General features: G+C 48.8%; 1 long non-coding RNA gene across 1 annotated transcript; it reads right to left on the reverse strand.

The window, feature by feature from the left end:
- Positions 1-36,391: 36,391 nt before the first annotated feature.
- On the reverse strand, positions 36,392-38,017 carry LOC125757936 (uncharacterized). The gene is made up of 4 exons (XR_007415574.1): positions 37,944-38,017; positions 37,775-37,881; positions 37,253-37,325; positions 36,392-36,464 (listed from the first exon to the last, which is right to left on the reverse strand). It is a non-coding gene; the product is annotated as an uncharacterized LOC125757936 (long non-coding RNA).
- Between the last annotated feature and the right edge of the window lie 34,072 nt (positions 38,018-72,089).

Raw genomic sequence — 72,089 nt, forward strand, 5'->3', positions numbered from 1 at the left:
CGTGCTGTTGTAGTGAATGCTGTGCGTTATACAGAAATAGTCATTGATAAATTGAGGAGTGAGGAGTTTGCATCAAAGTTTTCCCAAATCAGAAAGAGGCCCTCGTTGCTCTTGTGTCAACCGTTCTGCACGATTCTGATGGCCGCGATGACCTTGAAGCCTGTGATTCTGGCCACTCGCCAGAAAACGTCATGCACCATATTTTGGCAGCAGCCGCCAACACTCTTTTGAATAATCTATGTAAGACAAACAACGACAAAACAACAGTTTCAAAAGAGAAGCGTAAATTGCAGACTCTAAAGAGCTAAGAATTAATAGTATTGTTTAAGACAACTGTTTTTCAGTAGTGAATGCCTCTTGTACATCTAATTACATGACTATGATAGCTCTGTATTAGGCCATGTTATGCTTTGTACATGATCTTTTTATGCTAAGCGACTGCTGCATATAGCACTGTATAGTGTGAGAACTTGTGTTTCAATATATTTCCCTTTGTTTGATGGACATGTGTAATGGCAACTGTTTTTCAGTAGTGGATGCTTCTTGTACATCTAATTACATGACTATGATAGCTCTGTATTAGGCCATGTTATGCTTTGTACATGATCTTTTTATGCTAAGCGACTGCTGCATATAGCACTGTATAGTGTGAGAACTTGTTTCAAAATATTTCGCTTTGTTTGATGGACATGTATAATGGCAACTGTTTTTCAGTAGTGGATGCTTCTTGTACATCTAATTACATGACTATGATAGCTCTGTATTAAGCCATCTTATGATTTGTGCATGATCTTTTTGTGCTAAGCGACTGCTGCATATAGCACTGTATAGTGTGAGAACATGTGTTTCAAAATATTTCCAATTGTTTGATGGACATGTATATTGGCAACTGTTTTTCAGTAATGGATGCTTCTTGTACATCTAATTACATGACTATGATAGCTCTGTATTAGGCCATGTTATGCTTTGTACAGGATCTTTTTATGCTAAGCGACTGCCGCATATAGCACTGTATAGTGTGAGAACTTGTTTCAAAATATTTCCCTTTGTTTGATGGACATGTATAATGGCAACTGTTTTTCAGTAGTGGATGCTTCTTGTACATCTAATTACATGACTATGATAGCTCTGTATTAAGCCATGTTATAATTTGTGCATGATCTTTTTGTGCTAAGCGACTGTTGCATATAGCACTGTAGTGGGTGCAGACTTGTGTTCCAAATTTTTGCCCATTTATGTGATGGGCATGTATATGTAAATGTCTATGCTTGTTCCTGTTTCATACACTGTGGTGGTGAACAAATTGTACTTGGTTTTTCGCTGGTTGAGATGTGTATCTAACCATGTCACACAACTTGGCGACGCCTGTCTTGGGCATGTATGTGTGAAGTGCTGAAATAAAGTCTTCAATCCGTGTATTCATTGCAATCTTTTCGAAGTTTTTCAACCTTGTTTTGACATAGCCATGCAGCTTGATGTAGCCATAGATTAGCATATGAGGGAAGCTACCATTCACCACAACTGAGGAAAGTGTAGGAATAAACAAGTAGTTGCAAACAATGGGAAGTGAATATGACAATCATTTTTTTTATTACATGGCAACTGACTAGAAATAATAAAAAAGAAACCTATGCCGCAGGTTTAATCTGAGGTCATGACCTTCGAATGGATTTGTTAGGGATTACTTAGTTGCTGTGATTCCTAACAAATGGGTTTTTTGCTTCCAAAGCTGCGTTCAAGATATAATTTCAGGGAGAAAAGAGAAGCACGAATACTAAGTTCACCGTCCAGTGCAGTAATTGACAAAGGCCAGAGGCTTCTCATGATTGAATGAGCCTAAAAACAATGTGTGGTCCTCCCGAGGAGTACATCTGATATTATAGACATCTTAAATAATAACAGTATGCTGGCACAACAGAGGCGATATCTTTGAAAACAGCTGTTCTGATGGCCAGGCGACGAAAACCTCGTGGGGTGAAGCTGACTTTCAGACTCATGTCTTGTGCGTGACGTCATGGACGCATGCGGTGGCCGTGAGCTTATCTACGTGGTGTTGTTTGTACTCGCTCCGCGCATTTCTTTCCCCCATGATTCTCTTTCGCGGCCATCGTGAGGTGTCACCGTTCGCATCTCAGCTCCCTTTGCAAAAGCAATGGCTGCCGCAATGGCTTGTTGTTTGAGAAGCTGGCGATAATCGACACAGTCAAACCTAGGGAAAAGAAGTCTGACGTCGCCGCTGCCTAGCATGCCCGGAAGCACGCTGAGTATGATATCGAAAAACGTCACAGTTTCGCTGCAACCTCGAAGCAATGAATCCGATATCAACAAATTAGAATATCACACGAAGAACGCCAAGCAGTTCGCTACTTGCAGCGCACGGCTCAAACCCAAGGAAGGACGCTTGAAAAGATCGCACATGTATACAAAGGACGCGCGCGAACTAAAATTTTGCCCCTAGTTCACGCAAAAAGCTGAAGGTATAGCGCTGCCGAGCACTTTTCTGTAAGACGAATCAAACAAACAAGCTTTTACGTTTGTTCAGCTAACACAAAGCACTCCGTCACTGCGTTTGAATGGCGAACACTATTCCATGACGAGAATACAACAACTTCCTTCAAAGAAAGACGTCTGACGTACTTCCCACGTCAAGATTCCGTAGAACGGTCCGTCAGTATTGTCCAATATACGGCACATTTGACTTATTGCAAAATAATGTTTTTGTACCGCATCTGCACCATAAAATTTGTTTGCAACATATCAAATTGAGGATTTCATTTATGTTCTCCGTGCCTGAGTATGCGGCACGCTTTTTTTTTATTCTATTTTTTACGGAGCGCTTTGTTGGCAGAATACGCTGTAAAATTTGTGTTCGTGTACATGACACCTTTTTTGCTAATGAACCCACGGTTCATGGAATGATTACGAGGTAGTATAATTATTAAAGTACTGCGCTACAGTTACAAGGACGAAAGAAGTTAAGGAGGACACCATAGGTCGGCAAACTCACTCATGAGTCAACTCATTCAGACTCACTCAGACTCAGATCGAGCCGTGAGTCTGAGTGAGTCCGGGTGCATAATGTTTTGGCGAGTTTCAGTCAGAGTGAGTTCCGTTGAAACAAATGTTATTGAGTCTGAGTCCGGTCGAGGAAAATTATCGTGAGTCTGAGTGAGCTCCAAATTTTTTGCCGACCCCATGGTGATAAATTGCGAACTTCAGCATTACTATCAGCCTTATGACGGTTCACGTTGATACTCCTACTAACTACTTCTACTTCAACGCACTAGCATTCATACACCATCTGAATATTTATTGACCAGAGGCGTGCTTTGCCCTCCCCCACCCTTCCCGCAAAATTTTTCAAGAAATGTTCTTGACAAAAATGTCTCGTGTAGTCACGTCTTTCAATACAAATGTCCTTACTAGATTCCCATACACTCCCGCACTCCCATGCATTCCTTACTGCACCCCTTACTGGAGTGCATGGGAAAAGATATTGTTAGAATCACGAAAATTGATGACGCGTTTAAAGACAATATGTTCTAGTAGTTTGCATGAGTGAAACGTTAGTGATACAGGTTTGTAATTTAACAGAGATTGCTTACTGCTTAGTTTGTGTAGAGGAAAATTTGTGCATTTTTTCATGACGATGGTACATTTGACGTTGACAATGATATTTCGAAAATTACTGACAGGTATTGGCTTGTCTATGAAGAAAAATGATGGAGAAAAATTTTGTTAACATTGTATGGGCTAGACGACATTTTTGGATCAAGATTTAAAATCAAATTTTATACACCTTCTATAAACAGAGACATCATCAATAACTACTGTATAAATAAGGAGTTGGTTACCGCAGTTGCTGTTTATAAGTACTTAGGCGTCGTGTTTTCTGCTGATTGTTCATGGAATGCGCATATTAGTGAGATAGTTGGTAAGGCTGGACGGGCGCTGAACTTTGTTCAACGAAATCTAAGATGTCGCGAGATTGAATTAAAACGGAATGCGTTTACTACATGTGTAAAACCAATATTAGAGTATGCCTGCCCACTATGGGATCCATCGGAAGCCAATCTGACTTCTCAGATCGAAAGCATTCAAAACAGGGCGGCCATGTACGTCCTGGGCAGGTACCGTAGAATAGACAGTGTCACGATGATGAAACAAGAAGTGAACTGGGAGTTGTTTTCTTCGCGCCGACGCAAGTTAAGGCTGAAACTGTTTTTTTCAAATATATAACAACAAAGTAGGCATAAACAACGATACTTACTTAAAGACACCTTTTCATCTTTCTAAACGTAACGATCACAAACTCAAAATCCCTGAATACCGGCCCAGGACGTGCATGCTCGCTAATTCTTTTTTTCTAAGTGCGTAGCAGACTGGAACAAGCTTTCTGAAAAACAAGCATGTTGTGCAAATGAAGACTTATTTTTATCACTGTTGTAAACACCCTCTGCTGTAACGCCCAAGGGCAATGCGGGGTAATTATTGAATAATAAAGAAAAAAAAGAAAAAAAAAGAAACAAGCGAAGCATAACATGCACTGCAAGGAGGAATCTCATAATTATCTAGAGTAGATACAGACGTGAAATATTTGTTAAACGTGTTCGCAATGCCCTGCGGCTCGTTAGTGAAACCTCCCCTAAGGAAGAATGTATTAGTGTTCTATTGATGTAGCGAAATTGAGCTCCAAAATTTTCGGGGACTATTTTTAACCATATTTGGTAAAGTAATCGTGAAAAAAAGTCCTTAGCAGCAATTATTTTTCTGCGAAGATCCTCCTTCACTGCAGTAAAATCATCTCTCCACAGAGAGTTGCCATTACGACGTGCACGCCATAGTCATGCCATTCGACGCTTTAACAGTATTTCTCTCGTTATCCACGGAAGTTCAACATTTTTCTTTTTAGTCTTCAGTGGGACATATCTTTCAACACATTTCTAAACAAGCTTTTCAAAATAAGACACCAAACTGTTCGCATCACCAGTATAGGTAATTTCATTAAATATATCAAACTTGCTACTTAAAGTGTCAATTATAGACACATCAGCAGCCATGCTATAGTCGCGATAACTTGTGTATTGGTACCGACGTTTTGGAACTGTCTGGACAAGAGAGATTGATACGCCTTTGTGAACAGAAATACCATTATTGACTTAATATGTAAAGCCCCTTGTATAAAGTAAGGCACTTAGAAAAACGCAGTCTAGTATAGCAATGTCCCTTGTTGCATCAGGGACAACTTGTTTTAGTCCTAAGTGTAACGAAAAATTAACCAACTTCCTACAAAGTGACCAATCGGTACCCAAGATAGAGAGTGACTGTCATGAGATGCGAGACACATTATAGTCGCCCATGCAATTTAGATTACCTGAAGAAAAGCCTTTTTGGTTTGTAAAACCGCTGAGTATCGTTAAGTGGCCTGAGCTAAAGTGGATGCTTGGGTGTGTTGGTACGACATAGCGAAAACAAAGCAGTGCCAAAGACTGAGCACACGAGTACAGCGCTGTTTGTGTCTTTCATGTTCTTGTTCTACGTCTTTTGCGCTGTTTTTTACACTACTGCAATGATTGCGAAAGCAATTGGCTGCCGCGATTTGGACATCTAGGTGGGACCTTTTTGGCCTTGCACCAGACTAAAGTGCTCTGCAGTGCAATGCAGCTGTGAAAGCAACAGGGATAGGGCAATCAGGGAATACAAAGCACCGATAAAAATGCTCGGTCAGAATTGAACGCTTCAGCAAAAAGTTTGAGATATATTCACAGGTTAATGCTCATTCACGGCTTCTGTTCCAGCCCCATGATTTCCGTGTGTCCATCTGTGGGTACCTTCCTTCAACCTTCGGGCAGATTTGGGTAGAATGTGTGCCAGCCTTTGCAGGAAAACAAGAACATCAAAAACAAGTTCACTTTTTCTAGCATGCCTCACGTAATTCAAATGAGCTTTTCTCGCCCCGTGAGGTGACAGTTTAGACAGCATCCAAACAGCCGCTCCTTTTCTAAGTATTTTATATGCTTCTTTTATTTATTTATTCCCACCTCAAGGGTTCCGAGGGACATTACATGAGGGATGGCCAAGAGAAAAAGGGAGAAAAAAAGAGAAGAAAAACAGCAGCAGTTTCACAGTTAAAATGATGACAAATCGTTCTTTACGGAGTTTTAAATTGAGCAACATTACATGCACAATTTGGGCGGGAAGGTCGTTCCAGTCTTGCGCCGTCTGAAGGAAGAACGATTTCTCGAAGGTCTTGTTCGGATGCGTACGGGATAGCCGGCCTTCGGATGACAATGGCGTGACATCTGATGAGCCACTTTGATGAATGCATTGCATGGTGGCAAGGAATTAAAGAACTTATAATACAGGCACAGACGTGAAACTTTACGGCGAGAGGTAACATCAGGAAGGTTAAGTTGAGATTTTACTGTTGTCGCACTTATAATAATCGAAGGAAAGATTACTTTTAAGGGCTCGTTTTTCGTTCTTATACACACTAATAATCATCAGAACTAATCGACAATAATGCCACGGAAAATATAGAGGGCGTTATTTGTAGTAATTAGGATATAAACGTGAAGAAAGTAAAGTGGACGAAAAGATAACTTTCCGCTGGCAGGGACTATGCTCCTACTTCTGACGCTTTGTGAAAAAATTTGCAGACATAGCGAGACCTCTTACGCAGCTCCGAAAAGAAGACGTCCCGTTTTCATGGAGCTCAGGAGAGGCATCTGCGTTCTCGAAGCTCATCGCGCTCCTCACTACTCCTCTGATTGTGGCCCACTTTGACCATGCTGCCCCTACAGAGATGCGTACGGATGCAAGTCGCCATGGCAGCGGCGCAGTCCTAGCTCAACACCAACATTGCCACGACTGCGTTATTGCATACGCCAACCGCCTCCTATCCGCCCCTGAACGCAATTACTCCATCACAGAGCGCGAGTGCTTGGCTCTCGTTTGGGCGGTCGCGAAATTCAGGCCATATCTCCGCCCATTTTCGGTAGTTACCGACCACCGCGCGCTCTGCTGGCTTAACTCTCTTAAAGATCCCTGAGGGCGCCTTGGTCGCTGGGCTTTGCGTCTCCAAGAATTTTCTTGCTCGGTCGTGTACAAATCTGGCGGCCTGCACTAGGACGCCGATTGCCTCTCCCGGTACCCTGTCGACGATCCTGATGACACCGACGCGAACACGGTGCACTCCATCTTCTCCGTGTCCACCTTCATTCACATTCGGGAAGAACAGAAACGGGATCCACTGCTGCTTGACATCATCAGCCGCGTGGAATCTTCCCCAAACGACGCCTCCGTCCGACGCTTTGTATAGGCTTGACTGGCTGCCCAGGCGGCACTGCGAAAACGGTGCTAAAAAGCGCCCCCTACGATAAGTTCTTTGGTTTCGAGTAGTCAGACTGGCGGCCGCATGCAGCACTAAGCTCAGATGCGCAATGGAGCCGCCGCTGTCGGTTGTGCTGCGCTTTGGATCTCGGCCAATTTCTGGCGTGGCTGAGTTCTTCAGGCCAAGCAATCTGCGTAAACGCAAGAAGCTCGTCAACGTCAAGTATGTTTACGACGTGCAGGAGATTGAAGGAACCATTTCGGCGCGCTGCAACTCGCAAGTGCAGCGAATCTCATACGACGTTGAACTCGAGTTAAGTTTTACGAGGCATGCTCGCGCGATTAACGACAGTGCATAAACGAAAAGATTGCTGTTAAGAAAGCCGAAATGATTTGCATTACACGACGAAACGGAATCAAGAAAGGTCCAGTGACGAAGGCTAGCCGTCGGCGGCCCGAATGAGCGCATTCGCGCCGTGTGCTGTTTTCTGCCGCATTCAGTCGCAAACACACTTTTCCCCATGCACGGTCGTAATTTTCAACATTTGCTTCTAGGGAATCCGTCAAATTCTGTCAGCGTGCGGTGACGGCCGAGAAGCGACGGCGCGCAATGTTTACAGCCGGCCGCTGGAAGCAGCCGGCTGTAAGCTGCCGCAAAAATCGTAGGCACATACGCAAGGTGACTCATGGCATCGTTTTTCTCGTTTCCCTCGAAATGCCGGCCGCATATCCTCGTGATCGCCGTCGGCAGCCACGTACGGCGTGCCGTCTGGACAGCACACAGGATATATATGCATATATAAACGCGTGCACGCGCGTACGAAAAGTAATCAGCACGTTGCGTGGCAAACCACGTTTTGCTCGCGTACTCACTTCACGAGTCGGACGGCACGTATCCAGAGGTTCCGTCGCTCCACTTCGTACGGCTTTCAGGGGAACCAGTAAAACCGCGCATTAGGATCCTTACCCCCACTTTCGAGGCAATTAACCACGCAACAATAACGGCGGCTACCGTGCTTCGGGACCGCGCGCTGCTCAGAACCGTCGCCCGGACCACCTGCTTTCGGCACGGTTTGTTGAAGCAGGGATCGCTCGTCAAACATGTCAGACTCTGCAGGCATAGCGGACAAGTTCCTGCGTACGTTTTAAGCACTTTTTGAGCCTGAAAACTAGGCGCAAAATTAAGTAAAACGCTCAAAGCAACTGAGAACTGCGTAACTCGCCGGTCGGCGTCCATTTTTGACTACCCAAGCAACTTCGGCGCACGCCACCAGGCTCCGCCACAGTACTCAAAACTCCAGCGCGTCAGCCCTATTTCAAGAGTGCGTCCTGTACCGCCGCAATTTCCGACCTGACGGGCCTGACCTTCTTCTTGTCGTGCCTAAGCATTTACGGCGCAGTGTCCTCGCTGAACTTCACGATGCGCCCACAGCTGGACACCTTGGCGTATCTCGCACGTACGAGCGCGTACGGCGCCGTTTCTTCTGGCCAGGCCTTGCTGGCTTGGTACGTCGATACGTTGCTACGTGTGAGTTATGTCAACGTCGCAAAACACTGTCGCTGCTCCCTGCTGGCCATCTTCAACCAATCGACATACCCACGGAACCATTTCATTGCGTTGGGTTAGACCTGCTTGGTCCTTTCCCGCATCAACATTGGGAAACAAGTGGATAGCCATGGCTACTGATTACGCTGCACGCTACGCGATTACACAAGCTCTACCGAGTAGTTGTGCAACTGACGTTGCTGACTTCCTGTTACGGGACGTTATATTGGTTCACGGTGCGCCAAAACAGCTGCTTACAGACCGTGGCCATACATTCCTCTCTCAAGTCATCGCCGACATCCTGCGTTCCTGTTCCACGCAGCACAAAGTGACCACTGCTTACCACCCTCAAACCAACGGCCTTACGGAACGCTTTAATCGCACTCTTACGGATATGCTCGCTATGTATGTGTCGCCAGAGCACCGAGACTGGGATATTGCCCTACCCTACGCAGCTTTCGCGTACAACTCATCCCGTCACGACACAGCAGGCTTTTCACCCTTCTACCTATTGTACAGAAGCAAGCGCCTGACTTTTGCCATTACATCATTTTCTAATGAACCTCGATGCATTCAGTGCTTAAATTTAATTTACACTGCTGTTTTGGTGTTCGCCGTAAACTTAATTTTCAAATAACTCACTAGATAACCCATTTTTCTCACGCACTATATGTATACATGTTAAGACGATGGGGCATGCAAACATGGACACAAGAGAGAGCCAAGACACCTCAAACGCCGAGATCGCTAACCGGAGGCTCATCACCTAATCTATGTTTACATGGTCGTAAATGCACGCCAAATTCGATTAATCCACAGTTTTGTACAAGCACAGCAATGACGAAATGCCTGCAGTGGTCGAGGCCTGGCGTACTCACATTGTTAGCGCATGCGCGAGCCAACCGTCGATTAACAAGCATAAAGAAGTAATCAAATGCTTGAGCAGTTATCTCTCACGTAGGCTACCACGCGTGCCGGATGAATAGGTATCGTCTCTTGCCTGAGCATGTGCAAATAAGTTTTTGTGTCCATCTTATTTTGCGCGGCTGTCCGCCTTTTCAATTGGCGTTCGTGGTGTCTTGACTTCTCTCTTGTGTTCAAGTTTGCATGCCCTCCCTTTTGTAGCGTTAGCTACACTTGCCTAGCCGGAGCCGATTTCGCGTGGATCCTCATGAGCCGTGCTGCGCATGCGCTAGGATTAGTGATGTCACACAGCTGGCTCACCTGAGCTGGCATCTCACGCGCTCTCCGCTACAGCCGCGCGCGTCTCGACCCTGCTGGTCTGCGCGTTCGAGAGGAGTGGCGTCGTAGCCGCGGCAGACACACTGGCGCGTGGCTCTCATGAGCCGTGCTGCGCATGCGCGAGGATTAGTGATGTCGCACAGCTGGCTCACCTGAGCTGGCATCTCACGCGCTCTCCGCTACAGCCGCGCGTGTCTCGCCCCTGCTGGTCTGCGCGTTCGAGAGGAGTGGCGTCGTAGCCGCGGCAGACACGCTGGCGCCGGCGCGCGCGCTGACTCCGCCACCGCCGCGCACGACTCGCCGCTGCTGCTCTGCGCATTTGACAGGAGGTCAATAAAGATTAGTTGAAGTTCAGCGCTTGTGTCGTCCTTTTTTTCGTGTTTAGTGTTTCTGTCTTGACCCAGCGTGCGCTGCCGTTTATCGTGAATTGACAGGAGTGACGTCGTAGCCATGGCAGACACACTGGCGCCGGTGCGCGCGCAGCTATTTGCCTTCGCTGTGCAGTCGCCGTCTGACACTGCGGTGGAGCCGCTTGATAGCGCCTCTGACTGGCGTTTGCAGGTCAGTAACCCCATATAGAAGGAGAGCGCAAATGCTGCTCAACGGCGCAGAAGAGCCGAGGAGCTTATCTCGTCGGATCCCAAAGTAGTTGCCTGGCAATCAGCGGTTCAGCGTACGAAGAATGAACAGAAGAAGGCTAATAATCCTAGACAATCTGGATAGCTAAGAATAATCAGCGGAACCTTTGCTAACGCTACGTATATAGTTGCATAGCCGAGCTAAGCCACTGCAAATTTTTTAGCATGAATACCTACCACTTAGCTCAGCTCTCCGTTATTCTAAATACGTATGCAATCTAAATTACCACTTTGTTCACTTGGTGATATAATAATAGTAATAATAATAATAATAGGGTTCTGTAATGTGAATCACTCTAAATGTACATGGGCCTTTAGGATTTTCAACTCCATCGAAAGTGCAGCCACTGCACCAAGGATCGAACCCGCACAGTGCAGATCAGCAGCTGAGCATTATAACCACTGTATTACGGCGGGGCTGTTCACTCGGTAATGTAGCTGTAAGCGATGTAGGTTAATCTTAAGTATTAGGGAAAGATCTGTAAGTTGAAGAAAGACATGCAATTAAACAAATAGCCACCGACTTTATGCAGTTTAGATATTTGTAGTAACCTAAAGGGCTGGTGTTCAGGCCATGCACCTAAAGAATTCCTGTTCGGCTTCTCTTTTTTAATCAAAGCTTAGCAGAATGGATGTTCTCGCCTGCACATTTCTCTCAAAACCGCAATCAAATCGCTGAAGCGTAAACGCTAAAAGACGAAAAATTCAATTACTTGTATACCCTAAACACATAAAGATGCAAATACACCCGAAACACTCGACTCTGAAATGCATTGGTTGAAATAAACGAAGCAGCAAAGCAATGAACTTCCATGTGGCTGCCAGAGGGCAAAAAGAAGGGGGCTCTGGTGCCAAGAAAAATCCATATTAGCACTTGCTGAAATGTAGCAGGAAGTTTTGTATAATAAATGTATATGAATTACAACTCACAGAAGCGGACATACTATTTAAGAAATGAGGATTACACAAAACAAAGAAAGAAAGCCATGTGACCTGTGAATTTGCCATTCATAATTGAAAGCTAAAGGGCCACTAAGCGACCGCGAAGTCAAAAATTTGTGAAACTGCACGCTTCTACAATGTGAACATGTTGCCGGATGAACTTTTTGATGAAATGGTGTAATATTGAAGCCACGGAGATAAAACAAACATTTCGCCTGGTTTCTGTTTCGCCCTAAGCCTGACCATCATTCTCCATTATAAAGAGGGTTGGGTGTAGGTCGTCATCATGACTACACCCACTTCGCAACATAACACGACGTCAACGTTTATATGATCAGCACGCGGCCAATGTCCGAGCAAGGCTTCCTCGATGTGCCACTGTGCCAGAGGAGTGCGGTGAGGAAGCACAGTACAAAGCACTGGCGACATAAACAAATTCGCAAGACTTGTGACAACCACACATCCTATAGTGCATCACTGCAGGGCCAAAATGCCTTCTCATATTGCAGAGAGCCATTCGACAGTCAGCGCTACCTAACGTTGCTCATGGGCACCATTACACCACTTCGCTAGCAAAGAGGACTGGTCAGGCGCTGAAGAGGAGGCGCGGTAATTGTTTTTAGAAGTGGAGCGTCTGTGATATTCGTACAATGTCATATCTGTGGCCCTCTCTACGAATTAGCCTGTTTGGGAGGTGTAAAGAAAGAGGTCAGAGCTCTCGCGCTGGTACTCTCTGTTGAGGGATGGCTCTGACCGCAGCTTTGGCAGCAGTTGGTGCGCCTGCAGGTGGCTGTTGCATGGTCAAGGCATCCACACTACAGGCACTGTATTGGGCATGGCCTGGCAGCGCGCACCCGACACCGCAGCTTGGAGAGGCTCACGTACTCTTTTGGGGCAGGGCCAGCAAACAGCAGCGTCATTGTGTTCACGGTCCGGACACTCAACTCAATACACTGGGTAGCTCGTTGTCAAGACAGCCGCTGGTCATTGAGAGTAGCAGACTGCATTCTGAGAGAAAGCAAACGCGCTAGGGGGACACAGAAAATTGGGTGGAAAGTTTAGATTAACACGTTTGTGGGGATAACGTGGCTGCAGCAGGCAGAGGACCGGGTTCGTTGGCGGAAAATGGTAGAGGCCTTTGCGCTGCAGTGAGCGCACGCGGTCATAATGATGTTGATGATGATAAGCTCGTCGTCCGCAGGATTGCCGTCCACACCGTGCAGCTACTCCGTGGTATATCCTCGGCAAGCAGGAATTCGGGAAGACACAGCGATGCCGCAGAGCTCCGTCACACCAAGAGGCTCCTTCAGGCACTCCTGTGGAGAGACGTCGGCTGCGACAATATTTCGGCTGCTTTTGACTCGCTCCTTGATGACGCCAGACCGCACCGATAGCGCGGACGCCAGCGCGAAGAGCGATTTCTGCATGAAGGCAGCAAAAAAAAGGTTCTCATCCCAGGTCGAGAGACTTCAGTCAGCGGGTTGCCGCCATGGATTGTCTCTGAGGCATGAAAAAAGTTGTACAGAGAGCCTTATGTACATACATCGCTTGTGAAATGGGCTAACAAAATGCTAGGGCGTGAATGTGGTTTTTACTGCCCCAAACAAACTCCGAAAACTTTGTCCAGACGTACAGAAAATGTAGAAGCGGCAGGTGGGCCCCTGGTGCTCGAATGTGAAATTAAACACGTGGTCGAATATGTCCATTGCCAAAAAGGGGTCTTGTATCGGCCTCCTTTCACGTGTGGTGATACCTGCATAGGCCACACCGGGCGATATGTGAACACACGTCTTCGTGAGCGCCGGGAAAATATAGGAAATCATTCACTCACACTTGACAGAGCACTGCCCAGAGTGTGGTTTCTGATCAAGTTTTGCCCGACACAGAGATTGTATTCCCCCACAGGGATCAGACAGCATGCAAGGTGGTTGAAGCATTCCATATATCAAGGAGAGGTGAAGATGTATTAGACAGCTCCTACTGGTATTGTCTGATAAAGAGATGGCATTCCTAGGCTTCATTTAGATTGTTCTTGCTGCCAAAATCCGTTCTGTTTTACTGTGCTTCGCCTACCGGGTGGCATGTTCATACGTACATATTGTTTTTTTAAACTAATCTTCAGTGGCAGTTCAGCATATGTACTGTGCGCTCATTTTTTCGTTCTTCCCGTCTAACGCCTCCTGGTGTGTGCTGTAAACATGCAACATATAACACAGCCGTGTAAACACCGCACATTGAAATGCAAAGAAATATTTTCTTTACATTGCTGACTTCTCCTTGTGAACTGCTAGCTAACATCCTCTGTACTTTATACTACGCTTAATATCAGCCTGGTAGACATCTAAAGTAGCAATATGTGTTCGGCACCTTGTGCTCTTGGTGGTGCGGAGATGTTTCGTCCATTACCCTAACTTGCACCACAAGCCTTAAACAGCCAAAATTACCGGCTACATTTTGCTCTGACGTGTTATAAACCGCTGGAAAGAATCATTCGCAAGCAAACTACCGATTTCGTTCGTAGCTATGAACCCTTCTATTAAGTGTGTCCGCGCGCACTAACTGTTAGGCTTCCACACACACGTTCTCAAACACAGTACCTCCCTTTCCGCAGATCACTAGTGAAAACAGAAAATCGCGGCTCTGGAGAGAGAGCAGGCGAACTCGGCTTTCAATAGAGAACGGTGCGTCTTCTCTCGCCAAGGCCTAGAAACCGCAAAATTACATACTACAGCAATAGCAATGTACAGTGCTTGGCGATTGAAACGCAATACTTGGAGCGCGTCGCTGCTGGTCCGGTCCAGCAGTCCATTCATTCTAGACATTGACTACTGTGTACAAAGCAATTGTAACAATGCGCGATGGTGACAGTTAACGCAAAAGCACGGACTCTCAGAGCGAGCGGCGTCCTTTCAGGAGAAGCCAAAGAGGACGACCTACTAGAAGGCGCTAGAGAGCGCAGCCTCTAACTCCATTCCAAGGCTTGGCTACAATTACGCCGGGTATATATATATATATATATATATATATATATATATATATATATATATATATATATATATATATATATATATATATATATTAATACGTCGTGTATGTGCCGGACTAAGAAGACGAAGAAGTGTGTGGTGGTGGAAAAGAAGAAGATCTCTCGGCAGCTTCGTCCTGTGCGGTCTTGCCGTCCAAGCCTTCTGTATAAACCCCAAACCCTTACTGTGGACGTAACAGAGTGGTGGAGGTGCGGGGTAAGACAACCAACGACGGAAACGCTACCCTTCGGACTTCGCCGAAGTCGTCGCCTCGCCGGCCTGCATCCTTCCATGCCCATCATGCCTGACGACACAGACACTCGGGAACCAGCCCCAGCAGTTCTTGGCCGCATCACAAAGAGCCACGACCCTTCTCCGGGAAGGCTAACGAAGACGTGGACGCATGGCTCAAGCACTACAAGCGGGTAAGCCACTACAACAGATGGGATGCTGCCTCCCAGCTATCTCACGTGGTTTTTTACCTTACCGATGTTGCACTCGTCTGGTACGAGAACCATGAAGACCTACTGACGTCGTGGGAACGCTTTGTTGAGGAGATCACGAAGTGTTTCAGTAACACAGCTGCGAAAAAGAAACTTGCTGAGCAGACTCTTGCACAAAGGGCTCAGTTACCCGGAGAGACATGTACAATGTATACAGAGGAGATTTTGAGGCTCTGCAGGCAAGCAGATGCCAGCATGTCCGAAGAAGACAAGGTGGGACATTTATTGAAAGGCATTGCAGAGGATGTCTACAACTTTCTCATCAGCAAAGAAAGCCTAACTTCAGTGTCAGATGTCATTCGCCACTGTCGGACGTTTGAGACATTGAAGCAGCGCAGAATAACGCCGAAGTTTGGTCGTCTGGCCAATGTCACTACGGTGGCCAGTGTAGAAACTACACCAACTGTTGACCTCGCTACAACCATCCGTCAGATCGTCCGGGAAGAGCTTTGCAAACATGAAAGCATGACGCGTGAAGTGGCCGGCACCTCTCGATGCTATTTCCCGCAAGATGTGGCTACCCCGCAGCATGGGGATTTCGAGGATCCGTCCGTCAACGCAGCGGAGGTTGCGGAATCCCGGCCTATCCATCGCTCAAGCACGACTTACTACCAGAGATCACTGTACCCTCAGCGCTTCCGCACCGAACGCCCATACCGCCGACCAACGAACGATTATGTGGAACGTCGCACTTACACAAATGATCACGTCAACGTGCCGGGACACGTCGAAGGGCAGCGACGACTGCGCCCAGCTCCCGTCTGCTACAACTGTGGTGTGACCGGTCACATATCAAGGTACTGCGATCGCTCGCGAATACCACGCTATGAACGGCCGCCACCCTGGACGCAGCAGCCTGGTGTCCCACCTTTTGAGGAATGCTGGACCACCCAACCACGACCCAAGAGCAGCTTTTGGCAGGGACCCTTTCGCAGCCGCTCTCCTGCCTCCGACCGAAGTGTGACACCACCTCCAGCACCTCGACTGCGCCGGTCTCCGTCGCCCTGTCGCCACTCCTCGTCACCACATCAGGAAAACTAGACAGCGCGGCCGATAAGGGTGAGGTCGCTGGTGACTTGCTGCAAGAAGAGATACCTCCACCGGTGTTTATGTTTAAGAACAAAGTGCACGTTTTTGTTGATGGTGTAGATACAATGGCCTTGGTGGACACTGGTGCGACCGTGTCGATCATGAGTGCTGCATTCAAAGGTCGGTTGGGACGCAAAGTGATGTTTTTGTGGGAGAAAGCGACAACATTCTGTGGCGTGGGTGGCAACTCATTGTGTCCGATTGGTGTTTGTACTGCGGCAGTGTCGCTGAGTGATCAAGTGTTTGCGACAGAATTCACTATTCTTCCACGGAGCACGCACGACATAATTCTGGGCATTGATTTCCTGCGAATGTGTGGAGCCACTGTTGATTGTAGAAACGGCGAGGTGTTCATAAGTGACACTGTTCCTGATGGACTTGTGGAGAATTCGGGCAGGGAACACGGTGCACTCCGACTCCACGAAGATACCGTTGTCCCGGCATTCTGTGCTGTATGCGTTCCCGTAATTCCTTCGCCTATTTACGACAACGATACCAGCTTCGACGCGATGGTGGAACCTTTCCATTTAAGTTGCATTAAGAAGAACGCGTTGGTACCCCATTGCATAGTTTCAGTAAGGAAAGGGTGTACGGAACTTTGGACCATAAATTGTTCAAATGTACCAGTGCTGCTACCAGGAGGACTTAAGCTCGCTTCATTCAAAGAATACTCGCCGACGACAGTAGCTGTCCTCAGTAACGTTCGACGTGATGACCAAGTGAACGCTTGCTCAGACGATTCGAAAATTTCGCCTATGGTCGACAAGTCACTGCCTCCAGACAAGCGCCGTATACTTCTAGACGTTCTGCTAAAGTACTTGCCGGCTTTCGATTTTTCACAGAGTGACCATGCGCCTTCGATCCCCGCGTCTCGTACACGCCACAGGATAAATACGGGAACAGCACAGCCAATCCGACAAAAACCGTACCGAGTATCGCCGTCCGAGCGCAAGATAATAGACGATCAAGTGCGTGAAATGCTACAGAAGGGCGTCATCCAAGAATCATCGAGTCCTTGGGCAGCTCCAGTGATTCTTGTGAAAAAGAAGGACGGTACCTGGAGATTCTGTGTCGATTACCGCCGTTTGAATACCGTCACCAAGAAAGATGTTTACCCTCTCCCACGAATTGATGACGCCTTGGACTGTCTACATTCGGCGTCCTACTTTTCGTCTATAGATTTACGCTCCGGCTACTGGCAGGTTCCTATGCATCCAATGGACAAGGAAAAAACTGCTTTCATAACCCCGGACGGACTCTATGAATTTAACGTGATGCCGTTTGGGTTATGTAACGCTCCCGCCACATTCGAAAGGTTCATGGATACTATTCTGCGGGGCCTAAAATGGAACATCTGTATGTGTTATCTCGATGACATTGTCATTTTCGGGCGCACATTTCATGAACATAACGAACGAGTGGACGTCGTTCTGGAATGTATTAGAAACGCTGGCCTGGTTCTTAATGCAAAGAAGTGCCGTTTCGGCGAGCGACAAACCTTGGTACTTGGACATCTCGTCAACAAAGATGGCATCAGGCCTGACCCAAACAAGACAGCGGCCGTGAAAGCGTTTAAACCACCTCGCTCAACGAAGGAGCTTCGTAGCTTCTTAGGCCTGTGCTCGTATTTTCGCCGATTTATTCCTGCCTTTGCGGACGTTGCCTTCCCCTTGACCAGCCTGCTTCGTCAAGGTGCTAGTTTTGAATGGACACACGACTGCGAGACTTCCTTCAACCAACTGAAGTTCCTACTCACGTCGCAGCCTATTCTCCGACACTTTGATCCGTCTGCGGCGACTGAAGTTCATACTGACGCCAGCGGAATTGGCATAGGTGCAGTTCTAGTACAGCGCTGCAATGAAAAGGAACACGTCATTGCATATGCCAGTAGAACTTTAAGTAAGCCGGAACGCAATTACACAGTGACTGAGCAAGAATGTCTGGCACTCGTCTTCGCTGTACAGCGATTCCGCTCATACCTGTACGGTCGTCCCTTCCAAGTGGTCACGGATCATCATTCCTTGTGCTGGCTTGTAAGCCTTCGCGATCCATCCGGCCGTCTTGCACGCTGGGCCCTACGCTTGCAAGAGTACGACTTTACGGTATTGTACAAGAGCGGCAGGAAACACGCTGACGCTGATTGCCTTTCGCGGATGCCGCTTGATACGACAGTTTGCGATGCCGACAATTTCGATCACCTCATTGCGTCAGTGACACCACTGGTTCCGGACAAGGCCACATTTGAAATTGAGCAGCGGAAGGACGTCAGTTTGGAGCCGTTATTTGCTGACGCACGAGCATCCACTTCGGAAGGCCGCTTTTGCGTTCGTGAAGGACTGCTTTACAAGAAGACCTTCTCGGCCACGGGCTCCCGCTTCCTGCTGGTGGTTCCAGCTACGCTACGTTCCTCTATTCTGCACGCCATGCACGACGACGCAACTTCGGGTCATATGGGAATGACCCGAACACTCCATCGTACGCAGGAGCGCTTTTACTGGCCACGCATGCGCCAGTCAGTTGAGCAGTACGTGGCCGGTTGTACCCAATGCCAGGCGCACAAATCAAACACGACAGCTCCAGCCGGACTCCTACAGCCTGTGACACCTCCCAGTGCTCCATTTGAGCAAGTTGGCATTGACCTCGTGGGCCCTTTTCCGTGCTCAGCGAAAGGCAACAGATGGATTGTAGTGTGCGCCGATTATCTTACCCGCTACTGCGAGACGGCCGCCCTGCCATCTGCGACTGCTGGCCAAGTCTCCTCCTTCCTTCTGCACTCGATTATACTGCGCCACGGACCTCCTCGCGTCATCATAAGTGACCGCGGACGTCAGTTTACGGCAGACGTTGTCGAGGAACTCCTCCGTATGTGTGGCTCAGAACTTCGACATTCGACGCCTTACCATCCACAGACGAATGGCCTTACCGAACTAACAAACCGGACACTGATGAATATGTTGTCAATGTACGTGGCGTCCAACCATAAGAACTGGGACGACGTTTTACCGTTCATCACGTATGCCTTCAATACTGCCCAACACGAGACCACCAGCTACAGCCCTTTCTTTCTTCTTTATGTTCGACCCCCTCGTTATACCCTCGATACTATCTTTTCGTTCACTGATAATGACGATCCTTCTTTAGCCGCAACTCTCTGTCTCGCTGAAGAAGCTCGCCGTCTTGCCCGCCTGCGTACCATAGCATCACAAGACCGATCGAAGCTCCGCTACGACAGCAAGCACCGGCTCGTCACTTATGAACCGGGAGACCTCGTGCTCGTATGGAAGCCTTTGCGCAAGCGTGGCTTGTGCCAAAAACTCCTCGCAAACTACGACGGCCCATTCGTTGTCCTTGAGCGCCTCAGTGCAGTGGACTATAGAATAGCCCGACTGACAGCTAGTGGGAGACGATCTACAAAGACTGAGGTCACCCATGTGGCTCGCCTTAAACCTTTTAGTCGGCGGGACGATGCCTAAAACGCGCGGTGCGCTTCGTCTGCGAAGGGGGAAATAATACGCCGTGTATGTGCCGGACTAAGAAGACGAAGAAGTGTGTGGTGGTGGAAAAGAAGAAGATCTCTCGGCAGCTTCGTCCTGTGCGGTCTTGCCGTCCAAGCCTTCTGTATAAACCCCAAACCCTTACTGTGGACGTAACAATATATATATATATATATATTGTGTCATTGGTTGTGCCACTTAAACGGCTTCTCTCTATGCACACACGTTTCTAACAGGGTGACTAATTTTACTTTTTTGGCGTTTATTTTCATATGGAGGTTACAGATGTACTCGTCATAAACGTAGTGCGCAAACTTGGTGCCGTTTCTTTTCCCCATTGCAAAAGGACGGCGGACAAACTTATTTTCAACCTTTCATTTCTGAGACCTTCTGGGCATTGCAAGCGCCAAAAGGGTGGCTTCCTTTGGGCCGTTTCTTGACAAAGGTGGTCTATACCATCTCCCCCGACCCCGCGAGACCACGACCTGCAGTTAAATATAAAGCGAGCGCAAGCACAGCGCACATAGGGCACATACACGTTCACATGAGCACCGCTACGAGCACAGCGATTCTTGAGTTGAGAAAAAGGTGAAGAGTGGGGGTAAGTGAAGCAGATACTGTCACTCAGGCGAGGACACCACATCCTCAACACTTGGGGGAAATGGTGTAAAAAGTATAGGAGAGGTTAGAGTGGAGTAGGAGGCTTGGAGGACATAAACTCAACACTGGGAGCAGAAAAACACACCGCGCGCACTGCTGTTCAGCACAGCGCGAGGAGCGAAATCGCGCACTAGCGTCTTGGAGGGGGCACGCGTAGCGTCAGTAGAGAACCAGATAGAAAAAAAAAATTACACCATCTCCCGCTAAAGGGGCCCATGAGGCGATGCGAAGCCGGAGCACTTGCACGATCGCGTTCCGTTGCCGTTCACTGGGCCTGCTACCGACCTCGGGCATGCTATCGACCTCGCGTCGTGGAACGCGAAGAGGAACACTACGCGCGTCGTGTCTTCCCTCTAGCCTGGGCGTTAATTTTCACAGGGCGAGCGGGGAACGCGGTCGACAGGCGCGCGAGAGCGGGGCAGCGTAGGAGAGGAGAGAGAGGGGGAGGGGACGCGCATGCGCTGGCGCTCATCGCATCGTTCCGCAGGAGAGGATTACGGCATGTCGAGCCCGCATTTCAGTGGAGTCAACCGAAGCAAGCGCTGGACTGAACGCGCGCAGCGCTCTACCTTCTTGAAGGAGGGGAGACTAGAGGAGCAGAGTAGCGCATGCGCCGCGGAGCACAAGGGAGAAGGAGAAGCGCAAGCTGGTGCTGGGAGAGAAGTGCAGAGAGTACCGCGCAGCTGTTGGAGAGAGGGAAGGAGAAGTGTTGCGCATGGGTAGTGTCAACGCACTTTGGAACGCTGAAAACGTGATCGTGTGATATGTGATTCATAAGGCAATTATAGGAGAGAGCAAAATATATAATTTTCTTCAGATGCACTGTCGGGCTAGTTGTGATTCGCTTTATGATGTTTTACTTTGTAGAACTTTTGACTCCTGCATGTTTTCTTTCAGGAATACGTAAATGAGCTGAAGAAGAAAGGACACACTATCAAAATCCAGCAGATAATGCCAAATGTTATCAGCGGCATTGTGAAGCAAGGCGGCCGCCTTTACGCCAACACTGACACCCGGAAAGGCAGCACCGTCGACGGCGAATGATGCATACATCGTGCCTTGGAATACGAGGCCAGGTCCCATGACAATAAACACCTACGCAAACTTTTGTGCCTGTTCGAGATATGATGCGACTTGCAGAAGTGCAGCGGTAGTGCAAAGTGCAGTTATAGGCACGCGTGTTCTTATTCGGTGTTTTTCAGCGAACTTGTATATGACTCAGACTCCGGGATTTATCATGTGCGTTGACAGCGTTAGTCAAGCCGATAGCAGTGCATTCTGACAGTACACTCTTATAAAAGCAGTGTTTTTTGCTAACTTTGAGCTAGTATGCCTAATAATCGTCATCCGCCTCGCGTACATTCCTTGCGTTATCACCGCGGTCCCGGCACTTTCCGGTCACGAACGGCGCTCGCGTTATCAGTGTGACACAGCATTCTTGATAAGAAAGTGACGAGAACCAGGTTTCCAAGAAAGCAAACGCGAGCAAGCCAGATGAAGGTTATTGTTGCGTGGCAGAAATACTCCCCAAATAACAATAATATCTGGTGTTTAACGTCCCAAAAGCACGATATGATTATGAAAGACGCCGTATTAGAGGGCTAAGGAAATTTCGACCACCTGCGGTTCTTTAACATGCACCTAAATCTAAATACACGGGCCTCATTTTTGCCTCCATCGCAAATGCAGCCGCCGCGGCCGGGATTCGATCCAGCCACCTTCGGGTCAGTCGTCGAGCGCCATAACCACTACACCACAGTGGCGGGCCTCCCCAAGTACTCGATTATTTCTTAGAGTGTATGTAGAACTGCAGGTTGTAACTGCCAAGTAATGTAATTGATGGGGTTTAGCGTCCCAAAACCACAATATGATTGTGAGAGACGCTTTAGTGGAGGGCTCCGGAAATTTTGACCACCTGGGGTTATTTAACGTGCACTTAAATCTAAGTACACGGGCCTCGAGCATTTTCGCCTCCATCGAAAATGCAGCCGCCGCGGCCGGGATTCGATCCCGCGACTTTCAGGTCAGCAGTCGAGCGCCATAACCACTAGACCACCGTGGCGTGTCAACTGCCAAGTAAGTTACCACTATGACACTTACTACTTACAGCCACTACCTGAATATTGCGGTCACTAACCACAGTAAACATGGTGCGACGAAGCGCTCGCCATGTTTTTTGGTGGCCAAACCGTGACCATGGATAGATGAATGCTATGAGCGTGCCCTTTATAGCCGGGCCGTGACTTGTGCGCCACCAGGCTCGACCAACATAAAAATAAAAAAAAACTTTTTGGAGCCTTAGCTACACTGGCCGACCTCGAGCAGCTTCGCGTGCGCGTCCGAGAGCCGTGCTGCGCATGCGCGAGGAGAAGCCGTGGCAGACATACTGGCGCCGGCGTTGGGTGGGGCGTTGGGACAGGGCACGAGACGCTGCCATAGAGATGCTGCCGTCTCTATGGCCCCAACGCCGGCGCTGCACCGTGCGTTGGAGCAGTAGAGACGGCATCATGTTACTACACTGACCACCGAGCCGTCTTTGAGGCAATAGAGAAATGGCGTCGAGCAAGAAATAAGTATACCTGTGTCACATAATGCTTACATCATGAGTGTGTCATTGAAGCAGCAGTAAACATGATAATCAAGCTGATCCTAGACAACCAGGAGAGTTAAGAATATTCAGCTGAACCTTAGCTCACGCTACGTATATCCTGGCATAAGCGAGCTAAGCCACTACAATATTTAAAGTAGCCCTAATGTCATACCTGCTTCGATGAAATCGGTCTTACCATAGAAAAAAAAACTCATTCACAGCCCAGCTCCCTGACCTTGAGAGCAGAACAAACTTATTTTTTCCACTATTAATTGTGTCCTTTCTTTCTACTTTTCTGCCACCGATACTTCAAGCGTCTCTTATTTCTACCGCGGACGTGTTCAGTTTTCCATTGCACCAAATTTCAAGGCTTTACGTAGCCTCGTGCCCAAGCATTCACCTGCGTGGATATATCCAAACTCAACCAGAACCTGCTCCGTCGTTTTCTTCGCTTCACCACAGCATGTACATTTTTTTTCTTCTTTAGTGAGTCTTGCTTAATAACTACGCGTTATAAGGCAATCCGACCTCGCTTAAAACAGTAAAATGCTTCCCCTTCAATTATCAAAAATGCCGCCCTCCTCATTTCGTTCTTGCCCTTTCAGTAATTAATCAGAGGCATAGGTTGTCCGTCGCGTCTATCCAGCAAATCCTCTCCGCTGTGAGTCAACGCTCTTGCTATAGAAATACCGTAGCACCTTCTCTGCCCATCTACTCTCCTTCATTTTTCTTAGCCTCTCTTCGAACCTCCTTTGCTCTGAGCTTCCGTCACATCAAAACTCGTCCATCCTATATCGCCCTTTATATCCTTAATTGTCGTCTTCTCGTTAGCGCCCACAGTCCTTTCATTCACATCATGTCCTGATTGTACCTCGCACATCATGCACGCTTCTGAATGCCAAAGTAAGCCTCAGAACCATAAACGTTTCCGCAGACCTTGAAGAACCCCCTACCTATTGTATCCCCATAACAATCTGTGCCTCATTATCGCAGCATTCCTCTTTCCCTTTGCTGCCGAGGCTTTTTCCTCTACCTCCATGTACCTATCACCCTCATTTACCCATACTTTGAGGTACTTGTATTCGCTTACCCTTGGTATTGTTTGCCCTATATTGACACCGCCTTATCATTGGGATCACTGAATACCATTCATCCACATTTTGTTACACTAAATCTTAATCCTCGTGCTTCACCCTCCATTCCGCATGTATCCGCCAGCCACTGCATGTCACCTCCGCTGTCCGCAAGTAAGATAATGTTGTCAGCATAAAATAAACCTGCAAGATTCAGCTTAGTCATCACCCCGGCCTGTTTCTGTGACAGATTAAAACGAATGTTGCTACCTTCTAGCACTTTTTCCATTCTCACCATGTATACCATGAATAACAGCGGGAAAAAATGACATCCCTGCCTCAGCCCCATGCTAACATCAATGTTCTGTTTGCTACTTTTTCCTTCCTATTCTGCGCAAACTGTATTTTCTCTGTATATCTCCCTCGAACGTTCTATACAGCCGTCGCCTAGGCACCTTCCTTTCGATATATCCCACAATCTTTCCTGATTAATGTTGTCATACGCCCCAGTAATGTCTATAAACGCCGTGGACAAGGGTCTGTTTTCTGCTTTAGATATTTCTCTACTCTGAGTAAGAAAAAACAGGCAATCGTCTGACCGCCTGTCGATTCGAAAACCATTCTGAAGTTCTCCCAAAATATTGTTATGGTCTGCCCACGTTTCTATTTTAACACGAAAGTGTTTTATGCCGGGGTCCACCAAGACTTCAGTGACGTATTTCCGTCGCGGAAATGACGTCGAAAAAATATACATGATCAGATGACAAAGAAAAAAAGGTACCGTCAACGAGCATCGAACCCACGACTGCTCGGTGCGCAACAACAGATACCGGGCACGCTATCCACTGCGCCACGGTCATTTTTTTTGCTTTATTGCCTGTTATTAGACATGTATGTACATCAAACAATAAGGACATGAAAGAAAGACAAAAGTTGTGTCAGTCCTACTGGACAGACACAAGTTTAAAGTTCCTTGAGCGCTGTCAAGGGTTCTACCCTCGACAACCACTCAGGTACAAACTCCTGAGCTTTCTGGAGTTCCACAAACTTGGTCATACACTCACGAAAATACATCCGCGCGGGCCGTGCATCTGGATCGCAATAAAATCCCGCCATACGAGCCCGCCATAAACAGTGAAGGCCGGTTAACATTATTAGGTCTAACAGCAATCCCTGTTCATCATCTATTGGGAGAAACCTGATACCATATGGATTTAACGGGAATTCTTTCTTGATTGTCCTCTGTAATACATCCCAAAAGTACACGCCCTCCCAACAATGTAAGAAAACATGGTCAATAGTTTCTGGCTTATTACAGATAAGACAGTCTGACCCCCAGGGTAAGAAAAAAAAATCACAGCATATCCACGGAGTGAATGATGATGAGTGGGCGAAGCTGCGGAGATTCATCGGTAAACCGTGAATCTTCCGTGAATTCTGCCCAGTACATCATCACCGACGTGAGATCGGGCGCGTTTATACTAAAGGTTCGATGAGTTATGACGACTTGCAGCTCACTTTAATTTTACATGTACGCTGTGGATTTTCATTGTTTAGAAAACCATTGCTTTAGAAAAATTAGGCGTCTTTCGTTAAGCAGCTGGCGTCTTTTCGTTTTGCTTTAGAAACATCTGGCGTTCTTTCGTTCTGCTTTTACAAAACATCTGGCGTCTTTCGTTGGTTTATTTCATCAATCAACGGCGTTTTGAAAAAAATTTTTATTGTTTAATCACGCACAGGAGAAATCTCACCAGGCACTACCTTGGAGGTAAACAATGGCTGCTAATGGGAATGAGAGACAGAAGAAGTCGGCTTTTAGCTAACACTTACACTTCTACTTCTACTAACGTTTCCTACTGGAGAAGAGGTTCTTGATGGAAAAAGGAAAGGAAAATAGAAAGGTGGGGGAGTGACACAGTAACTGCCTCTCAGTCGAGGACACCACAACCGCGTCACTTTAGGGGAAGGGGGGTAAAAGGGAAGGAGGAGAAGATGGTGGGAGGAAAGGGAAGGTCACAACAGGTAGAGGGCTGGGGGCAGAGGAAGCGGGGACATCCGTCGTCGTCGTTGCTGGTCAGGCGCTAAGCACGGCCTAGAGGCGGTCTGTGAGTTGCGCGGCATCAATGTACTCGAGCACCGCGCGTAGGGCACCGCGAACACGGTCCATGGCTCCGGCCGGGTGCAGCACATCGTTCATGGTCGCGCAGGGTAACCCTTGCCTCCTGAAGGCGCGCGCGAGGTGCTCCCGTTGCGGAGCCAGAGCGGTACAGGAGATGAGGAGATGCTGGAGTGTTTCTTCCTCACCGCAGTCGCCGCATAGGGGTGAGGGAGCACCGCGAAGGCGGTGCCGGCGCTCGGCGGGCCAGACAGAGCCGGTCCGCAGTGCCAGCAGAAGGGAGCGCTCCTTTCGGTTTAGCATTCCCTCCGGTAGATAACGCGGGGGGCAGCCGGAGGCTACGCGCGCATCACGGTGGTTGCGAGCGAGCTCTCGCCGGATGTTCTGGCGTGCTGAATCTGCGGAGTCCGCGTACGTTGTCAGCGGAACCGCGGGGTCGTGTGCAGTCCTCGCCAGGTCGTCAGCAGCTTCGTTCCCCGCGATTCCAACGTGTGACGGTATCCATTGAAGAGCCACGTCGCAACCGTGTTCTCGCAGTGCATGCAGTTGAAGGGCTACACGCTGTGCGAGTGGGGGGGCGCGCTCCTCTTTGGCGAGCTGGCGGAGTGCCGACCGCGAGTCCGTGTAGATCGCGGCGCGATCGATGTGCGCCGATTCACGGATGAGGTCAGCAGCGAGGTGAATTCCTACCAGCTCCGCCGTGGTGGAGGAGGCAAGGTAGGCCAGCCGGCATTGGCGCTTCAATGCCAGCTGCGGTGCCGTGCAGGCAGCGGCCGCAGAATGGTCCTGGAGCACGGAGCCGTCAGTGAAAAACTGCACTCTTCCTTCCAGGTCATGTTCCATTCTTGCAGCGGCTGCTTGTGCGATGGCACAGGCGGGTGTGTTCCGCTTGGAGCGGACCCCCGGGAGCTCGAACCCGATGGAGAGAGGCACTCGCCGATGAGGGGGAGGCCACGGGGGAATCTTTGGAGCGCTGTCCGCGACGATGGCGTCGAATGTGCTGAGTAGCAAGCCAACACAGGAGTCGGGCAGTGCGCGCCACTGAGATATGATGGCTGCTCCATCCGGTGCACGGTTGAGGCGTTCCAGGTGGTAGAGCGCGCGCATTTCGCCTGTGAGTGACGCCGGCCAGGCGCGGGTCTCCGCGAGTGTGTCCGCAATGCGCGAATTGCGCGGAAGTCCGTGGCACATTCGGAGCACTCGGCGGTGGTCGGCGTCGATCGCATGCCACTGGATGGGGCGCAGGGGGCACAGGGGCAGCGCGTAGTGCACCTTGGCCATCCCAATGGCCTCGTAAATGGCCATCGCGAAGGAGGCGGGGCATCCGTCGCCTCGCGCGAGTATGCGACGCACACAGCACTCAACACGGCGCATTTCACGGCGTACACGGCCTACCTCGTTGTTCCACTGGAGTCTGTGGTCGATGGTGAGGCCAAGGTAGCGCACGTGTGTTTTCCACGGCAGTGGGACACCGTGCAGTGTGATGGGGGCAGTGGTGCGGCGAGCAGTGGCGCGCGGATGCACAAGGAGTGCCTCAGTTTTCGCAGCCGAGATGCGCAGACCAATGTCGTCCAAGAACCCGGCCACGGCCACGAGAGCACTCTGGAGGCACCGGCGGACGGTATTGGTGTAGCGGGTGGGACCGCGCACATACAGGGCGATGTCGTCCGCGTATATCACCGCGCGCACAGCAAACGTATCACCTTTCGGGAGGCATTCAATGAGAGGTGCGAGGACCAGGTTAAAAAGGAAGGGGCTCAGCACACTCCCCTGAGGCACACCGGTGGTGACAGGGCGTGGAGTACTGGACACCCTCCCCACACGGACAGTCAGTGAGCGTTCGGTGAGGAAGGCCTTGATGTACCGGAGGAGTTTGCCCTGTACTCCTAGCGCACAAACCGCATCGATGATAGCAGCGTGTGGTAGGCAGTCAAAGGCCGACTGCACGTCGAGGAGAAGAAGCAGGGCTGTCTCACCGTCGTGCAGTGCCTGCTCAAGCGTGCCGACGACCGCGGCTATGCAGTCGGCTGTGGCGCGCAGGGCACGAAAGCCGCACTGTTGTGGTGGGAAAGTGGCGCGCGCAGTGGCTATCCGGCGATGAAGCGCCATCCCCTCCATGGTCTTTCCCGGCACTGAGGTAAGAGAGATCGGCCGGTATGACTTCAGGTCTCGCGGCGGTTTACCGCGCTTCAGCACCGGGACAACCATCGCTGTACGCCAGCAATCCGGGAGGGAGCCGCTGCGAAAGACCTCGTTGAAAGCAGCGAGCAGGAGGTGGCGCTGGCTGTCATCGAGGTTCTTCAGCATGTTGTGCGTGATGCCGTCCGGTCCCGGGGCGCTGCGGTGACGTCTGCGGTTCAAAACACGAGCAAGCTCGTGTTCTGTAAAGTCTGCGTCGCACAGGCAGGCAGGCAGGCTCCGAAAGGGCAGCGTCAGACGGCGCAGGAAGCGACATAACTGGACGGCGGCTTCTGAGATTCTCGGCGCTTACGCGCGTAGGATCGGGGGCTGGGGGAACAAAGGCGTCTGCCAGTAGTTCAGATAGTGCGAGCTCGGTGATGCCGCGCGCCACCGCGATCGCAAGGACGGGGCAGCGAGGGGCCCTAGGGTTTAGGAGAGACCTCATGATGGGCCAGCCGCGGTTGCGGCGGCGGGGGTCACTCAGAGACGAGCAGACACCCGTCCAGCTGTTGCGCCTGAGGCGCCGCGTTTGTCGTCTGCACACAGCGTCAATACGGTTTTGTTCCGTCCAGTGTTCTGCACGATCGGTGCGAATGGCACGGCGTTGTGCGCGGCGACGGGCAGCACGAAGGTTCAGAAGCTTAATGTCAGGGCATGGGGAGCCGGCTGGAACTACACAACGCGTAGTGGCCATGCGGGCGCACTCAGCTACGTGCGAGAAGTAGTCACTCGCGGGCTGTCGGGAAGAACACAGCTCACGGAAGACACCCCACCTCACCACATCGTACACTCGCGTCGCCCCGCGACTCGGATGAGTGGGGGAAAGGAGGATGGGGTAGTGATCCGACCCGGCGGTGTCATGGGCTCGTGTCCACGTTTAGGAGCAGCACTGTGACACCAGTGCCAGGTCGATGCAGGAAGGGCGGCTTCCGCGGCGGACGAAAGTTGGCTCGCCGGTGTTTAGGATAACGAGGCCTGCAGTGGCAATCGCGTCCGACAGGCACCGGCCGCGTAGGTCTACCTTCGCGGAGCCCCAGCTGTTGTGGTGCGCGTTGAAGTCTCCACAGACGACACAGTCAGTTGATAGCGCCGCGGCAAGGTGTGGCACGAAAGCAAAGTCACAGCTGACGTTCGGACGGACGTACACACACGCCACCGAGGTATCGACACCACCCATGCGAACCGTCACAGCCACGCACTCCACGTCGTCGTCACAGAACCGCTCGCAAGAGATGCACGCGTGTGCGATGGACGCGCGCACATACAGAGCAGTTCGGGGGGCGCCGGGGGCGTGATCGGCATCCGTGCAAGGCACATCCGAACAGCTGTTCTCCGCGCATACTGCCGGGCAGCTGTAGCCGATGAAGCCACGAAGCGAGAGGTCCTCCGCGCGGGCGCGCGTCTCTTGCAGAGCAAGAATGTCAAAATCGCGCAGAGGCCGGTGCTCCGCTAGCTCAGCATGACGGCGGCGCAGCGAACGGCAATTCCATTGCAGGATGCGCGGCCTGGGGCAGTGGTGTGGACTACTCGCCATGCTGGTTCAGAGCCTGGTGTGTGGCGAGAGCCGCCGCGCACAGCGAGTAGGCTGGGGAGCTGGGTGGGAGGAACTCCAGCGCTGTACGCACTGCTGCCGCTAGCACGGCAATCGCCGACTCGCGCCGATCACTGGTGGAATGATCATTGGGAGCTGTGTGTGTTGCCGATGAGTCACTCCGAGAGTGACCGCCGGCGATGTCAGCGAAGAGCACGCCCTGCCTGACTGGCTGGGAGGCATGCGTCTGCCTGAAGGAGCTCGGGGCTGAGGCCTTCTTGGCGCCCTGTTGTGGATGTGCCTCATGGTGTCCCGGCTCTCTCCTGGCTTGGGTGCGGGCTTCTGCCAGTTGGCGCTCCCTCTGCCAGCGAGGGCAACGTGGTTCTGTGGCGGGGTGTTTGTCGCCGCAGAATATGCACTTCGGTGTTGCGGCCGTGCATTCGGCGGGCTCGTGGGCACCCCCACAGCGGAGGCAGCGCTGGTCGAAAGTGCAAGCCGCTTCTACGTGGCCGTACCGTAGGCAGCCGCCACACTGGACAGGCCGCGGGCGTCGTGGTTTGACGGTACGGCGCTGCTTGTAGAGTGCAACCTCCGGGGGTGGCTTGCTGCCCTCAAAGCGGACGATGATGTTGTGCCCGGAACGAGAGCATGAGGTCACAGGGAGGTTCGATGAGATGTTCTCCCGGATCTCTTCCTCTCCGAGTGCCGTGTCAACACCGAATATGATGCCGCTGCACGTGTTGTTTGCGGCTTGCCTCGCACGCACAGCGATACCGCATATGTCGCTGATGCTGAGTAGCTGGTCAAGTGGAGAGCCGGTGGGCGTGTCTGCGGCGACGACGTTGCGTCGGAAATTGACACGGACGCGAACCACACCGTCTACTGTGGCCAGGAACGAGGAGATGGCCTCCTGTGTGGATGAGCGAAAGTTTGTTCTCCTGTTCTTGGGCCGGTAAAGAACCGTCTCCACAGGGCCGCTGGCGTTGGCCCGGGGTGCGGGGCGGCGAGGCGCAGCAGCATTCTGAGCACTTGCTTTCGTTTTTGGTATTGCAAGGGCACTCTGTGGAGCTGAAACAAGTGGGGCGCACAGAGGGGTGCCAGGGGGGGCACCGGTAGGGGGGAGCAGGGGAAAGGCTGCTGCCTCCGTTTCAGTAGTTAGGGTGCCCAATACACAGCTTGGGCGAGTGAGGGGCTGGTTCCTTTTTGGGGGGGCCTCGCCGCTCGCTTGTGCTTGTGCTGCTTGTTGTGTCAGCTGTTTGCTTCCCTTCTTCGCTGTCGCCGTGACATCAGGGTTGGGGGCAGGAGGGAAAAGGGCTCCCGGGCTGTTTGCGGTGGCCGCGGCCTCTCGAGCTTGTTCAGGTGGGGAGGCAGTTGCTGCGGAGGGGGCAGGTGGGGAACCGGTCGGGCTGCTCTCCGCGGTTGAGACGGCGGGAGGGGAGAATGCCGGGGTGACTTGCGAGCACGAGGAGGGAGAGGGGAACTCGTGACTGGTGTTCCTGTAGCTCTCTTGGCGAGGGAGGGAAGACAGGTTTTCTTCCAGCTCCGTCTCTCCTTGGTTGCATTCCTTGCCATTCTTGGGAAATGGAGGGATGGCGGGGGCTCCTTCAGTGGCGGTGGCAGACGACGTTTGCGGCGAGAAAATGGCGGCGGCCGTCTGCTGTGTTGCCTCGTACTGAGGGGGGACGTCGTTGGAAGCAGGGAGGTTTGTGCCGTTCTCTGCCTTGTCTGTTTTCGCCCGTGGTGTGCGCCGCGGGAAGGCCGAGGTTTTCGTCGCCCTTCGAGTACGCCTGGGAGTGCTCGGGGCATCCCCCTTGCGCAGGAAGCTGGTGGCGTCTCTCAGTTTCCTCGTGCGACATTTTGCTGTGGTGGTGGTGGCTGAGAGGCGAGGTGGGCTGGCCCGTTGTACATCCTCCTGTCGCACGAGGTCTGCTGCCTTCTTCACAAGAAGGTCGTAGGCCCTGGAGTGGCTGGTGCTGCCGCTCAAGGTGTAGCCCGGGGGGAAGCCCGGGGGCAGGTTGTCCTCCATCACAGAGGGTGGAAGGGCACCACAGGACGTGCTGTCATTGGAGGCGGTGCATTAAGTGGGACGGGTTAGGGGCCTACATTGAACTTGAAGCCCTAATGAGGACTGCGCGCTAGGCGCTTGTTCAAGAAAAATAAAATAAAGCACGCACGGGTGGCATGAAAAAGCTATACGAAAGAAGAAACTTGGAGACGGAGCGACCCGGAGACGGAGCAAACTCGACGAGACGAGCGACGGAGACACCGTTTCCTACTGGAACATGCCAATGGCTGCTAATGGGGAATGAGAGACAGAAGAATTCGGCTTTTAGTTAACGCGCACGCTGCGAATTTTTTATTGTTCAACAACGCACAGGAAAAATCTCCCACCGGCACCACCTTGGAGGTCAAAGCGTAAGACTTGTTACGGACTACGACTACTACTACTACTACGACGACGACGACTACGAGGGACGAACGGGTGCCGCCTTAAGGAGCTTCGACCCTAAAACCACGCTCCTCAAGGAATACCTTGACATGCAATGTGCCTGTGTGAAGCTTAAGAAAGAAGGACTTCGTGGAAGGCGCCACTTGCATTCTTTTAACCCTTTTTAGCACATCCTGCCCTTGGCCTCTACTGTGTATGGCCCTGTACAGAGGGACGGGTAAAGTTGCATCACACACATCTTTGTACAGCTTTTTACGTGTCACTGAGAACAGATACTCATTAGAAAATCTAACGGTCACAGACTCTGGAGGCTTCACGAACGCGCCTTTTATATCTACCACTCTCCCGGTCGGCTGGGTGGCGTTGACCTCTGGGAGTGGTAAGGTAAAGTAATTCGTCATTGCTGTGGCCTCCGCGACTAGCACCTGCAACGCGTTACGCGTCCGTCCCATTCGGCGCGTTTTCATTAGAAGTTGAATTTTGTCAATGCCTTAACACACCGCGAGGTGGCAACCTTTGACCAAGGGGGCGATCGGAGATCTCTGTTCTGCGCCGTTCGTTCGCGTTCGTTCTGATGATCGCACGCGATTGGCTGAAGCCGGACAACTCACGCCACTCTAAGGGGCGTGACCATTTCTTTTTTTTCCTTGATGTTTTCTTTTTTGGTGACGTCATGCCGCGTCATAACGAGCATGTCGTCTGCTAAAAGTGAACGGAGAGCGAGGCCGTTCGCTCGCGTTCTCTCGAGCGAACAACGGCGTCGCACGGCATGTATTTGGAGTGATGCGGCGGTTGCGGCTGCCGCAACAGCTGATTTTGAGAAAATGGCGCTTGCAACGGTGATTCCCTGCTACGTTGGCGTTTCTCGAAGCAGATGCAGAATGGTAGGAGGTGCGAAATGCGTCTGAAGAGATGAGCGAGTGTGAATTCCAGCGTCGCTTTCGTTTCTCGAAACGTGCTGTACGTTGGTTGTGCGACGAACTCGACCCCGTCATCGGGTGCCAACGAACCAGTGGGATTTAAAGAGAGCGGAAGGTGTTGTGCGCGCTGAGATTTTTTTTGCAATCGGATGCTTCCAGCGAGCTGTCGGCAGCGAGGAATTCATCGGCCTGTCGCAGTCGTCCGTCAGGAACATCGTTCGCGGGCAAAAACGGTGGGTGGCCTTTTCCGGAGACCACAGACGCGAAGAGCGAACAAAGGCGGCGTTCGCGCGGCTCGGGCGGATTCCCGTTGTGGTCGGGTGCGTGGATGGTACGCTCATCGCAATCCAGAAGCCCCATGGCCTGAGCTTCGAGGACGCCACGCATTACATGTCGCGGAAGGGATTCTACGCATTCAGCATTATGATCGTGAGTATTATTCATGCATTATATGCGTAGCTAATTGTTTCATTTATATTGCTTAAAATTTCCGCTTTACTGAGGCTGTTGCAATTGAGTATAGTGGGAGTGGTATTTTCGATCTATCTAGAACGGGAATTGGTTCGTTTCAGGGCACTTCGCTTAGGAAAGGCGATGAAATCATGCGACGCGGGGTACACTTTGGTTCAGCGGCCTGCACAGTGCATAATATTACCGTTGCTCGTTCGCCATGTGTACCCGAAGCTTGATTCTCGATTTGTATTTGTTGAGGTTAGCGCTCCCAGAATGTGCCGTAGTATGTCCTTATTGTTCATTGTCGTGATGGACGTTACATGGATCAATACACGTACATTAAATATGCATTGTTTCATAACCCGTTTTTCAGTCGCAAGTTTTTCATGTTGTAGATATTTATGATACATTGCCTTAAACATACAGCAGTAATTTGGTTAAAAGGCTTTGGTGGCTGGAAGATGGGTTGTTCCAAGCAGTAAACATGCAGACTACCCTTTGACACTGCATTGTCCGCGTGTTAGAACTTATGGTACAAGTCCTACCCTGTCGATGATTTGTTCAGTTTTAACTGTGTTTTAACAGTAACAGTGCAGACAGATGTAGTTACATTAACATAATAGCCAACATTGTACCCAAGGTATTTTATGGGTACAATTTTGACTGAATTGAATTCTGCAGACATGTGATGCCGACCTCTGGATTCTGGATGTCAGTCCATGTTTCCTGGGGTCATGTCATGACTCATGGGTATGGCGGGGGAGCCCTCTCCGTCAGCACCTGGAAGCAAAACTGCGGCTTGCTTGGTAAGTGCTGTCAATGCTTGCCACATTCAAGACGTTATCACTACAGCTGTCATGCCGCCCTCGTGCAGGAGACTCCAGCTATCCATTAGAACCGTGCCTCCTGACACCAGTGCCCGGACGACCAGCTCCTGGCACCCCTGAGAACAACTACAAGGCCCGCACCGCCATGAGCACTGTTGTGGAGAGGTGCATCGGGGTCCCAAAGAGCAGGTTCCAAAGCTTACAGTGTTATCGGACCCTGCTCTACAATCCCGATCGAGCAGCCACCATCATTGCTGCTTGTGCAGCTCTGTACGATATTGCGTTGGCGGCACATGAGCCTGTTCTCGAAGGGCACGATGACGACACCGACGATGCTGAGCTGCTGCCAGCAGCAGCTGACCTACCACCACCACCACAACAGGAGCCAGCAGCAGCGCAACCGCGTAGTGAACCTGTTTCTAGGACCACAGGGCCTGCATGCCGAGCACCTGCGCAGAGTACGCCGCCGCCTGCAACGACCTCGGCAGCATTGTGTGGTGCGTGTTTGTCTTTGTTCATTGTGTTTGTCACTGGCATGAACAAAAGGCTGTTTTTTTTACTACACATCAAATGTTTGCTACACATATCAATGAAATAGGGTTCTCCTATCAATGAATAACCCCCTTGCATAGGTCGGCAAAAATGTAGAGCTCACCCGACTCACTCATGAAATATATTTTGCCCTTGGGGCTCACTCGAACTCAGACTTACCAAAATTTTTCTCAAGCGGATTCACTTGGACTCAGGCTCACTAAAAGTTTTTCAACCGGACTCGAACTCACCAATGTATTACACACCTGGACTCACAGCTCGATCTCAATCTGAGTGAGTCGACTCATGAGTGAGTTTGCCGACCTAGGCCCCCTTGCCACACAACGCCATGCTGATGAAATACTTCGACCAGGTTGTAAAATATGGCGCTTCACACTAAGCACAAGTGAGAGCTCAACTGTGAATGGCACATTGTGCCATTCACAGCCAAAGTGGTAACCTGAAAAAGCTGTCTGAATCAGGACAGCAACATGCGGTAGCTTTAGTGCAACAAGAATCGTGCTCGTAAATGAAGTGAACAACATAGGTGGTGTCAGAATTGAACTTTTATTACAAGTATCACGAGCAGTGCACATAAAAAGCAAAATAAATAAATATCCCTTAAATTTAATGCCAAGGAAAAGAATATAAAAGTACCTTCCTTTTATAATATACAAATGGAGTTATTACAAAGTGCCTGCTGCTCCTCTGCAGCAACACACGCGTCTCGCAGCACGAAAGTCATTGTATTACATGAAAACAAGGCACAGTCGAACCGGTATTAATCGAACTCGCTAAAAAAATGCAAGTTGTTGGCTTCTGATATGTCTTCCTCTATTACTGATTTCTGTTTGTACCCAATCCTGTTGTCTAAACACTTCTAAGCAACAGAACACGTATTAGTAAACTATTTTTTGGTCTTGCAATATTTCAAAATTGTTGTGCAACCTAGACCATTCACAAACGCTTTTTTTTTTCTAGGATGTGTAAATATCGATAGAAAATGTACAGTGTGCCACAATATTCTACACGTATACACTATAAACATAAAGATACACTACAGTGCACTATGTGCATATACTACAAAATAAATCTGCATATATGTACAACTAGTCTTTACAAATCACTGTGCAGGTGGCTTCCGCTGCAATGATGGCCCGGGCGAGGGTACCAACGCCTTGCAGTTCGTGGACCACATCACCGACAAGTTGAACCTGGCGCAGCTTTCCAATGATGCCTGGCCCCGCCGCCTGGTGTTTGCGGCTAGTAACTCCAGCGCCTTGGCCTGCCGGTTGCCCACATCTCGCAGCTGCGGCATGAGCTGGAAACCAAGAAATGTGTTGCCATTATCATCTATAAATTTCCTGCTACCGACTCTTCGCTGGAAGCTTATGTTCGTGAAGAGTTTCAGTGTGTGCAACAATTTCCTCTCTGCTGAAAATCCACTGACCCAACGGCATCCATGAATGGTGCTTGGTTCACCGCACAACCAACGCACTTCGTTTGGACAGACCAAAGCGGTGCCGAAATTCATTTTCGCTCATCTCATCAAATGCATCTCACACCTCTAACCACCTCTGCATGAGAAGCAACCAAACAGCCCTTTTCAGGGCTGCACAATCGTTTGCCCGGCTTTACGCAATGACTGACACAATCTCCTTACGAAACCCTAGCTGCTGCAGTATGCAAAACATACAGCAAGCAGGTGTAACACAGGTGCAAACATGTGCATTTGTGTATGATGGCTATGTGAAGAAGTTATATAACGAGCTTGCTTTTTGAACAGTATATTTAGCAATAGCACATTTTCAGTTGCACTTTTGAAACAATTGACAAAATAGGGAAACATTTCAAGATGTTGAACATTTTTGCAATGCAACTTTTTTGCTACATTTCACCATAAATGCAAGGCAGGACAGCTGTTTATTCCATCTGACAGTTATGCATACAACTAGCTCCTGCAACCGTTTGCCAAATTTTTTCTGCGCAGCTTTCTGTCTTTATGCCCACAGATGTCATCTCTTCACAAATATATGCCTGCACGCATGAGCATCACCTGTGAGCATGTAACACCATCTACAGTTAATCAAAAACATCAGTGAAACTTACGTGTTGGGGCACGGGGAAGATCCTGGGCCACATCCTCTTCAGCCACACCAGCAGCAGCTGGAGCAGGGCTCACCTGTTATAGTAAGAAGTTTCTTGATTGACACACTGAGTGCAATAAGAAGTATGGAGTGGAAGTGGACAATAGCAATGTTTTTTTAGAATGTTTCAACAGCGGCATGCTATGACACACAGACTTCGGAGAGAGGGGTGGAGGGAGGAAGCCTACTGGCTACGCACCTCACTCGACTCGAGGGTCTGAGAAATGGGTTGGAACACGTAGGGTGCTCTAATGACCTTTGAAATATAGTTCGCGGCTGTTCTTTCGTCATCACCGCAAATGTGGCTGTTTTGCTTTCTGTTCTGAGCGGCACAACGTGTTAGCACCTCAGCCAACGCGGCGGCCGGGTGATTCACTCGATATTGTTTGAAAAAGTAAAACTGACAGCGCGTAATGGCTCGAAGCAAATGAGCACACTAATTCGCAGCATACAAGTAACAATGATATTGTAAGCCAGTGCTTACCGATTCAGATCACCCGAACTCTGGGCCTCGCTTACTGTCGACCCGCGCGGTCCCTGTCAAGCACGACGCGGCCGCGGTAACCCGTAATCTGGCCGCCTCCGGTGCCGCTGTAAAGCACAAGCGGGACGTGTAAGATGACCGACCACAATACAATAGTGCTCGCACTCACCTCTGCTGCTCTCGGAGTTTGGCAAGGCTGTGGTGTTACGCGCAGGGACTTCGTTCAAAAGCGCTACCAGCTCCTGCCACATGTCGTCCCGGTCCTCCTTCGTGAACGACGGCTCCAGCGGGCACGACAGCGTCGCGATCTGTGGATGCTCTTTCACAAAAGCCAGCAGAAGCTCCTTTTGACGATCAGACACCCGAGAACCAACGCAGACGTCGCGATAGAACGACATTTTGAAACTGCGTCAGCCGCTACCCTCATGGGCTACCATGGCCGCTACTTTTTTTTTTTCGCGTTCGCGACACCATCTAGCGACGACGTCAAAAAAAACTAACATTATTAAATATCATCACTCAAAGCTGTTGCTGTTTGAAGAGTGTTTGAGCTTGAGAAGCAAAAACAATAATTTTCTGTAAAGTAATTATATTTATCAAAAGGCGAGAAATGCTTCACGGTCCCCGTGCCGACGTCACATGATGCGCGTCTACTTCCGGAAAGCTCTCCGCTTCACGATTGGCTGTTCTCTTCCTCTCGGCGGTTCTAGGCGGGAGAGCTGCGCCTCCTCTCGCTTTTGTGACGTAGGCACCGCAGAACGAACGCGAACGAACAAAGATCTCCGATCGCCCCCCAAGCGTCGTAAAAGCGTCGTTCTCGCTCAGCATCACGCTAATACAAACCAAAAATAGCTCTGCGACGCGCGCCTGCCTCACCTGGCTGTAACACCGCGTTCCATGCTCGCCCCAGAAAAATCGCGGCCGGGCTACCGGGGATGCACGGCGCGCTTTGCGTTTCCCTCTAGTCCGGCTGTGGTATTCAATCGCATGTTAACATGCCGCGGGATGGCGACCAAGTTCTGCATCCAATATGCGACGCTCTTCTGGCTATCACACCTCGTTCTCTGATTACGCTTTCACCGTTAACTACTACAGCTACCACAAGGGTTTGTTTAATCATTTAACATGGACGTTAGTCGTCGGCATGGAGATGTACCACCAATCATCAAAGGGGGTGCATACACGTTAAACGGCGCCATTAGCTGCCAGACATCAATATACATTGTATAAACTCTCTTATATCAATGTACAGTAAGCATTCAGTTGCTTCTGTAAGGGCTCGCTTTACTTTCGTGTTATTCCGATTCCTATGACGGAGGGATCGACGATGTTTTTTTTTGTTTTTACTGCCTGCATCGTCAATCTGTATAGCACCGATGTAATGGTTAGCGGTCTATGCGAGCGAACGTTATCTTTTCCTACCTTGCTTTGATAGATTAAGGCAACATGTGTCACTTTTTCACCAACTGTCCGGTATTTGCCTGTCCTTTAAGCATTTTGCTACGGCTTTTAACAGTGCTTCTTTAGTGTTATATCCTGTTAAAGAGAAGGAGCGTGCAAACATGGGCACAAGAGAGAACTGAAGAGAACACAAACGCCGGCATTTGTCGTGTCTTGATTTCTCTCTTGTGTCCGTGTTTCCACGCTCTGTCTCTTCAACATGAATACTTACCATCTAGCGCAGCTATGTGTTATTTTAAGTGATATGTCCTAGTTCGTTAATAGGGCTGACTGGAACCCGAATCAATGAGCTTTAGATATTTTTCGTTCAACCTTCTTCCAGTTGAAATTCTCAAGTTCTAGCTCTTCCGCGGTCGTGCTCGCCTTCCTACTTTTACTTCCCGGAGAAATCGCCTGCACGATCTTTTTAAACGAATCGGCTGTTACTTTTCGGATGTAACCTAGCGCTTCGTACCCTTCCAATTGATTTCCTCCTTCATGTACAATATATTGTTATATTGTGGCAAATTTCCTACCTAGCGCTTTAATGCGCTCCAAAATACTCAGGCGCGGCCTTCTTTTTCTGGTCAATCTGTTACTCAGCGTTCATATTTGTCGTGTCGGCGGATGATGATGATTGAAAACATTTATTGAAAACAAAAGAGAGGTGCAGCCCTTAAGGGGCTCCGCAATGGGTGGAGTCCTTATTCCGGGACCCCATTGGTATCAGCCGCTAGCTTAGCCCTTCGGACCAAGGCCTTTTGGGCCTGAAGATCCGAGCAACTGAGCAGGGCCGCCTCCCACTCCTCTCGGGTTGGGTTAGGGTTGGGGGGAAGAGCTGAGTTGAGCTGGCAAGCCCAAACCATGTGGTAGGTGTCAGCCACCTCCCCACAGTATTTGCACTTGCCAGTGAAGGAAGAATCGAAGTGTTTCAAGATTGCCGGGCACAATAAAGTGTTAGCGAAAAGTCGTAGCAAGATGCGTTCATTAGCCTTGCCCAGCCCCTTTGCAGGAGGTGGATATTGACGATGCCTATCTCTGTAATAGGTCGTGATGTCTTTGAATGTAAGAAGATAGCCGCCTTCGGGTTTCAGGTACTCAGGATCTAAGTGGGACGCCCGGTGAATGAGTGCTCGGGCCGCCGTGTTCGCGGCTTCATTCCCCATTAGGCCCTGGTGGCCTGGAGTCCAGACTAGGCAATGGGGGGGTAGGATAGATTCCCCGGCTGCTATAGTTCTGCAATATTCTTTCCGCTAGTGGTGTGACCCAACCAGCCTGATAATTTCGACATGCCCCACGCGAGTCAGTTATGATACATTGAGATCGTAGATCAGAGGCAGCTAGGGCAATAGCTACTTCTTCCGCTTGTGTTGTGCCCGGGGCTTTGAAAGTGAGCCCATCTACTTGCTTTTCCTCGTGGATAACCGCTGCCGTATACCAGCCCCCGCGGCACGGACCGGCCACATCTACATAGAAGACTCCGTGTTTGTTGCCATAGTGACGATGCAACGCATCTGCCCTCGCCTGGCGACGACCAATATGGTCTTCCCTATCCATCTTTGTGGGGAGGGGTCGAACTCTGACGGCGCGTCTCCAGAGTTCGGGCACTCGGACCCGTTCCTGCGTGTAAAAGTCATGTTTCAAGTGGAGCCGGTCCAGCAAATGTTGTCCCGATTTTGTCTGTGTTAGACGTGTATATTGGTTCGTGAGGTGTGCTTCCTTGAACTCCTGGAAAGTGTTCACCACTCCCAAAGCGAGAAGTCTCGCGTTAGAAGTTGCGACAGGGAGGTCAAGGGCCCTCTTCATCACTTTGCGGAGGATTACCTCGACTTTGTCTTCATCATGCTTCCGCAGATAGAGATAGGGGACCGAATATAAAATTCGGCTGATTACGAAGACATGAGCTAGCCGCACAGCGTCCTTGCTTCGTAATCCCCCTTTCTTGTTGGAGACGCGGCGGACCATTCGGCCCACCTGGTCCCCAACCTTGCGGAGCTTTTCTAGTGTTGTGTCGACTCTTCTTTGATTGTGAATAAAGAGTCCGAGAATTCGGATCTCCTTGGCTTCGCGAATGGGGCCATTAGCCAAAGAGAGACGCAGTTTTGTGGTGTCCTTAGGCGATGGTCTAAGATGCACAAATTCTGATTTGTTTGGTGCACATTGGAGTCCGCAGCGCTCTGCGTAGCGATCCACTACGTGAGCGGCTGCTTGCAGGCTTTCCTCCATATGTCCGATGTTTCCCTCTGTGGCCCAGATGGTGATATCGTCGGCGTACAGCGCGTGCTGCACGCCTCCAATACCCTTTAGCTGGGCCGGGAGATGTACCATCGCAAGGTTAAAGAGTAGAGGGGAAAGCACAGCGCCTTGTGGCGTCCCCCTGGTACCCAATGCGTAAGGTCCATATTCATTGTCTTGGATTCTGACGAGCGCGGCTCTATCTGTCAAGAAATCCTTTATATAATTGAATGTGTTTGTGCCGCAGTGTGTCTCACTAAGATGTGTTAATATAGTGCTGTGTTTAATGTTGTCGAAGGCGCCCTTTAGATCTAAGGCCAGGACGACCTTGTCATTGTGAGGGTGCTCCGTTGGTTGTAATATGTCATGACTGAGTTGTAATAATATGTCTTGTGCGGACTTGTGTGGACGGAAGCCGAACATGGTGTCTGCAAAAGTGTTACGATTTGCCAAATAATCGGAGAGCCTATCTCGCACCATCGCCTCCATTAGTTTGCCCACACACGATGTGAGCGAGATAGGTCTCAGGTTGTCTGTATTAATTTCCTTCCCTGCTTTTCGAATGAAAGTGACAAGTGATGTTTTCCAATCTAGCGGTACAGGGGTCTCCCCTTTCCATATAGCATTAATGTAGTTAAGAAGGGCCTCATACTCGCGATCAGGAAGGCTGGCCAGCAGTTCCACTGTGACCTTGTCCCGACCGGGGGCAGTGCGTCTCTTCATTTTGGCTAAGGCCGCTTTGAGGTCGTAGAGGTGGAACGGCTTATCCATCTCTTCATTATCTCTGCCTGCATAGAGATATTCCTGACCTCGAGGGTCCTGTTTGGTGTAGAGATACTTGTCCCTTAAGGTCTCTGCCAGCTGTGTTATTGTGCCCTGGAAATTGTGTAAAGCGCGTTGTAAGTGTTTCTGGGTTTCTCCTCGCGATTGAGCGGGGTCGATCAAGCTGCGGAAGAGCTTCCATGTATTTTTAACCGACATCTGTCGGGCTGCCGTGTTACATCGATCTATCCAGTTGGAATCAGCTAACTGAGAGGCATACTCGGCAGCCTGTTGGGTAAGATCTGTTATACGTCTTTTCAGCGTTCTGTTGTGCTTTTGTCGTTTCCATCTTTTCGTGAGACTGCGGCGAGCTTCCCAGAGATGGAGTAAATGATCATCCACCGCTGGGAAGTCCTCCGTCGTCTGTATGCATTTCTCATGTCTCTTGAGTGTTGTCATGAGATTTTGAGCCCACGAACTGTATCCATTGTCGATAAGACTGGTCTGTGGCAGCGGCTTACGGAAACTAGTCCAGTCTGGCAGTCTGGCGCGAGTTGACGGCCTTTTTAGGGGCCGCGTATGAATCAGGGTCTTAAGGATGCAGTGATCGCTTCCTAGCGTGTCTTCGGTGTTGTACCACTCAATGTGTTGTATGTGTTTGGAAAGCGTGAGATCGGGACAAGTGTCCCGAGTCACAGAGTTTCCTAGACGTGTTGGTTGTGCTGGGTCAGTCTGGAGGGTTATGCCTAGCGTGGAGATGAGCTCCGCTAGCTTTCTACCGCGCACTTCCTCCTTCTTGTAACCCCACATCTTGCTAGGAGCATTGAAGTCCCCTACAATGAGTAGGGGATCCCGACCAGCTATCTTCAGTGCCCGACAGAAGATGTCTGCAAAAGTTATGTTTTTTAGCTTCGGCGGACAATATATGTTAAGTATGTGTAGTTGCGGGTCGGAGCGCCGCAGGGGTAACACCGTGACCATGGTGTACGAATATGTTACCTGCAGGTCGAGGTCCACCTCTTGTGCCGTGTACGCTTTGTGCACGAGGATGCAAGTAGATGGATCTCGCTGAAATGCATTGTACCCTGAAATTTTGGTTGAGGCTCCGGGTTCCTGTAGAGCCACGATGGCTGCTAGAAATTGAAATGTTTCTAAGAAGAGGCGAAAATGAGCGCGCTTAGCGGGATCCTTAAAGCCCCTACAATTCCACTGTACGATTGACAGTGGTTCCTGTCTTGAGTTAGCTCGCTTCTGTCGAGGTCCCTGCGCCATGATTAGCACTACTAGAAGCTTGCTGGCTCTCCGCTACCTCAGGGGTAGGAATGAGCCGGACGTCTTCGGTAGGATCCTCATCAATATTGCGGGAAACTTTGGAGGGGCGACCCACCTGCATTACGGGTCCAGCCCGCCTAAACAATTTAGGACTAGCCTGAATCCAGGACTTGACATTTTGGGTCACCGCAGCGGTGATTTGCTGAGTGAGTGTAGTCACTAGCTGTTGCATTTGTGCCTGTATTATTTGCGCAATCATTGTTGGCAGCGGTGCCATTTGGTCGGTGACACTTTTTTCGAGAGCCGTCATGCGGCTTTCCAAGTTGTTGATAAGAGGGCCATACGTCACAGGTCCCATGCCCGAGCACAGCGAGGCCGATTCGTCGCCGCTATCCAGAGTACCTGGTAAAGGCGGCTCTGCCCTAACGTTTTGGAGTGCAATGACTTTCTGTTCTAGCTGCTCATTTTTAGTTCGGAGAAGTGCTATCTCTTTCTTGAGTTCAAGTTGTAGAGTTGAGGGGGAGGAGGAGGCGACCCCTGCCCAGGTGCTCACCTTGGATGTTGTGGCCGCGTTGCTGGTGTCAAGGGGCGAGAAGTCCCCTTCCTGGGAAAGTGGTGTCTTGACACTTTGTCCAGGTGCGTTCAGGTTCTTATTCTTCTTAGATGTCTTGTTTACGGGAGCAGGCCCGGTGGCCTGTCCGGACTTGCCCGATGACGAACCTCCGTTGCCGGAAGCCTTGCTCGTCTTGTTTCTAGGGGCTGCTTGTTGGTTTCCTGGGCGTTGAAGCCGGCGGAATTTTCCCTTGCAATTTGCGGAGCCGGTGAGATGAGCCTCCCCACAAACCATGCACAAAGGGGCACACTCGTGTTTAGCTAGGCCCTGCTCGGAGGCGCCTACATTCTGGCCACAATAGCCACACCTTGCGACATCCGGATGTGGGCAATTGTCTATCCAGTGACCGACAGTTCCACAGCGATAGCAGGCTGGGACGGTCTTCTTATATTCCCTAACAACTGTGCATTCACAGTTGTAGTGTACGTAGCGGGGCACTCTCCGGCCCACGAAAGTGAGCACTGCCACGTTAGATGTTCCAAGCTTTCGCACGAAGGCCAGTTCGCCCTCGCGTCACACCACCTTGCCTTTAAGTGATGCCGTTGTCTCATCTGCTCGCACGGTGATGACGCCTCGGCACACCTCTCCGTTGAGTTTGACATGACCCCGCAGAGGAACGGAGCCAGATCCCATGTTGAGGTTCCAATCACGGGCTAGTTTGTTTGCTGCCTCCACATGTTGCGTCCCGCAGACAATCAAGTTATGTGTCCACACTGGCCAAACGTTGAGGGTAGCGGCAGCTTCGCCGCCGACGTACTGAGCGATGGCAGCGCCCAGATCTCCAGTTTGGAAGGCTGTCTTCAGGTGCAGAGTTTCACGGGGCTTCAACACCACGATGATATCATCTGCGCTCATCTTGGGAGTGTCGCGTGGGCGCCACTTAATCAGCTTACTCTTCGGCTGTACAGTGCGAGCACGGCCGTTGGAGGCGAGGCCATCGGGGTTCCCGGCAGCCGGCTTTGGCATCATCTTGCGCTGAGCAGCTTTCCGTCGTAGAGCCACGAGCTGGAAAAGGCCTTCATCTTCGATATTGGTGGGTCCATTTTCTGTGGTAGCAGCCTGTTGCACATCAATTTCAGTCCACGCCATGGCGCCTGGGTCGTAGCCGCGTTGGGTAGCGGTCGCCATCGTACGGAGTCTTCGGGGAAGGCCCCGCACCGCCGGTGTCCAAGCTAACCCCAGCGGAGGTTAGCTACTCCCGGCGTGGCGAAGAGACAAATCGGGCGAAAAATGGTTAAATTCCGGCCCACCTGCGTCGGATCGGTGTCAGCAGGTTCCTCGTGATGTTAGGACGAAGTTCTCAACGCTTTCAGAAGGGTAACATCGAAATTTCCACGGTCATTGGCAAAAATTTCCGGAGCCGACGCGCCACACGTCCGATCTCAGCGACGCAAGCAGCGTCCCCCCCGTGTCGGCGGGCGGTGTCCGATGGCGAGGGCCCGACGACGGGACGCGAGACACGACGTGCGCCGGCATGGCCCGCGACACGAGCAGTAGAAGTGAGTCAATCCGCAGCCCGCGGAAGCCCGACAAAGACTGAGCCGGCCAGCGGCCCCTTATTCGAAATACACACAACGGACACGCGTGCACACGCGATTGGCTAAATGCAATCAAGCAGTGCCGGTACGTACGACATCTGTAGACATTACTGCACACTATGGCGCACTCTCAGTGTGCGTACCATTTACAGATGGCGCCACTACACCACATCAACCCGCCCGTCGATGAAGTGAGCAATATCACAGGGTAACACTGAAGCCAGACCCACGATCCACACTACGGGTAACACTGAAGCAAGTCCCAGGATCCACACTACGGGTAACACTGAAGCAAGTCCCAGGATCCACCTAAGAATGCTCGCGCCACACGAGCGGCGGGGATGAGATCAGTTCGCGTACACCCAGAAGTGGCACTAACACAAAGGATACATCACACACCATCTGAAACGAAAAGACAACGGAGCAAGACCGCTGCAACACTTTCACTGAAGCTTGGAAGGAGCCAATGATCCCGATTCGCTGCTTGGAAAAGTTCCACAAGTCAACTATAGCTTTGGACAGGCTGTGCTGTTTACTGAAATGACGCTGAAACTCTTCCTCAGTGATCGAGGACACAGATGCTGCCGTATCCACCAGTAGTTGCAGGGTAACAACATCGACCACAGCGTGGACGACTAGGTTTTTTCTGGACAAGGTTCTAACTGAGCACGTATGGCGAAGGATGATCCGAAGATAACACTGACAAGGTTGAAGCTAAGTTCAGCTGCCTGGAGGCCTGCTGTTCCGGTACGACGTTGACAGCTCCCCTCGAAGGAACGCGCGTTGATGTGTCTTGCGGCACATCAACGCGAAATGTCCCCCAGCGTTGGATGTATTGCAACGTCGACTTCGGGCTTCACAATTTCGAAAACTTGACTGGTGCCGTCTGCTGCCGCAGTGGTCGCAGGATTGAGGCTGAAAGTCGCCATCTTGGCTTGCCGGAACTTCCGTGACGTTGTGGCCTCCCGGAAGTGTTGACGTCACGTCACGGCCTCCCCGTCTGCCCCGGCCACATTTTTCTTCTTCACAAGCCGCCATATTGGGCGCCTTGCCCTATGGCTTGAACGCGTTCCGGTTGACTGAGAGCAAACTAGTGATGCAGAACTATCGATGGTACTATCGATACTATCGATAGCTGAGTCACTATCGAACTATCGATGGTAAAATATACTATCGATAGTGCTATCGATAGTAAAACATTCTATGGTACTATCGATAGTACAAAATCAACAGCGCGAACTCATTGCAGAATAAACTTGGTTCCCCGCGCGCGTGGAACTCAGGGGAGCCGGAGGATCAGGCTGAAAGGCAAGAAAGTTGACATGCTTGTGTTGTTAACCTGAGTGCTTTGCTGGCCCATGATCATAAAGTGAAACTATTCAGCTGTAGCGGAAGGGAAGGCGTTACATGTAGGGGAACTGCGCGGCTTCAAATTTATATTGCATTTTATGATTTCAAAATACAAACAAATATCATGAACTAAGCTTGTCAATTGTAAGGTGTAACTGGTTGCTTTTGGATGTGAATTGATTGATTTATTAATGGACATATTCCGCCATTTTCACTGCGGAAATAATTTATTTCTTTTGCCAAGAATCACTCGTAAATTAGGCGAAGCTGACTGTAGGCTATCACTAATATTTTGAATGAAAATAGCACGAAATAACGTAGGACGAGACGAAGAAGGCCCAGCACAAGCGCTTGTGCGCTTGTGCTGTAAACCGGAAGCAGCACAAGCGCTTGAGCGCTTGTGCTGCTTCTTATATGTGCTTGTGCTGTAGCCTTCGTCGTCTCGTCCTACGTTTTTTCGCGCTATTTTCATTCATCATGAATTAGCAACCCGCCCAACAGTCTGTTCTTCTAACAAATTTTTGGGAATATGGTCGGCCGCAACAGCATCATTATTCACACCACTATCGATAGTAATGTCACGTGGTTGTGACGGTAAAGAATGCTGCAACGAAACTGGGAAATACGGAGCTCTTTATTTGGGTGACCTTGTGCCCAGAAAATCAAAACTCAAAATACAAGCGATACACGCTGCGCACTGATAATGGCGAGAACAGTCGTCGACCGTCGAGTGATCTGATCATCATTTGGAAAGCGTCGTCTTTTATACATCAGTCATCGAACCTTCCAGCTTTATCGCTGGTGCTCGCTTAAGCTCTCGAATAAAATTGACTATTCGCGTCCGGCGTGTAATCTTAACAATCTCAACAATCTCAACAATCTCAAACAATCGTGAAGCTTCTCAAACATTACGACGCGGTCTGCGTCTAACGTTGCTAACAGTCATGCTAACAGTGGGTGAAACCCGAATTCATCAAAATAAAGCAATAAACACGCGTGGCAGTAATATCGCTAGTAATATTAACCATGGTACTATCGGTTGCACTATCGGTAGTTTATCGATAGTAGTACTATCGATAGTTTGTCTACACTATCGATAGTTTCAAAAAAACTATCGATGCTATCGATAGTCACTTTACCGATAGTTCTGCATCACTAGAGCAAACGCTTCGTTGGCCAACGACAACGCTTCGAGCGTCCGACCGATTTCTTCTGCCTTTTCTAAGGACAACTCTTCGCCGTATGCCAGCAACTTCTCCCGCACCCGCGAGTTGGACGAGCCATGGATAACCTGGTCGCGGACGCGTTCCGCGTACATCAGTTCAAACTTGCATCGTACGGCTTTCTCCTCCAGAACGGTCACGTAGTCCAGGAAGCTCTCTCCGGAGAGTTGACGCCGATTTGTGACCTCGTGACGTTCGACTAGCGGGTTGGTGGACGCTGCGAAAAGCCGATCAAGCTCCTTGACGAGACTGGCAAATTTCGAAGCGGCGGAAGCCGAAGAAACGGGGCCAGACGCCGGTGCAGACGCCGCGTTGCTTGGAGTCGTTCGGGCTTGTTCCTGTTCTGCTGCCACGAAATATTTCAGCTGTCCTTCCTGTCCCAGCAGGCTGACGAGCGCCGACGCACGACTCGCGTCATTCTAGTCGCTGCCGCCGGGGGCCTCGAGGTGGGTCTGAAACGTATTCTTCCAAATAGTCCACAGAACCGGCGGCGGCCCCGGCAGCTCGAGGAAGACAGGGAGGTGCCCGAAGAGAGCCATGCCGACAGGAGAGGTACAGCGAGGTGCTGAACGGCGCAAGGGCGAAGACCTAGGCGAAAGCATGACAGAGTCCGCACATCGAGAGCGCTAGGACTCGCGACGCCCGCCGCGTCAGACAACACAGAAGAAGACGGCCAGGAATCACGGAAAACTCACGGGTTCTTTCTGCCGCGGCGAGAACCGAGGCCAAGAACATCCTCGTTGCCGTGTTGTGTCGGCGGGCGGTGTCCGACGCCGAGGGCCCGACGACTGGACGCGAGATGCAACGTGCGCCGGTACGGCCCGTGACACGAGCAGGAGAAGTGAGTCCAGAGCCCGCGTATGACCGACAAAGACTGAGCCGGCAGCGGCCGTTTATTCGAAATACACACAACGGACACGCGTGCACACGCGATTGGCTGAATGCAATCACGTGTGCCGTTACATGCGACATTTATTGATATTACCCCGCACTAAGGCGCACTCTCAGTGCGCGTACCATTTACAGCTGGTTCCACTACACCACAATATTAACTTTTAATTTTTGCCTCGACCAATATCTGCACAATGGATTTTTTGCTCTAAATATAATTCCCATATTTTATTGACTTCCTCCTGCGGCCGCATTTCCTTTCAACGCGATAGCATTAGAGAGCTCGTTTCGCAAAAATTCCGGTGTCGGTGACGTTGTCGGCGTCGCTACCGACGCTTGTGAGTGAAAAATCGTCCGTGAGCGAAAAATCGAGAAATACGCAAATAAAATGAACAATAAAAATCTTCGGTCCCATTGAGGATTTAACCCGGGCCGTTTGCGTGGCAAGCAGATGTCCTACCACAAAGCCACGATGTTACTTACAGCTGCTTCGGGAAAGAATACTGCATAAATGCCATGTAGTGGAAACAGTCTCCTTAACGCATTTTGTTCGGCAGGTGTCACTAGGAAAATGAGCCCATTCGGCGATTTGCAGGCGCGCTTGCGGGGCCATCAAACTACGTTTTTTGCGCGACGCCATGCTTCGAAGAAGGCCGGGATAGTCGGGATTAGAGCACTGCACGGGCCCGGGCCGGCCCGAAAGCCCGGGCCCGGCCCGGCCCGGCCCGCGGGCCGGGCCGGGCCCGGGCTTTCGGGCCGCCCGAAGGGGTTCTTGGATCGGGCCCGGGCCGGGCTCGGGCCCCTGGTGTTCGGGCTCGGGTCGGGCTCGGGCCTGCGCCAGGCCCGTATTAGGCCCGGGTCTCATACGTATAGGTATAATTGCGGGTGTACGTTGTGTGGCTTTGTTTTTGTTGTTTTGTGGGGTTTAACTTCCCGAAGCGACCCAGGCTATGTGAGACGCCGTCGTTGAGGGCTCCGGGTAATTTAAACCACCTGGAGTGCATTGGCGTGCATAGAAATTGCACAGTACAAAACGTCTACAATTTTGCTCCATCGGTATGCTACATGGGATTTCAAGAAACGCCTAATATAAGTTTCCGCCATTATAGTGAGTGAAAGACGTTCTTGGGTACCGTGTAAGGAAAACAACGGTAAACTGCCTAGATTAGTGTGTATGAGATGTGCACGTTTGTATCTATAGGGAAACATTTCGAGTATGCAGCTACGCTCGCATGCCCGTAGACTAGCCAACGCGACTTGTGAGTCATTAATATCTCAGGAGCTGTTTTTCGTGCATTTTAAGTGCAAGATGCGGAGCGACTCTTATCCCAGGGCAAGCGCCGTTGTTGATTTTCCCATTACTAGTGGCGATGCGCCAGACCATAGAGACACTCGTTTCCCCGAGTGGCGGTGACGGTGGCGGTGACTCGGGGAAGAAGGGTGGGACAAAGAACCTTGTTGTTTTGAACACGAAAACGTAGTGTAGGTTGGGTGCAGTTGCCTGCCGAGGAGTCAACACGACAGCTTTAATTTATGTAACGCTGCCCAGCCTGGCGTATTCCTCCCAGAAGCAGATAGAGCACGTTTTTTTCCCCATTGCATTGTGCAATAGATGAGGTTTGCAGGAGACTTGCTACTTTTACTCAACAGCCCTAGTTCGTATGCAGTTGATGTAGACTCAATTTAAAAATGTCTGCCGTGCTTTTTTCTCCACTTCATGCAGGTATTATATTTTGTAGTTGTTCTTTGAAATGCAAAAATGAGATTGCGTGGTTAGCACTGCGTGCGTAAATGAAAGAGCCAGCTATGACTCCAATTATATTTTATATTGCCCTGCAATCATTTCGCAAGAGTGTTACGCGCGTAATTCACAAAAATTATACACAGTACCGGTGAAAGTTGTGCGGCAGGTATCTTCACAATAACCGAAGGTTGGACAGTGCCTCCTTTATGCTCAAGGCATAACTAGCTGAAACGGGCCGGGCCGGGCCGGGCCCAAACCTGTCGGGCCCGGGCCGGGTACGGGCCACATTTAGGAACACCGGGCAGGGCTCGGGCGGGCCAGAGCATGGCGTTTTCGGGCCGGGCCGGGCCCGGGCCGGAAAAATCGGCCCGTGCAGTGCTCTAGTCGGGATAGTAGAGCCATCGCCGCTAAAGACCATGCTAAAGACACACACACACACACACACACACACACACACACACACACACACACACACACACGCACAAAATTACAAACAGCTCCAAAATGGACAACTATGTCCATCTAGCGGAAAACATATCAAACAAACAGCAAACATTATGGCCTTCGAGATGGCAAACGCGCCGAGCGTTTGCCATCTCGGAGGCCATGCGACTGCGGAAGAGCCCTTGCTAATCGATGAATGCCGGCGGGACATTCATGTCAAGTAGTCGCTCTCGTGTCAGGGTTGTCTTGGTGACGCTGACGCTTGGCCTCCGCTTCTCGAGCTCGAAGTTCTGCGTCATTTTGGCGTCGTTGACGCCTCATTTCAGCTTCCCTGGCTCTCAGCAAGGCATCTTCATGGCGTTGTTGGCGTTTGACCTCCGCTTTCCTGGCCTCACCACGTCGCGCGCGCGCGTGTGTGTCTGTGTGCGCGTGCGTGTGCGTGTAACAGCACACATTATAAGGGTGCACTTAGTGGTTGAAGTGCGCACTAGGGGCCGGATTTCGCTATCGCGTTCAACTCTTAAAGGTGAAGCTTAAGGGTCCCCCAATTTTTTTTTGCATGTCTATGCTCCCGTGTTGTGTCACGTCGCTTCTCGATCGCTTCTCGGGTTTCCTTGTTCCACCAACTTCTTGGCTTTCTCTTTCCTTTGCAACAAATAGTTTTCTTGTCTTTCCCTAACTCCTTCGTCATTCTATGTAACAGCTCACTATGCCCCCAGTCCTTGTCTGGTATTTGTCTACTTTTTCCTCGAGTCTTGTGGCAATATTTGTAATTTGTTTGTCATTTAGGTACGAGCTGCCAAACTTTAATTTTATTCTCTCATTTGCAGTTTTGTATCCCTTTGTAATGTTATACGTTTATGATCAGTACTCAAGCTTTTAATCCCGTCCTCGTCTATTCACATTTCTCTCAGTTTGTGATAAATTCAATCATTCATGAGACAATAATCAATGTTGGATTGCCTGTTTCCGACTTCCCATGTGATCTGCCCATCAAACTTGGGCCTCGTGTTAACTATTTCAAGGCTATGTTGCTCACATTGATCTGGCAATAACCTCCAATTGGTGTCTGAATGTCTGTCAAGGTCATGTATGTGAAACTTCATGTCCCCTGACAGGATGATTTTGGCCCTATATATGTGTTGTGATGTCGGTATTACACAGCTTACTTGCTGATAGGCTATCGTTCCAAGAGGACCGTTTTTCTGTATTAAATGTGCAGTCTGCGTCATCAGCACGACGGTATATTATGGCACTTGCGATGCCATTGGGATTCGTACTCTTCCGTAGAAATTGACCTTGGGGTGCGAGACATCCTAAGTGTAATCAATTGGGACACTAAAGCCCGACTGATCGCCTGTCACGCTATCCCTGGTGACAGTTGATAAATATACCATACGCAGTAATTGCACAGACATAACAAAACAAGCTGTGCTCGCACTAACAAGTATCACCGCTTTCTGTCCAGCGAGAGTAGCATTCGCGCCTCATGTGGTCTTTGCGCCTCATGAGGTCGCCCATCCACTTTATGTGATGTGCCAAGCATATGTGTGCTTCTGTTCAGCGTCGGCAAATAGTGATGGATACGTAGGTACTCGACAGCCCCTTGATTATCGAAGCGCACGCTGCACTGTAAGCAAAACATAGCCGAGATTTGGGTTCTTGCTGCTTATTACCTCTGAAAACTCCCTCGCTCCTAAAATGACTCCCTCATGTTGGAGTAAAAGTGGTACAGGACATAGTTTTACCGCCACCTCTGCGGAACGTAGTAAAAGGATGTCATAATGCAATTTTGCTACGAAGGGAGTTTTAACCACCGTTTGAGAGTTTACTACCATGTGACCTCAAGCTACCCCCGCTCCTCCTGCTTCAGCGGCTTTTGTCCGCCGGTGAGTGCCGCTTGCAGTTCCAGTGTAGGTATGCGAACACCACAAATGTTTTTTCATTTTGTTTTTCAAAGCTGGTATGGCAGTGTCGCCCCTCATGGTTGACCCTCAGCCTACTCACTTTCACTGGAACTCGCTTTCTGCAGCTGCAGAAGCACAACGAGCGAGAAAAGATGTCTGTGAACGAAAGGGCTTGCTCGAAGAAAAAAAAAATCTTGTTTAAAGTCGTATCGCAGATTTTCGCATGTCGTTGGCGTATGTCGTCTATACCCGGCGACGACTTATCTTGGCATTGGAGCAAAGGCTACGGAGGAGGGGCATCCGCACATTTGTGTTACTACGCAAGTAGTTCTATATCTTGCAGCCAATTTCAGTTCCAGTTTTGGTTTCGCTTGCTCGCATCGCTAGAGCGTTTAGCACTACGTATACAAGCAGAATACGAACATAGTGAAATTGTGATCAGTGTGTATAGATGCATCTACCTACTGTATTGTATATTGTCACGGGGTTGTTACATTGACGAAGGCAGCAGTGGGCGTGTCGAAGATGAAACTCTTTATTTGGCCGAACTTGTGGCCGGGAAACGAGTCAGTTAGAGCGTCGTCTGTCAATAATTTTAAGTGGTAAAGCGTGTCGGCTTTTATACATGTTCTATCAAATGTTCCAGCGTTATCGCTGGTGGCCACGTAACCTCTAGACTATCCGCGTACCGCGCGCAGTCTTAACGGAAAGATCTAAAACAATCGTTACGCTTCTGGAACATCGCATTGTGGTCGGCGCTGAGCGATCCAAACAGTCTTTGCGAGTGAGGCCCGATGACAAAATAAGACACATGGTAATATGATGAACGCCGCCAAGCGTGCACCACAGCCTGAATAGGGTGTTTGCTCGATTGTAACGCGATCACGATTGTAACGCGAGGGGCGACTTTAGGAGCAAAAATTTGGAGAAAGAGCTCGCATTGCATTCGAATAAATACAATATGCAAGTACCATGATGCCGCTGAATTGTGTTTAGACTTAAAGAGAGCTCAGGCTTAATTAAAAGGAGATTGACGCAGAATATTTTATCAAGCTTCGCTGGTCACACACCTTCACAGAGCGTAACGGCCACCGATGTTTTTCCATCTGTACATGCAGTATGTAACAGGTGTTGCCCATAATACCGATTGTCACTGGTAGAAAAAATAAAGCATAAAAAACCGTTCATATCTTTTATTGCATTGCATGCAGCCGTGATTTGAAAGAGCAGGAAAGCAAAAGGCAAGTAATTATATTTTACAGCACAAGAAGGCACACCGCGAACAAAAAGACCAAAAGTCCTTGCTGCTCTAAATCAGGATTTTCCAGACGCTTCGTTAACAAATCAGTCTTGTCTAATTCACAAATCACTTTACATTTTTTCAAGTTAATCATTATGTCCGACAACAAAAGCATTTCCACATAGGCTTTTAAGCGAAAATAAGAAAGCTTTTCCGCAGTGAGGAATACAATATTTTTGGCCACTCCGTGTCAACATATTGATTTGCATTTATGGCACAGAGCGTCATAACTGTAACAACTTTTTGCTGACATTCATAACATTAATGCACTTGTGACATAGAACATAACCATTACGACCTTTTGCTGGAACTCTATGTCAACATGACATTTTACACGTGTGAGTCATGACACAGAACATAACCATAACAACGTTCAGCTGGAAATCCATGGCAACTGAGATTTCGCACTTGTGACCATAGGTCGGCAAACAAAAAAAAAAATGGAGCTCACTTACTCAAGAAAAATATTTTGCTCCGAGAGCTCACTGTGACTCAGACTCACCAAATTTTCCTCATCCGGACTACCTAAACCTTTGTCTCGACCAGACTAACTCTAGCTCAAAATCTTTTTTTATTTAAATAGAAAAAAAAACATGAGACGGTAGGCTACATTAGAGCCGGCTATCTCGCCAACAAGAAGGAAGAGGCCATAACAAGAAAAATGGAAACAAGAAAATAGAAAAAGAAAAACAATGAGCAGAACTATGCACATATGCAACATGCGTCGTACAACTTAGCACTTGCAGAGTCCAAGGGCAGAGTCTAGCACATAAAGGGTTGTGTCACATAACACCTCGGATGCAGTCCACACAGCCAGTCTCCCATACAAGGACATATGACCTGACTAGAAAGTATTCTCAATAATACAATGCTATGAAAGTAAAGAACCATGATAATCGCGCAGTTAATAAAGTCTGTATCAATTAAAAAATCCCAAAGAGCACTCACAGCCCGTCTTTGATTGTCAGGATTTGGCCAAGGTCCAAACCTTGAAAATTAAGAGTGGTCATTTGTCATGTCTCTTGAGTCGATCACGATGTTGAACACGCTGTTCATCATATTTCGAGCATTCTATAAGGAGATGCTCCACTTATGCATCAGAATTATCACAAAGGTATGTGGTATTGCTCGGCAGAATAACCATTCCTAATAAACAAATCTAAACACGCAAGAGCAGGAACACATTGATAACAAGGAAAGCCAGGGTACAATAACTCAGTAAATGAGTAAATAAATCACAAAAATGACAAGTGGTATCAACATTTCAGGTCTCATTGCGACAGAAATGAAACAAGGCAGCAAGCGCCATTGACATGAGATCAAAAAAAAGGAACCTCATTTTGAACGTTTCAAATCTCAACTAAGCAATGTGGTTCTCGCTGATGCAGCATATAATGTTAACGTTCACGACCAAGATAATCACATCCCCGCCACCGTGACGGTACAGTGCTTACAGTACCTGGCTGCTGATACAAAAGGCTCATGTTTCAGCGTGTCGCATTTCAATGAACGGGAAATGCCAGATGCCCGTGTACTTATATTGGGGTGCACACTAAACAACCCCCAGAGGTCAATATCTGTAGAACCTCAAGCACAGCATGCCTCATAATCACAACGTGGTTTTGGCACACAAAATCCCAGCAGTCATTATCACATCACGATAACGTAACCAGAACATGCACGAAGTGCAACAAAAGAGATCAGCAGATAAAATCACAATGAAGTGAATAAGCAATAAAAATGTAAAGAATCAGCAGTGACCAATAGCCTTGAAAAACAATATTGCAATTTCTGGTTAGGTACATGTGCAATCATTTGCTCGAAGCATTGGCAAGGCACACATAGAGATTTCACGGCAGTTCATCAATTCCACTCATGTCGGAGCTGTTCGACTCATCTGAAGAACTTGAGTCTGTACACAAAGAAATGATGAGACTTTCTGTTTGGCTGTCTGTAATGCCATCACGCTCCCATGCCTCATCCTCAAGCCTCATCACGTGAGTGCAGTCAGGTAAATGGTTCTGTTGGATCACACGTGCGATTCCTTCTTGCAGCAGCTTCTGAACAGATTCAATATTGAAGTCTGCGTTCCTTGAAGCAACATTGCCTTTGACGTGGCTCCACACTAGCTCTATAGGATTTAGCTCACAGTGGTAAGGAGGCAAGCGCACAACCTCGTGCCGGGCAGCACTGGCAAGTTTGTCAACCTGATAAGGAAGGAAAAGATGCTTATTCTGCTTAACAAGCTGCAGCAGTTCACTTTTCAGTTGGTCATCCGAAAAAGGAATATTTTTCGATATCAACCAGGACTGAATTTCCGCTTTTGTGCATGATGAGCTTGGTAGCTTCTCAACCTGAGCACTGTGATATGACGCATTATCCATCACAATCATACTGCGTGGCTTGATGTTCGGTAGCAGCTGTTCAACAAACCATTTTTGGAAACGCGAAGCATCCGTCTCTTGTGCTAGCAAAAACAATGAAAACCAGAAAACGGTGAAAACAGGAAACAATGAACAGCCGTTGGACGGCATGGAAGCAATGCAATTTCAGTGGTCACATATCCGCAGTGGAACTTGCCAAGGTTACATGTGCATATTCTTAGCCATTAGGAGATGTGCAAGGCTAATTTATTTGCATTGATACAAGTCAGTTGAATGTGTTTTGAACCACGTTGTTGAATCACCTTGTTTATTCCCTATCGTTATTTTGCTGTTTTGCATTATGCTGTCACAGTTTTTATGATCAATACACAGTATTATGACTGTTGACACACTTTGACAAGGTGAAAGTGCTGCTCTTGTGTCCAGGCCTTAGTTTATGCTCATTAGAAGTGCACTATTTTTTGTTTCTTGTTTTTTTTTGCCATTAATAAATACCAAGTTGCCCAATCTTCACTCCTAAACAGAGTAGCTGCAGTTGATCAAGGAGACCTTACCAACAGTCACACCTATTTTAAAGTGCACTTGTAATCAAAAACTACCCGAATGATGGTAAACATGATGTGTTGTTTCGTATATTTTTACTTGCGTGTTTTTTTCGCCTTGTGTACACTAAGTGAAAAGCTCACAAGGAAATATTAGCAGTATCTCGATTTTGTATTTATTTTGTGTTTTATCAAAAAGTCTGCAATAAGGATAGTAAAGTGCGAGTCTGGTTAAGACATTCATGGTTAAGACATTCATTTTATGGATGCAGAAAACTTTTGGGCTTCTTTTTGTGTCATTTTCAGCAATACACTTCTGCAAAAGCAGCAATAGTTGCTCGCCCACCTGTTTATGCTCAAGAGAGTCTATTGTGGGCATGAGTGTCGGCAGGATTTTGTCTTGGGGGTGCAAGCTGATGTAATATAGCGGCCGGGTAAGCGGGAGAGTACTGGTGTAGCCTGCGTGAGACCAAGTGCTGGTGTGTTTTTAGGGGGCCAAGTGCCTCTTTTGGCACCCCTTGCCAGTGCCCACGACTGCGAGAACACTCTACGGTGCCTCACTATACACAATGTAGAACATCTCGTACCTCTTACTACATTTTAGCAAACACTGGGATTGAGGCTGAGTGTTATGCACATTTCTGTGTGCAACCTTTCCGATATCGTGTGCATTTTAAAGTTTCGCATTGTGTTGAAAAGAAGCTGAGTGGAGCCAGCGTTATTCAGGAAACTTAAGTCCTAACGGGACAGTTGGGCGAGTTGGTGTATACTCGTCCTTAAAGAAGGTGCGAAAAAAACCACAACAAAGAGAAATGAATGCGACAGGACGATGCGCTACTAGCAATTGAAGTTTTGTGGAAACCACAGAAAGATATAAACACATAGCACAAAAAATTACAAAAATAAATAATCACATCCACAGAAAGAGCACGAACATGACTAAAAAAGCCAAACACGTGCTAAACTTCAGTTGTTAGCAGTGTGTCGTCCTGTCCCCTTCGTTTCCATGTGTTGTGGTTTTGTTTTCGCGTTTTGTTCAACTATGAACTTAAGTCCCGGCTATACATGTGGTCAATTTTTATTCAGCCTCATGACATATCAAGTCCTAGGATCCAATGTGCAAAGCCGCCAGTCACTATATAAAAGAAAATTTTGTTCACTCCATGAGATTGCGAAATTCAAAGTTTACTTCGCAGCTGGGATACTTGGATTAATTTTCAATCGGGTAATTATGCATAAGCCATAAAGTGAGGAATTAAAGATGCAGAACTTTTGAGTTGCAGATGGCACTGGCTGACATGAACACATTGCGACATAGCTGTACTAATTATGCATATTTGAAGTACTGGTAATTCCAGTCATGTGATTATGCCGACAAGTTCGCAAGCACACGTCCAAATATATACGATGATTTTCAGATATCTGTGAGTAAATATGCACAGCAATATATGAAGACAACCTTGTCATTTTGTGGGCATTGCTGAATGCTTTTATGAATTTTGGTAAGTGGACCTACAGTCAACACCAACGTTACTAGACCAGGTTCAGTTTACAAACTGTGCCGCGTCGCGCGGAACCGCCACCAATTCCGCTGCGACTGGCGCTGCAGTCGCATCGGGATCCCGCGCTAGGGTGGCCCGCGCTGCCCGCGCTCCGCAGTTAGCTGCAGTTAGCTCGAGTAAAGTGGAATAGACGTTCTCTGGTAGCACTCCGTGTAGTCTCCGTTGGAACTGCTTGTGGCGCTTAATCTCCCTCATTCTTTCTTCTGTTACCGTGTGTTCGGAACTTTGCCAGTGCTCTGCAGCTAATGTATTTACATGACTGCTAATTCGATTAAGTGTTGTGTGTGCATCTAAGCCGAGTAATGCCGACGTGTTGTGTGCCCGGTTGTACGAGGGGGTACCGGAACGACACAAGCCGGTCGGTCAGCCATTTCTTTTCCGCTCCTAGCTCTCTGCACGTATGTTAAAGTTTTATTGAGTAACTCGGATGCATTTCTATGGAACGTTTCTACGGCAACACAAAGACACGAGTGTGCAAGTTAAAGTTGCCAGAAAGCGTGCAAAGCTCTTGTAAGTACCGGCCGAAGCAATGATATGTCGGGTTTTACGTGCTAACACCAGGATATGATTATTAGCCCCGAGAAGTTGGGGTGGCGCCGCCTGGCGGGAGGCGTGGATGACGTCACGGCAAGGACTGTTTGACGGCCGCCGTGACGAGCCGGCATATGGCGCGCCTGCTTCGTGCGCTGTTCCGCTGTTTACGTTCGCTTTTTGCCCGTCTCAAGCTTCAGATGAATGCGGAAAACAGCATCGGTAATGTTCCTAGTAAAACGACAAAGAGTTATATGCATTTTTTCTTCACAGTCACCAACGGTGCCCGCGCGCCGTCGTGCACACTTTGAAAGGGGTGATCAGGTTTGTTGCTGTGTCGCGCTGCTAACTTCGGGGATGGGTCTCATTCCCGACCACAGCAGCCGCGTTCCGACGGGTGTGAAAAGCAATAATCCTCTGCTTAGATACAGGAGCACGTTAAAGGATTCGAGGCGGTCAAAATTAATCTGCAGCGTGTCTCACAATCATGTCGCGGTCTTGACACGCAAGGCACCTTATTCACATTATTAGGTTGGGTTGTTCACGGGCGATTCCTTTAAAAAATATGATGGCTTCGCCTCCACAAGTGTTATTTGCATCGGACAGCGTTCTTGCCGGTGTGCCAAGCCCCGCGCACGATTACGAAAGCGCATGCAGCGCACCTAAAAATTTCCGAAACCATTGTGTGCGTGGCAGTATTTTGTTTAATTTCCCGGATGTATTAAGTGATTCTTTACGATATACAGATTCATCTAAAGTCTTCTATAGCAGAAAGCGCAATTCTGTCAAATCGCCTAGATAATCTGCAAAGGCATATATAACTTGTACGATAAGCCGCAATGTAGTTAGTGAATTGAAAACGTCCTAATTTAATTTGTAATCTTCGGGACGCGTGTTCTAACCGTGAAGTCAACGCCAAGTTGTAATGAAGTTAGAACCATTAGCGTAACTTTTTTTAACACTGATGTCCTGGAGTACGCGGTGAAAACAACGAATGTCTTGCTCTCGTGCGTCACCATTTTCACGGCAAAGCTTCCGTTCGGGCGGGAATTCACCCATTATAAGCTATATTATCCAAACTTTCTACAGCTTACTAAACTTTCGCTAGTAGTGTAAACTTCTACCTTCTCCCTTGGGAGATTTGTATCGCAAGAATGAGCAGTAAGCACCACCGTATCGCGAAAGTGCGGGTACGCGGCGGGCGCAGAAAAAGGCGATCCTCGGCCGCGGAGCAAGCGAGTCCTTGCCGTGACGTCACATCGCCGCGACTGCCGCGCCGCCAGTGTTCGTTCTCGGGGCTAATAAGGCACGCCGCAGTGGAGGGCTCCGGAATTTTCGACCATCTGGTGTTCTTCAACGTGCATTCACATCGCCAGTACACGGGCCTCTAGCATTTCGCCTGCATCAAAATGCGACCGCGGCGGTCGGGATTGAACCCGCGACCTTTAGGTTAGCAGCCGAGCACCGTAACCGCTATACCACTGCGGTGGACATATATGTACCGGCCAGTACTTGAGATATGTGGTGTGTGAACTTGAGTTTACTTAAAAGTGGGAGGACAACCAGTGCATTTATCCTTTATTTTGTGGCAGTAGGAGTAGAGAGAAGTGAATACACCTGAATAAACTGATTAATGAAAGCCCTGCTGCTTTGTTACTTTCTAATCTATGCTGAATCGCTATTGAGTACAGTGGCCACGATTTGGCCACCGAGTTAGAATGAAGCAGCATTTACGTTGAGCGGGGGGGTGCTCATGAGAACGGAAGTCACGGCCGTTAGTTGCGACGCGCGTGGGTTTCTGTGCGAATCATTTGTATATAAATAGAAATACAAAATGCTTTGTTCAAATGAGGCGCGTTATAACCTTAGGCTAATTGCAAAAAAAGCAGGGCATGCGGGAAAGTAGCGAACAAGGTTACTAAATGAGCGAAACCACGCACGCAATGCGAAACGCCTGATGTTCCGGGAGCTTTGGACTCGAGACTAAAGCATGACGATGCTTTGAAGCAAGCACAGAAAACGCCAGTGGCTAAGATATGTTATAAGGTCGAAGTCTGGCTAAGTTGGTACATGACGCTGAGGCAAAAGCCAGTCAAGAAGACGCCGTACAAAAGGATAGAAGTGACACTCACAACGACTGGATAAGTTAAGATAAGCTAAGATAAATTCGCAGCGATGCATTTGAGGTTTTCCACACGGTTAAATGTAGATAAACGTGCACACTGGGCGCCCGAGCACAGCCTTGCGAGCTGCGAGGGTGGATCTCGATGGAACGCTCCCGCCACCTGTCGGCCAAACGGAAAACGGAGACACAAGCGAAGCACGGCGCCGGCGGAGCGTTTGTAAACTGAACCTAGTCTAGTAACGTTGGTCAACACCACAGGTCTATTTTGGTCTTTTCTGCAGGAAACCTAACTGCACATTCATGTGTGACATGTTTTGATGCCATATGGCGAACTAACGCAACAGAAACCGTACAACCTGCCAGTCTTCACGCTTGCATATTTCTCAAAAGTGATACTAGCCTTTTGTACTAATTTAGTTGCCTTCATGTATAGGCTCACTCCAAGTTTCTCGGGTATCCCATTTCTTTGGATTGTACTTACGTACTGGCACGCTGAAGTGCACATGTCAGTCTGCATTATGCTATGATTTTACTCCCTACTTTCGTGTTGATTTACTGCTGTGAGTTATGTATAGTGCTCAGGTTCTACTGTATAGGTTGTTCCACGTGTTCAGTGTTGGGGTAGGTCGTGTGCGCCACGACAGAAATATATATATATATATCCTTACATTGGCATGACACTGCTGGGTGTGTCCAGATCAGATCGAACACGAGGTCCCGGTCACCATTCCCGATTGTGATGAAATTTACTGTAGCTCTAGGCATTACACCCAGAACAATGGTTTCGCAGTTAGTTTTGTGAAAAAAAATTTTGTTCGCCTGAAAAAAATATATATAAATTTTGGCCGGAAAAAAACGCTTTTCCGCCAATTGCGCAATTTCTGAATTTTGAGCGCACCTAGGCAAAAAACGGTGAACTTCTTCGTCACAATATTTATTACCCTTAAAGAACAAGTGAAATACAATCTTATGAGTTTATTATTTCCCTTGCTTGTCGAAGCACGTTTGAAGAAAAAAATCACAAACTTGGCAAAACGCACAAAATACCTCTATTTCAGGAATTTATTGCTGCAAGCAAGTTAAAGTGAGGATAATAAAAATCGGTACATATTAACTTTGATACTTTCGCTCTCTTTGAAAATAATGTGCGTGGTTTTATCCCGCTCTATTTTACTTGATAATTGGGCTGAAACGTAAGTGATTTACCAAAAACGCCGAATTTGAAAATGATTTTCTCAAAAAGGCCATATGTAATATTTTTTTTTAAATCCCTCTGATTGAAGTCAAGGACGTCCTCTACCATTGTGCAGAAAAAAACGTTGCATTATTTTGGTTGCTAACAAGTTATAGTGCGTCAAATGTGACCATGCCAGCCTAGCGGCCGCGTCGTTCATTATGGGCTGAAACTCGGATATAAGTTGCTCAAAAATACTTGTACGTCACATAATCACAAATCAACAGCTCTACACCAACAAATGCGCAGCCCGGTGTCATGGTTCAGCAAGCTTTGTCTTGCGATCAGCCGCTTGACAAACCCGCAGCAGCGGCCGCTCGATGCTGCGGGCGCTGACATTACATGAGTGCCGTTTCCACTGCAGATGAGCCCCGCTTGAGCGCCAAACTACGCTCAGAGGACAAACGAGAGAAGGAATGCATCACTGTGAAAGTTAAAGGCCGTTAAGTGCCAACAAATGTCATAGTACGCAACGAAAACTCTGCCGGCGATTTCCCAGTGAGCGCCTCCAGTAGTGCGCTCATGTGTTGCTTTCTCTCTTCTGATGGGCTAAAGATAATTAGGTTCATTCTATGAGCAACATATGACACAAAATTAAAGCCATTGACATCTAAAGAAAGCTGTCATACGTGCTTCCGATGCTCGAGCAACTCAACCTGCTGTTGTTCATCTCGTGCCACAACACTTGTGTCAGCCGGCTGTGAAAAGAAGTGTGTCCAAGTCCATTACTTCATTAAAGAACCGCTTTTACAATACTGTATTGTTGTGCGTCCGCAGAAAGAATATTCAACGCAAGTCGAGCGCTTATCATGATATTATGCGGCTTCGGACATAACAGCAGGGAAGAAAAATACATCCGTGCTGTATTGAAGGCGCTCACTGGGAAATTGCCGGCAGAGTTTTCGTTGAATACTATGACATTTGTTGGCACTTAACGGCCTTTAACTTTCACAGTGATGCATTCCTTCACTCGTTCGTCCTCTGAGCGTAGTTTGGCACCCAAGCGGAGCTTATCCGCAGTCGAAGCGGCACTCATGTAATGTCAGCGCCCGCAGCATCGAGCGGCCGCTGCTGCGGGTTTGTCAAGCAGCTGATCGCAAGACAAAGTTTGCTGAACCATGACACCTGGCAGCGCATTTGTTGCTGTGGAGCTGCTGATTTGTGATTATGTCCCGTACAAGTATTTTTGAACAACTTATATCCGAGTTTCAGCCCAGAACGAACGACGCGGCCGCTAGGCTGGCATGGTCACATTTGACGCACTCTAAGTTGTTAGCAACCAAAATAATGCAACGTTTTTTTTCTGCACAATGGTAGATGACGTCCTTGACTTCAATCAGAGGGATTTTAAAAAAATATTAAATATGGCCTTTTTGAGCAAATCATTTTCAAAGTTCGGCGTTTTTGGTAAATCACTTACGTTTCAGCCCAATTATCAAGTAAAACGGAGCAAGATAAAACCACGCATATTATTTTAAAAGAGAGCGAAAGTATCAATGTTAATATGTACCGATTTTTATTATCCTCACTTTAACTTGCTTGCAGCAATAAATTCCTGAAATAGAGGTATTTAGTGCGATTTGCCAAGTTTGTGATTTTTTTCTTCAAACGCGCTTCGACAAGCAAGGGAAATAATAGACTCATAAGATTGTATTTCACTTGTTCTTTAAGGGTAATAAATATCGTGACGAAGAAGTTCACCGTTTTTTTTCCTAGGTGCGCTCAAAATTCAGAAATTGCGAAATTAGCGGAAAAGCGATTTTTGCGGCCAAAAGTTGTATATTTTTTTTCAGGCGAACAAAATTTTTTTCCGCCAAACTAACTGCAAAACCATTGTTCTGGGTGTAATGCCTAGACCTACAGTAAATTTCATCACAATCGGGAATGGTGACCGGGACCTCGTGTTCGATCTTATCTGGACACACCCTGCTACTGTTTTGATTCCAATAAAATATTACAACCACTGGTTCTTGTATCAGTTGAAGTATGACTACTTGTCGTGCATAGAAATGAAAGAAATGAACTTGTGCATGCAAAATAAATTGCTGAAACACTGTCTGCTCAATATAACTGCTTGTGTTTTATTAGCAAACAAATTGAACACATGATTGACGCATTATGACACATTGTAGAGGACATGCAGGCAACGAAAGTTAAGCAGAATCACAGTGTTCTAACGTAGATTGGGTAATCTTGCATCCATATTAGCATAATAGAAGATGCCTGTTGTATAAATATAGTTCAACATAATAAGCAGGTGGTCGAAGGATTATACATATTGGCACGGAAAACCGGCAACGCTCAGCACAACGCAGGCGTTGCAAACCAAGCGAAACGCTCAAGGCATCGTTACGACAGATGAAGCCAGCCGCAGTCCGCGGCCGATCCTGCATACGCACGAGCTTCGACCGAGTGGCCAACGCGCGTGTGGAAGAGGAAAACGGCGATCGAAGGTGTGGCTCACGAGAACTACGGACTCTCGGTTCCTTTAGATGCGAAGTATCTTATGGCGGACTTCAATCCGATAGTGGTGGTGGTGGTGTGCGGAGTGAAAACTCTTACTGCGCAACGCGCATACCCCCTCCACTCACCCTCGCCCTCTCCCTTTTCCCTATCCACTTTCCCCTTCCCCTCCCCCTCTCCACTTCCTCTCTTCCTTCCCCCTTTCCACTCTTCCGCTGAAACGCGGGCTAGACCAACACTGAAGGCTGCCACCGTGACGTCACGAAGCGGCGGCGGCGGTTGCTCGCCACCGAGCAGTGAAGGCTTGCGTAGTGACGTCTGCTGTGCGCTTGTCTTGGCCTTTTATTTCGTCAGTGTTCCTGTTTGGTGCTTAGGAATTCCCTCCTCAGGAGTAAAGGAATTGCGTGCAAATATTTACGGTCAAATGAGCCTCACAAATTTTGTCATATTTCTTGCTTTTGTGAATAAGTAAAAGACGTGTGTTTGCTCTGAGGAGTATCAAGCACTTAAACAGAGTTTTGCTGAGTTTATGCCCTGTATTTCACCTCGGTAGTAAACAGAAATAGATATATCAAATGTCCAGGAACTTCGCATAATTTTGTTCATCGGTTCTTGGTTATACATCCGGCTGGTAGCACAAACTTGCGACTGATTGATACATCGACCACAAAAGAGCCCGAACACGTAGTCACACCTCGAAGAAAATTATCTTCGCGTAATGCATTCAGGGAAGTTCGAGTACAAAAAAAAGATTCATAGGAACAAGCTACCCTTCGACCTTAAGTAAAACTGCAAGGTTAACTGTTCGTGCGAAAATACGTAGGCTCCATACATTTGCCTTCTCGAGTTGCGCTTGCCAGTGATAGGGAAACTTATGGGCAGGTAATAAATAAAAGAGGAATGACACCAGGTCGCAAGCGTGCTTTATAAGCGAGAACGGGAGACTAATGACATTTTGTCTGAACAACTTTATTTACAGCGGGGCCAAAGGCACTTCGAGAGCTATTTTCAGCTGAGCGTTTCCAGCTTTCCCTTCTTTGATTTCGATTCAGCTTCTAAAACCATTTCTTGCGGCTAAAGACTTGTACGAGAGGATTCGTGCTGCACTGCAGCTCTTGCTTCAGAACCAGCTGTCAAGCATGTCCATCGTCGATGGTATAAAAATATGACGACTCGTCGTTGGTTAGGAGCTCCACGGTGAGGTCTGTAACCACTTGGTGCTGGTTCGAGAACTTTAAAGCACTTCTTGTTTTGACGATTGCTCCAGGACTGCATAATTATATGCGACAGCATTTACGACAAACAGCGCTAAAAGCAGGATACTTCCACGGTCCATTGCTCAGACGAGGTCAGTGCTTCTCTGCAACACAAACTGAAATTTCTTTATTCACTGTCGTTGCTTCTCTACATTTCTCACTATTGAGTTTCTTCAGGGTGGCGTAGACAGCATACCCTGCCATATACACCAATACCGGGATAATGTCCGTCATGTTTTACAGCGTTTCCTCGGTAGCAACTACGTTGCAGCAAGGCCGTGAACTGTTTGCTTCTCTCTGAAGGTCATGCCATTCCTCATCCTCGTCACTGGCGTTTCTAGAAGTGGCGACCGTCGTACTTCTAATCACGCTTGGAAGTATATGTAGGATATTCTGCAGGAAAACTCACCCTGAGGTTCTGTGAAGGAGTGAAGTTGTCACACGAAATCGCGCGCAGCCATTTTCAGCGCAGCTCCGCATCTTGGAAAATCGAAAAACGCACACCTTGCACTTCAAGTCGTAATGGCAACTGCACTGAAGTACACAGCACTTGTTCGGTTTGACGAATTCAATGCCCCACACACGCTGCAGCACGCACGACATTCTCACAATTTAGAAAAAAAACGGCACACTGCACTGACAGAACCGACGTACCACGTGTGGCAGCAAGAAACAAACTGACGTGCCGGTGTGCCGCCGCACTACTCGCCCTCCGTCATTAAATATAGCGCGCTCTTGAGTTGAAAGTTATCTCGCTAGGTGCTGATATTGCATTTAAAGATAACTGTCATAGGGTTATTGCAGGTTTCTTCCGCCGATTGTATTAGTTTATTCAGAAAAATGGCGTGACTTCCTAATGATGACCAGTGACACGTGTTTCGAGTTGTATCCATCCGCGTTTGAGCGGGCCACCGGGAACGGGGGAAACCGTATTCCCGCTGCCGTCGCCGCCTCCACTTGGTGACGTCAGCACTTCGAATGCGGAGAGCGCTTCGGCCTTAGAGTCTAGAGGGTGTTGGCTAGACATGCCGAAATTCTCTCCTGCGCAACGCCGCAATGAGCACCAGCGCATGCGCGACCCTTCCCCCTCTCTCTCCTCTCCTACGCTGCCCCCCTCTCGCAAGACTGCCGACCGCGTTCCCCGCTCGCCCTGTGAGAATTAACGGCCAGGCTACAGGGAAGACAAGACGCGCGTAGCGTTCCTCTTCACGTTCCACGACGCGAGGTCGGTATCATGCGCAAAGAACGCCAACGGAACGCGATCGTACATGTGCTCCGGCTTCGCATCGCCTCATGGTCCCCTTTAGCGGGAAATGGTGTAATTTTTTCCTGAACTGCTGTGATTCTTTTGGCTTTCGGCACAAGTTCGCCCTTAATAAATAGCGTAAATAGCAAGTCTTTGTATTGAGCTTTGTTACAATATTATACAGTTTTTCCAGTTTTTTTACGTATTTGCCATAGTCCTCATGTTTGCGTGTTATGAGTGTGAACTTCATAATTGCGAGCAAGCCAACCTGTCAGCTGCTGTGAAAATACCATACTAGTAATTCAAAAGAACCATCATTTTCTGAATAGCCGTTGTTTCATTGAGGAAGGCGGTAGTGCTTATTTCTTTATTCTTACTACATCATCTGCGCTAGAGGAGGGACAAGTACACATGGGCGCTCACAAGAGAGAAGTGCAAGCACATTAACTTTTTTTTATTTTGCAGGGAACCTGTAACTGATAAACTTGGGGAGGTTGTGCTTGACCTTGGGGCAAGCGTCGGGTGTGTTCGCTTTAAAATGGAGGCGTGATGCTTAACAAAAAGATTAATGAGTAAGATAGTAGGCAGTCTTCGAGTATGAAAGCAACTAAATACTGAATGTGAGTTATAGAGAATCACTGTATGCCGAGCTAAAGCGGGCATTGCGAATAAGCGCTAATTAAAGAAACAGCTGACTATCGTTCAGCTGATCAGAGCGCGTTGCTGCCCCTGCGTGCGGCTCGCGACACTACGCGCGCATTAAATGCACTTAATGTAGACGCGTTACAATGTTCTTGGAAGCCGGGCATCTGCGTGTTTAACTTTCATATGAGAACGCAGGCAGTCTTCGAACCGCTCAGAACACGCTGTCGCATCTGGACGCGTGCAGTTCGCGGCTGCAGAAATAACGAAAATTGCTGCACAGCATACGCTCATGGAATGCACATACGTTCGCTCATCTGAAGATACCTTTGTCACGCTGGTATTAACGAATTTAGCGCGAGCGAAGCATTTACGATATATGGAGAAACACTCAAGAGGGCACACGTTTATAATTTTTCTAGCGGCATGACACGGTGAATCGAAGAATTCGGAGGCGAGGGTGTTTACGTCGGCTCGGCCTGTATGAGGCCCAAAAAAATATGTATTGACCTTACGCAAGAGCAAACACATGCCGATGGTACAAGAAATGAAGTTCGAAGTTGTGCCGACGGGCGACCAGCCGCTTTGTACATACATTGGTACATATATGTGCCCACGATAAGAGCACGCAAGCAAGTGGTGGCGTTGTTGTGTAATAGTTATAGTGTTTGCTTTCGGTGCGTGTGGTCGCGAGTGCGATTCCTGTGTCGTGCGTACTTGTATGCAAATGCCATAGTTGTGCATAAATACTTTAATGCGTATTTTCTATTATGTCCTAGTGATGAATAGTAGCGGAAATTGGCCGGTTAACGTATTATAGTGCCTAAAATATACTTTTTTTTTCATTTCGCAACCGCTCCAGGGCCTCGTATAAAAGGTGCCTTGAACAGCTCTCAAAAGAAGCAGAAAAACTCTCAATGCGCTCTGTTCCAGCCCCCAAAATGGGTTACATAAAAACACCAACTTGACCTCCAAAAGGAGCCTTTAAAGGCTCCGAAAAGCACCAGGAAAACTTCTAATGCGCTCCGTTCAAGCCCTCAAAATGAGTTCAATAGAAACACATATTTACCTCCTTAGTTCCGTCTAATCACTCCCTTAACAAAGGATGTAAATAAAACCTCCTTTCGAAGGGGGTTTTGCGTAGTACCTTTAGGGTGCACGTTATGCGTCGAGCCCGAAACTCCCTAAAGGGCTCAAACGCGTTTGCAGTCTGCGGAATGGTGTTTCTCGTTTGAAGACACGCCATGGCGGCTCGGTTCTCCGAAACGCGCTCTGCATGCCGTGATTCAGGGAAGGCCGTCACAGATTTCAAGTTACAGACACGCATTCATACGCAGACACGCATTCACGTCGTCACCTGCCTCCCTTTTACCACTGCATTGCTTCGCCCTGTACATTTTACTCCATGAACATTAACATATCCAGCTTTTCTATGGATGGATGGATGGATGGATGCTATGAGCGTCCCCTTTAAAACGGGGCGGTGACATGTCTGCCACCAGGCTCGAAAAAAAAAAAAAGCTTTTTTCTTTCATGTTGGCCTAATACCTTATCTACATTGATTAAATCTATGTTATTATACTAGACACATCACAGCCAGCGCCCCTGGCGGCCCGGGCGCGAAGCTAGCGCGTTTTCAATGGAACTGGCGAGCTTTTCCCGAATAATTAAGTGTAGAGGGTGAATGTTGAAAAACGCAGACCACAGAGCGCTTCTGGGAACCTAAACGCACCAGAGGACTGCAGCGATCATGTTGCAGTAAGCTTCAATTTTGTTCCCAGAGCAGTTAAAGATTGTACAATGGGAGTCTATGGAAACGGCGAAAAATGTGGCCTGTTTTTCGAGACAGAAACGGTCACTGTCGTAAAACTAAGGAAGTTATGTAATGGTCAGAAAATCACATGTAGTCCTGACACTCAGCTTTCGTTTGAAGCCATTCTCAACTTGCCGCAATTGGCATAACATTGTTCCCTAACGCGTTTTTTGAAGCGCGGTTGTTGAAATGTTTGTGGGAAATTGATAAACCCTTGCTTACCACCGGCGACAAGGCATCCACCGTGACCGAGCGAGCTAATCGCTCAAGTTCAGAGCGCGGCATCACCGCGCCGTCGTCGGTTCGATTCTGGGCGACGGATCAGCATTTTTTTTTTCAGCCCGTGACTTAGTTCCACAGCTTCGCACACGATGTCGCCGCCGAAACAAAAAAGAGCTTTCGTTTCGGTTTCGGTTCTTGACTGTAATCTTGAGCTGCCGTTTCTTTTTCTCTTTATTATATGAGTTTTTTAGTGTATGTTTAAACACTCCACGCGTATCACATCGTTCAGATCTACATTTGTAATTCTTACTTTATTCTTTTATAAACGTCCTAAGGAACAGAACGCCCGATCAAGTTATGGTGAACAAACCTCTTTCGAACTTTTGTACGCGTATTGTGGTGGAAACTTATTTCTCCCTTCTCAATGATGTCGTTACGATCTTCTCAGGTACCTACAATTCAGCAACGTAAAGGAAGCGAACTAAGCTTAGACAAGCGAGGCATAGTAATTAAATGACAAAAGTTAGACGTTCTTGCAGTTGCTTTTTACTTTAGGGCTAACGCAAGTGTCTGTCGTAATCTTAACGAACGAAGGGGAATTTTTCGAGGGGTTCTTTTTTTTTTTGTTAGACACTACTAATGAAACCAACAGATAATTAAGCCAATCAAAGAATAGGAAAAATTATTTGTTCTTTTTCAAACAGCAGTGCAATGATTTCGCCCTAACTTAAAATGGAATCAAAATCGCTATCTCGACAAGCATCAGCGGACGGCTCATATACCCTTCTACATGCTGCGCTCTCAACTCGAAGAGACTGTGCGAGATCCCCTTTCCTACCTGGAGTGGCTGTGTTCTCCTACAGCACCATTTTGTAGAGTTACGCGAGACTGGATCTAGAAGAGTTAGCTGCCAGCTTTACTTCATTTGTTGCTATCGCACTCATTGCATCGTCCTTGCGGTGAAACTGGGATTTTTATTCATCTCTTGTCATATCTATCTCCCTACGTGAACAGAAAAAAACCAGCATGCCTTCTCCTTTAACATCAGAAAGCACTGTGCGCTGCATCGGATAGGTCCATGTGATATGACGTGTGTGGATCAAAGCTTTCGGGAAGTCCAGGGACTGGTGCTCCCAGTTACAAAACGAAAATCCTGTGATTCAGCAGCTTTTCGCAGCCCACCTCAACGTACCGCAATAAGATGCCATTTAAACATCCGTAAATGAAAATGTGTGCAGCATGTACTGGTTGCGCAAGGCTGGAACCGAAAGCGGAGCAGCGTTCGACCTAGCTTCTTCTAAGGTTTTGCTAGTAATACCAAGCTATTGCTAGAGGTGCAAAGTTTTTGCTAGTATAGTATTATAGGATATGGCTAGGCTTGGATAATCTAATCTTCTCAGGTTTCGGTCGGTTCCCCAGACTACGCACTTGTTGCGTGGTTCTGAAGGGGAAATGTCGCGTCACTAGTAGTTACGTGATGGGATTTTAGTCACGTGAGAGAGAAAGTACATCTTTATTAGAGTCCAGTGCAGACGCTGAGGTTGCCCCGTGCCACCCGGTTGTTCCGAAGTTTTTG

Source organism: Rhipicephalus sanguineus, chromosome 3, assembly GCF_013339695.2.
Source record: "Rhipicephalus sanguineus isolate Rsan-2018 chromosome 3, BIME_Rsan_1.4, whole genome shotgun sequence".
NCBI lineage: Eukaryota > Metazoa > Arthropoda > Arachnida > Ixodida > Ixodidae > Rhipicephalus > Rhipicephalus sanguineus.